The sequence below is a fragment of the Loxodonta africana genome, unplaced genomic scaffold (assembly GCF_030014295.1).
Source record: "Loxodonta africana isolate mLoxAfr1 unplaced genomic scaffold, mLoxAfr1.hap2 scaffold_106, whole genome shotgun sequence".
Classification (NCBI taxonomy): domain Eukaryota; kingdom Metazoa; phylum Chordata; class Mammalia; order Proboscidea; family Elephantidae; genus Loxodonta; species Loxodonta africana.
Window position 1 is genome coordinate 731,326 of NW_026974871.1, and position 56,763 is coordinate 788,088.

A 56,763-nucleotide genomic window follows, 5' to 3' on the forward strand; every position below is an offset into this window, starting at 1 on the left:
TTGGCTTACCCAATAGGATTTCCTGTTATGAGACCATCTCATCAACTGAAGAATAATTTGTTGTTGGGTTTCTTCCCTCAATAGACTGTGTGGAACTTTACATTTGGTGAAAAGTGAAAAACATAACTTTTTTCATTCATGAACTCATATCTGGACACAAGTGATCAGCTATGTCACTTGCCCTTAGTATCTATTTTGATATTATTTTTGTTTTTATTTATCATAAGTATGTGTAAGTCCTTCTGTCATACAAAATAATCAAGCTACCAGAAAATAAGAAACTTAAATTCCCTCTCTCAGCCTCCACTCAATTTTCCTTCCCAGAACAGTATTCTAAAATGTTTTATTGCATTTCTTATCTTTCAGTTTTCTGTCAATTTGTGGCATACAACTACAAAAAAGGGAACATTTCAGCATAAGGGAGATCTTTGCATTCTTTGCTCTATATGCTTATTTTTCACTTAACATATTTTTCAGAAACATTTACCAATACTGTTACAAATATATTTAATCCTTGCTTTTTAATGTTTGCATGTACTTTAGTTTATGCATTCACCATTTTAAAAATTCTTATTTTTTCATATCCCAAACAAATCGTGATAGCTATAACATATATATTTTTATACATATGCACACCTAATTTCCTAAAATAAATTATTTGAGAGTAATTAACTGATCAAATAGCTTTGAAATTTCTATAATGCCACCAATTGATCTCCCAAATACACATGGCAAATCTGTGCTCCTACCTACAGCATTCCATTTACCTGCCTATACAGGAGATTTTTATTTATTCATTTTTGTTAAACTTACAGGCAAAAACTTTCTTGCTGTTGATGCCATTCATGGCTATATTATTCCCAGTGAAGGGCAGAATTGGAGATAGACACATACTGTTGTTGTTGGGCTTACAATATTTAGAAATGAAATATATTTGATGTTAACATGATAAAGTAAAAGGTTAGAACAAACGGGTACTGGAGTAAGAAAATAATGTCCTATGATAACTCAAATCAATGGTAAGAAATAAAGGTAATAAAAGTTAATTTAAAAAGCTAATATAAGAAACTATGAATATATACTTGCTCTTTTTTCCCCTCTCTGCTTTCTTGAAATCTGTAAGATATAAAATAATAATTATAACATTGTACTGCTGGATTTATAACATATATAGATGTGATCTGTATATCACTAGTACAAAAAAAGGGACAGAATGAAGCTGCATGGGAATAAAGTTTCTAAATTTCACTGGAATTAAGTTGATATAAATTTAAAGTATATTCTACTAAAGTATAATAAATATTGTCACCCATTCATGTTAAAAACTCTCAATGAACAAGAGAACTTTCTCAGTAAAGAATATCTACAAAAACCCTACAGCTAACATCATGCTTGATTAAGAGCTCACCTGCTGACAAAATGTTGACAGTTCAAAACCATCCAGTGACTCTGAGGGAGAAAGAGCTGACAATCTGCTCCCGTAATGACTACACTCTAGAATATTCAATGGGGCAGTTCTACTCTATCACATAAGGTCACTGTGATTCAAAGTTGACTTGTGTAACTAACAACAAAAATGACTCCATACTTAAAGGTGACAAATTGCATGTTTACCTTCTAAGTTCAGGAACAAAGCAAGTGTGACTCCCTCTCATCAATCCTATTCAATATTTTACTGAAAGTCCTAGCTCGTGTGATGAGACGATAAAATAAAATGTATACAGATAGGAAAAGAAAAAAAAAAATTTACAGGTGCCATGTTTGATAGAAAATCCCACAGGATCAACAAAAACAATCCTGGAACTGATACCTGGTTACAGCAAGGTTGCAGGATACAAGATTAATATGTAAATGTCAATTAGTTTCTATATAACAACAACAACAAAAAAAAACCACCAAAACCATTGCTGTTGAGTCAACTCTGACCGTATAGCGACCCTATAGGACAGAGTAGAACTGCCCCATATAGTTTCCAAGGAGCGCCTGGTGAATTTGAACTACTGACCTTTTGGTTTGCAGCCTGAGCTCTTAACCACTATACCACCAGGGTTTCCTTCCATATAACAGCAATGGGAAATTGAAATTAAAACACAATACCGTTTACATTAGCACCAAAAAATGAACTATTTGAGTATAATTGTAATAAAATACTTACAGGATCTATACCAAGAAAACTACAAAATGCTAATAAAAGAAAGAAAGGCAGATAAAAATAAATGGAGATCAAAGTGTTCGTTAATAGTAGTCTTTTTTTTTTTTTTAGTTCCATCTAGTTCTTCTGGTCTCATGACAAACCCGGCAGTTGTTCATGGAGGCGGCCAGACATGTATTAGATGTTCTCTTTCAATTCCTGTCCCTCCTTCTTGTTCTGTTGCTCCAGTGAATGGAGACATCTTGAATGGCAACTTGTTAGCTCTTAAGACCCCAGTCACTACACAGCAAATTAGGAGATAGAAAACAGAGTTACTTAGAAACAATATTGGTCTAATTTATTGGAATATCCCTCAAAATCATGTCCCTAAGCCCCCAAACCAAGAAAACAAATCCTGTGAGGTGTTTGGTTGTGCATAAATAACCTCAACCACTGCCCACCCCTTCTTGTTTTGTAAACACAATATTTGCCAATTCAACATTTTTTAAGGTGTATGGTTTAGTGATATCAATTACATTAATCAATTGTACAAACATTACCCTTAATTGATGCCAAATTTCCCAACAGCATAAAAAAAACCTCACTACTTCCCAAAGAGTGGACTCCCTTCTCCCTCTCTTTTACCCCCAATAACCACTAATAAACTTTGATCTCTATGTATTTGCCTATTCTTTTCATTTTATATAAGTGAGATCTTACAATATTTTCCCTTTTGTGATTGGCTTATTTTAGTCAGCATAATGTCTTCAATCCATGTTGTAGCATGTATGTAGTATGTACTTCATTTCTCTTTCTGGCTTAGTAGTATTCCATTGCATGTATGTATCCCATTTTGCCTGGCTATTTGTTGATGGATATTTAGTTTGTTTCCAACTTTTGGCTATTGTGAATAGTGCTGCAATGAACACTGGTGTACATATGTCCATTCACTTCTCAACCCCTAAGACACTCGGGTATATACCTAGAAGTGGGATTGCTGGGCCATTCTATAGACAGATCCTGATCAAAAGGGAGGGGGGAATGCAAAACAAATTTCATTCTCAATGGTATCCAGAATTTCTGGGGACATTGAGGCTGAATGAGCCCCTGAAATTATTGCCCTGAAATAATATTTAAACTTTAAACCAAAACTATTCCCTGAAGTCTTCTTTGAACCAAAAATTAACTTATTTTAATTCATAAAGTGTGTCTGCTTTGAGCATTGTGCTCTTTTAAAGGAATATCCATGTGAGATCAAATTGAGAACAGCGACTTGAGAGACTGGATGGGAAGCTTAGAAGGCAGGGAGTTTAAGATAATGCTGGTGGAATAATGCAGAGAAGGATAGCGAGAATGGTAGCACAACTTGAAGTAACCAGTGTCAATGAATTATACATGTAGAAATTGCCCATCAACTAATGACTGGTAAACACAAGTGGCATGTACATAAAATGGATTATTTGATAATAAATAAGAAGGAAGTGCTGATGCATGTTACAAGATGTATCAACCTTGAAACTGTTATTTTGAGGGGAAATTGGCAAGAGTATTTGAGAATGTATGCTGTCCAAGAAGTAGAACTCATAGATTTAGCTCCTCTTGCTAAGAGAAGCCATACAAGACAAAATATATAGACTGAGGAATAAAAAGCCTGGGCCAGAAAGTAATGTCAGGCACAAAAACCTGTAGAAGAGAAGAAAGGGGCTCAGAATGAGAAGTTCTACTGAGCCTTTCTGAAAGAAGTAAATGAATCACGAAGCCATGAAAGAAGGCATTAAAAAGTGGTAAGTATGCAGAAAGTAAAAAGAAAGCACCAGAAATAAAGTAGGGTCAGATGCTTGCACACCTTTGAAAATTTTCCAAATCAAGAGCAAGGAAAGAATAATTCATTTACACTTTCTAGACAGTAAGGAGATAATGGGCAAGTGATCGTTTTTCCCCAGACATGGCAAACATTGGTTATAATAAAAATTTGAATGGGAAAATTGTGCCAATTGACTTTAAATTTGTCAAATAAAAACAAATTTGGACTTATTCATAAAGACAGTTGTGACAATGATCTGATCTCATAAATTTACAAGTGACTCAAAATCAAACAAAAGAAGGCTTCTATCATAGGATAAGCTGAGATTAGCAGAATTTTTTACGGAGAAGCCTGACAAACAATGGGAAATGGCCAATGGAGTCTGAGAGGACAAGCGTTTCTCTGTGGTCAGCTGATTCCTAGAAGTCGATAAGCAGTGGGGGGAGCGCATTTCACTTTTTTAGTGCTTGGTTAGACTTGAGGCAAGCAAAGTTCAGGGGCCTGTGGAATGGAAAGAAGCCTGATTAATGATAAAGTAGTTAAGAAATGAACAATTGTGAACAGTTTGTCACATTCATAGGTCGTGAACTCTATAATCGTATTCCAACAAGGCTGAAATCCAAAAGAGGTATCTCTGGCACCTTTATTACTATTACTGTAATCAAAGAACATTACTTTCCATTTACCCAAAGTCATCCCATGTGCCCTACATTTGGTGTGCAGGGACTGATGGTATGATATTCTTGTGTAACTGGAAACTTCAGCTTATGGGGTGTTTGGAAGTAAACTAATCTGTGAATCCCTGAGAGAATTACTCTTATTCCAATCAGAAGCAGTTTAGGCAGTAGAATCAGATAGAATCCACTAATTTCTAAGGGATGTCAAGCCTTCTCAATGACACCAAACACGATAATACATTAGAAGGCTTATTTTACATTTAAGTGAAAGGGGATTTCATCTCTGTGTATCTTGTCTCTCTCTCTGAGATAGTGGTAATGAATTTGCAATGGATTGTGTCTCTCTTGTGCCTAAATTGAAATTGTTTGCAAGTCATGTAATCTCACCATAGAAAATTGGAATATTTAATCTAGATAAAGAGACTGGACAATATTAAGGATTTGAATACAATATTAAGTTTTCACCTTTTGGTGCATTAAGGACTTTACATTAAGACAGTGACAATGAGTCCCTTTTTTCAGTGGTCTATGTTCAAAATGGAGCCCTGGTGGTGTTGTGGCTAAAAACTCAGCTGATAACCAAACAGTTGGGGTTTCAAATCCACTAGTCACTCCCTGAAAACCCTATGGGGCAGTTCTGCTCTGTCCTATAGGGTCACTATGAGTTGGAATCAACTCAACCACACCTGATAATAACAACAGTATGTTCAAAATAGGAGCTCTGGTTGCATGGTGGTTAGGTGTTTGCCTGTTAACTGAAAGGTCAACAGTTTGAACCCACCAGCCACTCCTCGGCACAAAGATATGGCAGTCGACTTCCATAAAGATTACAGCCTTGGAAACCCAATGGTACAGTTTTACTCTGTATATAGTCACTACGAGTAAGAATCTATTGCTTGTCATGTTCAAAATTGACAGACCAAACAGATGTCCCAGAATGACACTCAGAACAGCTGTGGTAATAAGGGAGCACAACCTCATAAATGTAAGAACAAGGCATCATGATAGAAAAATGGTTGTTCCTCCCAAGGGATGGAAACCGTGGCCCTGATGCCCAGTGTGAACTCTCCAGTCCATGGACAGATGGCTGTGAAATACTGGTGGGGTGGAAGCACTTAAACCTTTGTCTTGTGTTACAGCAAGGAGTTACTTGTTAGTGATAACTGTGGGAACCTGCTTCATGCCCTGTTCACTTCTCCCTGGAACCAAACCATGTGTTGTCCAGTCAACTCTGACTTGTGGTGATCCCATGTGTGTCAGAGTAAAACTGTGCTCTGTAGAATTTTCAATGGCTGTAATCTTTCAGAAGTAGATCACCAGGCCATTCTTATGAGATGCCTCTGGGTGGATTGAACCTCCAATCTTGCTGTTAGCAGTCAAGAATATTAACCATCTTCATCACCCTGGGTAAAATACCTGATAAGTGATAGCACTAGGCAAGTGTTTGATGTTGTATAGCTGGTATATTAGAAAAATTGTTAGCGGTTTCTCTCTCTCTCTCTTCATAGTAATCCTGGGTCTGTTTGTTTGCATTCCAGACCCAATCATAACTAACCATTTTCCAACACCTATGTTAGTGTGTGGGTTAGTTTGGAGACAGTACTGACCCAACAGGTCACATGCCAGAGCCCTGCCCTCCACCTTATACTTTATCAGTGACATTTTCCTCTCCATTGATTTAATTTCTGAAGTAGTCTCCAAAGATGTTTTGAACCCTGGAGATGAAAAGGGATTTTATTCATGTCCCTAAAGACTCAACAGCACTTTGTTACACAACTTCCACAGCCATACTTTCAGCCTCATCCCACTGCCCATGAACTTCCCCCAAGACCTTCTTTCCCCTAACAATGAATTACGTGATGCTTATCTGTGTTGTCTGTTTACATTGATAATGTGTCATCAATACATATTGCAAATATTTTCTGATAAGTCAGTTGTATTCTTTCACCTTGTTTATATTTTAAATGAATACTTTTTATTCATATGATGTGAATTTCTAATCTTTTTTTATTTACTTAATTTTTTCTAGAAAGTTATCCTATATCATAAAATGAGAAAATATTATTCTAAGTTTCCTTCTTCTTGTACTTTAACTTAATTTATCACATTTCATTTTTCAACTGTCCTAAATTTTATGGGATACCTATAGAATGAAGTATCTTTCAGTGTTCTCTAACGGTCAAGCTATTTATCCTAGTGTCACTTATCGTGTAGTCATTTATTTTCTCAATAAAATGTGATTTTATTTTTGTTACCTATGAAATTCTGTATGGGAGAATAATTACTTTCTGCTGTTCAGAGTTGTTCCTTCTTGTTTCATGTTTCAGTTGAAATTCAGTACCACGAGATCAAATAATTATAACTTTTGTATTTGTTATCAATTTCAACTGCATCAAACACATTCAATGGGAAATTATTATTTTCCCTAGAATATTCAAAGTGTCATTTTAATACCTTCATCAGATATTGTAGTTCTATTCATAAAGTCTCCATGTTTTCATGTAATCAACATTTAGATTTTTATTCAGAAATGCCACAGTTCCTTTTATTGGGTTTGCTGCTGTAGCAACTATTTCAGGGAAACATGAAAAGAGAAATTGATGGCCCAATTAATCCAGAAACAGGAAGAGTCAGCCTGTAAAATTATTACCTATCCTCAACTACCAGAAAAATTGTACCGAGTAGCCCAAGAAGCAATACCAATGCATACTCCACCAGAGATTTGCATGGGAAATGTCATTCATGAAACGTAAAAGCCCAGCCACCCTCAAAGGATTTATTATACACACTTTTTTTTAGTGACGTAAGGAAGCTGGTAGAACGTAAACTTAAAACCACCCAGGATATTTGAAATTACAGGAATCACGGGCATATGCACGTCCCAAGTGTTGTCTCATTTATTTCCACACCCACAGTGCATAAATACACCCCAGTGACTAAGCCAATTAAACCATTTCGTACAGTGGAATCAACCCCAGTCAGCACGCTAACCTCAAAGAACATGAGTGAGGAAGTTACCCAAAGAGCCTACTTAAAAGTGTCTAGGAAATTAAAGAAACAGGAGAAAAAAAGGAGGAAATAAACCTTTAACTAGGACATTTGTATAAAAACAGGCATTTTTTAAAAAAGGAGGCAAATCAAGCATTAATAAATAAATGCTGTAATTCATTAAATTAGATGTGCAGCTTACGGTGTGAAAAAGAAAAAAACTCGTTATCTGGAAGAAACATCAGAGACTATTACATAAAATTTAATGCAAGACATAAAGTCACATGAGTTTTTGTTTGTTTAAAGGATCTATAAGATATGGAAGTTAGAAAGTAAAATTCCACCATTTATCTATCAGTAGTGCCCAAGAGAAGTGGGAGGGGGATACTGCCCACAAAGCAAGTACAACTTTCCTCTGTGGAAATGAAATAACTTTCTATCCGGTCCCCCAAATCCTCACTGCTGTCTCTCAGTCTGTTCTCAGGCACTGTCCTGCTTAGAAATGTCCCCTAACTTAACACATTCCAATTAAACCAATGTCTTAGGTTGTTAAATTAGGCTCATATGAGCCAGTGGCCACTTTCCTTCCACCACTTGTGCCCAAGCATAACTGGTGTCTTCATTCATCCTTGAACACAGTGCAGAAGTTATTGCTTTTCTCAACTCTTCCAATCCAAGAGACCCTCTGATATTGACCGTGCACTAGGGCTGCAGCTGGACACTGGGTTTTTGGCTTCACCTTATGAACTGCTGTTGCCTCACCTTAATTTTGAGGTTGTTAAAGGCAAAATCACATATTTATTCCATCTGCTTTTCCCCATTTTCTTGCTGAATGTGACATAGTCTTCTGAGTTAATTTGATTAAACCATTCAAATTAAATAAGCTTAACCTACATATTTCTGAATGTAAAAATTTTCTCATAATTCACATTAACTTTCAAATTATTAATTAAAAAAAAACCTTACAAAAAGAGGTTGCTTGGCACAAAAGAAGCAAGAATTGCAGCTGAAAACGATATTAAAAGACTGTGAATTTAAGAATGTAGAAGGATAAAATAAATATAAAAACAGAGATAGGTAAATATATCAGAATCATGATAATGAAATGAGAATTGATCACAATGTTATATTTAGGTGAACGAAATTAGAGCAATGTTAACTTTTGGGTGCATACTTTATCCAATAAAAATGATTGATGTAACTATTGTCACTGTATTGCACATGTGAAAACTACTTAATTGGTGAATATTGTGTTATATCTATTTTACAACAATAAAAAGATGACATTGGAAAATAAATACAATGAATATAATATTCAAATTATTACACTAAATAATGAAAAAATATCATGTAACTTCATACAGAAAGCCCTGTAATGGAATATTATATTTCCTGGAATCTGGAACGACTGTATTATTACCAATGCCATACATATCAGTGTTTACTTCACTAATACACATTACTCTGGTGGTAGGGTATGGGATAATCATTATTCTATTCAACTGCAAAGTAACAAAAAAGTTACATGTGATTACAATCTGAAAAGAGCAGGAAAGTTGAAGTGATCTTTAAAGGATATCTGTGTGAGAGTTCATAATTAATAATAAAATACAGAAAAGAAGTTTCAATATTTCTCATTAAGGGAATTTAGAACTTTTTTCCTACAGAAATAAGAGAGTTGTAATGAGTGATAGAGAGATTTTCATGAAGTATAGCTGTTAATACTTCCTCTGACAATATTATCGTATAAGTGGACAGCTACTTACTGCATAGATTATAGAGTATTATAAAGCCACCACATGAAGCATGAAGGAACATTAGTCTCGTCCAAATCAGGCCATTAAATTAAATAGTACTGTGGAGGAAATCTACTGACATCTTATGATATAACAGAAAGTTATTACTGATTAGGCCATAAGCTTTTAGTTTAGGTGGTCAATCTAACTGAGAAGAATACCATTTTTGTTTGTTTAGTTTTTGTGAGCTATGAAGAAATGCCTGGCAATCTACTTTCAAATATTAGCCAGCGAAAACCCAATAGATCACAACAGTTCAATCCACAACCCATCATGGGGATGGTGCAGGACCAGGCAGCATTTTACCCAGTTGTACATGGGGTCACCCTGAGTTGAAGGCCAACTCCATGGCAGGTAACATCGACAACAATGGGCAAGCAAGCAATTACACACACACACCACAAACACACACGCATACACACCACAAACACACACACATACACACACATTCCATTTTAGTCATATTCTAATATGACTATAAAATATAAATATAAAAATGCAATTAACGGTATTCTTATATAATCAAATAAGGTGCAACAGAATATGTTTTACTGAATTCTAACTCAGATCAGAGCACATAGCTAAGATCTTAGACTCAATTGTCCAAGACAGCAGCCACAACATGCCCATGCCCACTGGCCACTTGAAATATGGGTTATACAAACTGTGACTTGTTGCAAAGTAAAATACACACCAGATACAGAATTAGTATGAAAAATATGTAAAATGTCTCATAAATACTTTTCTATGCATCAAAAAAAATTTTTTTAAGCATCACATGCTAAAATATTTTATTCATATTCATTTAAATCAATAAATTAATAAAGATTGACTTCACTTCTTTCTTTTTTTTAAGCTAGCTACTAATTTTTTTTTAGCTACTAAAAACCTAAAAAAAAAAAAAACCACTGCCATTGAGTCAATTATGACTCTCTGTGACCCTGTAGGAGGAGTAAAGCTGCACCATAGCATTTCCAAGGCTGTAAATGTTTGCAGAAGCAGACAGCCACATCTTTCTCCTGCATAGTAGAACCGCCAGCCTTTCAGTTAGCAGTCCAGCACTTTCACCATTGCACCATCAGGGTTTCTATGTAGCAACTAGAAAATTTAAAATTACAAATGTGTTTTGCATTATATGTCTATCGGTCAGTGCTGATATTAAGTAGAAACGAATTATAGACAGTGTTCATTTCCTTAAAAGGCCTCAGTTATTTTTCACATATACATTTTCTTTTTAATTTTTATTGTGCTGTAAGTGAAAAATTACAAATCAAGTCAGTCTCTCACACAAAAACTTATATACACCTTGTTACACACAACCAATTGCTCTCCTCCTAATAAGACAGCCTACCCCCTCCTTCCACTCTCTATTTTTGTGTCCATTTCACCAACATCTAACCCCCTCCACTCTCTCATCTCCCATCCAGGCAGGAGATGCCAACATAGTCTCAAGTGTCCACCTGATCCAAGTAGCTCACTCCTCACCAACATCCCTCTCCAACCCATTGTCCAGTCCAATCCATGTCTGAAGAGTTGGCTTCGGGAATGGTTCCTGTCCTTGGCCAACAGAAGGTCTGGGGGCCATGACCACTGGGGTCCTTCTAGTCTGAGTCAGGCCATTAAGTCTGGTCTTTTTATGAGAATTTGGTGTCTGCATCCCACTGCTCTCCTGCTCCCTCAGGGGTTCTCTGTTGTGTTCTCTGTCAGGGCAGTCATTGGTTATAGCCAGGCACACATATACATTTTTATAATATTGAAGAAAACAGCATTAATTTTATTCAATAAGAAAAATTAATGTCAAATATTTTAATAAAAATGTCACCTGATATTATTCTACAACAAATACTTAGCAATGTAATTGATTTCTTAAAAACAGATAGCTATACAATGCAAGCAAAGATGAGGAAATTGAAGGATAGTCACCAGTGGAACAGTGAGAGATCTTGGCTGAGTTTTATTCTGTGTATTCTCGAGAAAGATCACAGTCCATTTTTGAGAACTCAATTAAGTTGGCTAAGGCACACCTAGAAAGATGCCATCTATCTTATTTCAACTTCTTTGAAAGCAGAGCAGGAAAGTGGATATAGTGACAGAAAGAGAAGGTAAGTATATAGAGAAATAGAAGAAAAATAGATTTTCTGACTTCATGAAACCTGGAGCATTTAGTACTTTTTATGAGGTAAGAGGAACCCTTAGGTGGTTAAGTTTTCCACTGCTAACCAAAAGGTTGGAGGTTCAAGTTCACCCAGAGGCACCTGAGAAGAAAGGCCTGGTAATCAACATCTGAAAAATTAGCCTTTGAAAATCCTACAGAGCACACTTCTACTCTGACACATGTGGTCATCTTGAGCCAGAATTGACTTGATGGTAACTGTTATTTATTGATTGATTTTAAAATCATCATCCTTATGGAATATGATTGATCTGTGGCTACAGCTGTTGTTATTGTGTGCCTTGGAGTTGATTGCAACTCATAGCTACATGACATGAAACAGCAGAACTGTCCCAAGGGTTTTCTAGAGTATACTTTTTACAGGATCAGATTTCCAGGCTCTTCTCTCCTGGAGCAGTTGGTGGGTTCAAACCTCTGACCTTCCAGTTAGAAGCCAAGTGCTTAACCATTGCACCACTAGGGATCTGTATGATTGTAGCTACATAACTATTTTTATAAACTTTTAAATGTACTTGTTTTGTATATAATTATTCCAGAAACTCAAGTGGGTGAAATTATTATTTATTTTTAAATTCTAAAATAAGAAAAATTATAAGAAAAGTGTGTAGATGAGACACCATCTCACCCTGGCATTACTGACATGAACCAAAAAAGCAGGAAATGACAAATGTTGGAGAGGCTGCTGAGAGACCGGAACTCTTATGCACTGCTGGTGGGAATGAAAAATGATATTTTTTGGAAGACAATATGGCGCTTCTTTGGAAACTACAAATAAAAATACCATATATTCCAGCAATCCCACTCCTAGGAATATAACCTAGAGAAATAAGAGTTATCACATGAACAGACATATGCACTCCCATGTTCATTACAGCATTGTTCACAATAGCAAAAAGATGGAAACAACTTAGATGCCCATCAACAGATGGATAAATAAATTGTGGTGCATACACACAGTGGAGTATTATGCAAAGATAAAGAACAACGATGAATCTGTGAAGCTTCTCATAACATGGGAGAATCTGGAGGGCATTATGCTGAATGAAATAAGTAATCACAAAAGGACATATATTGTATGCGACCACTACTATAAAAACCCATGAAAAGGTTTACACAAAACAAGAAACAATCTTTGATGGTTATGAGGAAGAAGAGGGGTAGGGATGGAAAAACACTACATAGACAATAGATAAATGGTAATTTTGGTGAAGGGTAAGACAGTACATGATACTGGGGAAGCCAGCACAACTTGTCCAAGGCAAGGCCATGGAAGCTCCATAGATACATCCAAACTTCCTGAGGGACCGAATTGCTGGGCCAACAGCTGTGGGGACTGTGGTCTTGGAGAACATCTAGCTCAATTGGCATAACATAGTTTATAAAGAAAATGTTCTACATTCTACTTTGGTGAGTAGTGTCTGGGTCTTAAAAGCCTGTGAACAGCCATCTAGGATACTCCACCAGTCTCACCCCTTCGAGGAAAAATGAAGAAGACTAAAGATACAAGGGAAAGATTAGTGCAAAGGACTAATGGTCCACATCTACTACGGCCTCCACCAGACTGAGTTCAGTACAACCAGATGGTGCCTGGCTACCACCTCTGACTGCTCTGACAGGGACCACAGTACAGGGTGCCAGACAGAGCTGGAGAAAAATGTAGAACAAAATTTTAACTCAAAAAGAAAGACCAGACTTGCTGGCCTGACAGAGACTGGAGAAACACGCTATCAGCTCAGTAATGAAGTCACTCCTGAGGTTCACCCTTCAGCCAAGGATTGGACAAGCCCATAAAACAAAAAGACTAAAGAGGCACACCAGCCCAGGGGGAAGGACGAGTAGGCAGGAGGCGACAGGAAAGCTGGTAATACAAAACCTAAGGTTGAGGAGGGAGAGTGTTGACATGTCGTGGGGTTGTTAACCAATGTCATAAAATGATATGTATACTGTATAATGAGAAGCTAGTTTGTTCTGTAAACCTCCATCTAAAGTACAATAAACAAAGTTACAAAGAAAAACATGTAGAATAGTAAGACAGCCAGAGGATTCTCTTTATTCCTATTTTCTACCTTTGTTGTAAAGTTGTAATATGTAGTGACACAAAATTGGACATAATATGTTAACTTTGAAGAAATAATAGATGATGATGTAAGGGGGCAGTATCTGATAATGGCAACGAAGGAGATGAAACCACCAGAATAACCTCAAAGCCAGGATGATTCACTGCATTGTGTGTTTCTAGATGCTCCACAACCTTCCAAGAAAATAATATAAAAATCAGTGGGTCTGATTTTGATTACAGAATATACAGTCTAGTGTAGCCGTGACAAGCTAAATGGAAGATATAGTAATGTTAACATCCCCCATTTGCCTTTATTAAGTGTCCACGCCATATATATATGTATGTTGTTGTTAGGTGCCATCGAGTCAGTTCCGACCCTATAGGACAGAATATAACTCCCCCATTGGGTTTCCAAGGAATGGTGGATGTGAACTGTTGACCTTTTGATTAGCAGCTGAGCTCTTAACCACTATGCCACCAGGGCCCCTAAATATCTATATATACCTCTATCTAAAAAAATTTTTTTATCTATAAATATAGTTGCATGGCAGAGTTCCACAACACTTTGTTCTACAGTGGGTGTTACACAAAGAACTGCTATTTATGGATGTTTCATCTCTTTCCTCCAATTCCCCTCAACTCACTCTTTTAAAACATTTAGCCCAAATTAAATGTTGATGTGATAAAAGAAATGTATATTTTAAATAATTGTAATGCTGAAAAGTAAAGAGAGAAAACATCACTAGAAATTGAAGTGACAAGGCAGTCCCAAGTCAATATGGGGAAGAATTTTTAAACTTGAAGTTATTTAATGTGTTCCAAAAACATAGTCAAAATATATTTAAAAAATTTCTTCTGACTTAAGAGAATATGCATGCCAATATTTTAAAGATAGCAGAATACAGCTTTAGCAACATTTTACCACCCAGTAATTTGCCTAGGGCTGCCTTCATGTCCCTATTCCTCAGGCTGTATATAACTGCATTCAGGCTGGTAGGTAACACAGAGTATAACACAGACTTGAATAGATCCAGTGATGATGCAGATTTATATGCTAACAATGCCAATGCCAGAAAAGAGAAACAACATCATCACAGTGAGGTGGGACATGCAGGAGGAGACAGTTTTGAACCTGCCTTGAGCAGATGGAATCCTTAAGACAGCTGAGATAATGTGAATATAACAGGTAATCATGAAAAGGGAGCATAAAAAGGCAAAGGAAAAGCAGGCAATTATAAACACATATTCTAGAATTTGCTCCCCAGGACAAGCAAGTTTAAGCAGTGATGGAATGTCACAGAAGAACTGGTGCACTATGTTAGGCCCACAGAAATTTACAGAGAATGTACCTGCTACATGGGTGGATCCATAGACAAATCCACCATGATGCAGTCACCACCTGCACACAGGAGCCTCTATTAATAATGGTCTCATAGCACAAAGGATGACAGATGGCAGCATAGCGGTCATAGGACATGACTACAAGGAGGGCATACTCTGTGCCCCCCCAAAAAAATAAAAAGAAAAATTTGTGAGGCGCATCCTAGGAAGGAGATAGAATGACACTTAGAGAGTTCATGATGGACTTGGGGACTGTGACAGAGATGAAGCAGATATCAATCATGGACAAATTCTTCAGGAAGAAATACATGGGGGCATAGAGATGGTGATCGATGATGGTGAGGGTGACAATGAGGAGATTCCTGTCAATGCTTTCAGGTAAATGAGGAAGAAGAGGGCTGCATACAGTTTCTGTAGCATCCAGTCATCAGGGAATCCCACGAGCAAGAATTCCATAATGATGGGTACTTTGGCTAGTTTCTCAGGCATGCTGATTCTTGTCTGTGGAAATAAAGATAACACTGATAACTAGTCCACTCAGATATGAACTCAGTAGTCTGAATCTTCCGGTTATATTTGCCTTTGTTTCACCTTTAACATGGCTTGATTCTGTTTGGAGTGAAGCTTATTAGAAAAGTCCCAGGAAAATAGCATACAGTATAGCTCCACTTTCTTAACGGTTACAGAAGCAGGTAATGCGCTGCGCTGCTACCCAAACGCTGGTGGTTAGAGTACACCGAAACTTGTCTCAGAAGAAAGACCTGATAATTTACTTCCAATTAATTAGCCATTGAAAACCCTATAGAGAATAGTTCTACCCTGACATGAATGGGGTTGCCATGAATATGAATGGATCCAAGTACAACGGTATTTTTTTTTCTTGTGATATATGATTGGCAGTAAATGCAGCTTAGAAAAAGGCAGAGGATGCAACAAAGTGTGTCTGTCCAGGAAGATTACTAGGCAGGTGTAGGGGTTTGAGCCCTGGTGGCTTAGTGGTTAAGTGCTCTGCTACTAACTGAAAGGTCCAGCCAGAAGGTTGATGGTTCTAATCCACCAGCTCTCCCATGGGAGAAAGATGTGGTAGTCTGCTTCCCCTGGAAACTCTATGGGGCAGATCTACTCTGTCCTACACGGCTGCTATGAGTCGGAATTGACCAGATGGCAACGGGTTTGGTTTTACGGTTGGGGGTTTAGGATATATTCTACATGTAAAACGATTAACGCAGCCTTTTTCTTTTCTACTGACTGCTTCCAGAAGTCATTTGATAAACACTGCTGTTGACCTTGGTGAAAAATAAAATGAAATATAGTAAAATAAGGAGAAAAGCATGGGTTTGTGAAGGGTGGTTAAATATAATACAAAGAAGGTCCTAGGGAGAACAGGGCAGAAGCCTGCCTTAGCATCACAGTGAGATGGTGTCTTTTCCAGTTGTTGTTAAAGAGAAAGGTTTTTAGTAAAGTTTAGGACATCCACATTGTCACTTCTTACCTATTTACTAGAGAGGAGAGAGTAACTGCTGCTGTGATGGAACTTCTCCTCTCTCTTTGTAAACTACAGCCATGACAGTGGTCTTGCCTGAGACAATACAATGACTTTTTCAATGTCCGCTACTTCCTCAGTCTCACATTTACAAATGTATCTTTTTTTTTTTTTAATTTTCCTCCTTCCCCTTACCCCCCAGCTTTCATTTAAACAAAACAAGTGTGGTCTGCACATGTAGTAGGATGGTCAAGAAACACCTCAGATCCTCAGAACAGTCTCTCATCCTTTCTCTTCTAGAAACAAATTGGGGGGATAATAGTCTCTCCAATTAGCACAGGTTTCTTCTATGGATACAGATGACAAAGTTAAAACTTCCTCTTTCTGAGGACAACAGAAGAAAAGAGTTATGTAAATTTATCAAAATATATCAAATTTATCAACATTCACAGAGATTTCTCTTCCCTTTGGTTAGAACTGACAGTCAGGCATGAAGTAGAAAGACCCCAACAGGCACGGTAGGAGTTGGATGGGGCACATTTTCTATCTTCCATTCCTCCACTGAATGTGTTCTTATACATATGGAAGCAAACAGCAATGCTGTGCCTGCCCTCATCAGACACTTCCATTCTGGAACAATGGGGTACTCCATGACCAAGGCTGCTTAATTACCTTACCAGTCTTTTGTGTCTTCTGAGTTTCATATGAGGTCAACATGGTATAACTGGTGTGAGATTTAGGCTCCAAGGTCCACAAACACCAGGACTTAGGGCCACACAGAAGGGTAATTCCAATGCCCCTAGGGGTTTCTGTGATGAGACTGTTCAGCAACTGTATGAATACATTCATTCTGTTTCTATTCATTAATGTGTTACAACACTAACTTTTTAGTAGAAAATAGAATAGTTGAATTCAAGTATTGAAATTTATATTTTGGAATACATATTAGGTCCAAATATTGTTTTGTTTTATTGTTGCTTAGATTTGCTTTTTTTGGAGGGAGGTGCATTTTAACACTAGTATCTATGAAAATAGTATCTGTGTAAAATGAAGCAATGTAGGAAAAATTCAAGTAATGTGAAACATGGCAGAGAGGCTCATTCACAAATTTCTTCCCAGGAAGAGCTAGAGTTGTACATTTGGGAAGTTTACTTCAAAAATCTTCCTACTACTTGGTATATATATTTATAAAAATACATCTTTTGACATTCACCATGTATGGTTCAGAGATTTAGTTTTCACACACAGCAATATTTTTCATGGCTTTGTGTTTTTAATCTGTTTTTTGCTGTGACTGGGTAGCCGCAAGCTGATTCTGATTCAGTGACCCTGTGTGACAGAATAAAACTGTACCAGTAGGGTTGTCTTGGCTGTAATCTTTACAGAACCAGATGGTGAAGTCTTTCTTTTACAGAGTGGTTGGGTGGATTTGAACGACCAACTTTTTGGTTAGAAGCCTAGCACTTAAACATTATGCCACCAGTTCTACTTATTATTCCATGGCATTGGTATTCAGTGTTTGAAAATCCTGTCTTCTTTTTACAAGCAAACTTTTGATTAATGTAACTACATTTATATTCTACATGCACATGTTTATGTGGCTGTTAGGAATATTCCTTGCAGCTTAATTGATATAGTACACTTTGATAATTGATACAATTTGCTAGTTTATTGATAATTGATTGATTGTGTATTATGTTTATGCTTCCCAAAACTTTTGCAAAGGAGTACTCTTACCAAGTCTTTAAATGTTTTCAATTAATTCATATCATACCTCTCACAACAAAATATTTTAATGTACATTTAATATTTTTGAATTCCGCTACTAAAAATGAAATTACACAATTATTCCAAATTGCATCCTCCAATTATAACAGGATTTAGGATATCATTTTTGGTTAACAGCATTTATAAATTTGTATGTGTATGTAAAAAAATGTACATACACCTATGTATTTCATTTTTTATTGTTGAGAGTTTACACAGTGAACCATACACCAATTCAACAATTTCTACACATACAGTTTAGTGACATTGATTTCATTCTTCAGTTTGTGTAACCAATCTCACTCTCCTTCTCTGAATTTTTCTTATCTCGATAACATGAATTTACTGCCCCGTAAGCTTCCAATCTGATGGTTCAAGTTGCTGTTGTCAATTTGATCCCATATAGACAGTACTTCAAAACAGCATGATGTTCAAAGCAAACATTTTTTACTAAATAAGCTAATCTATTGTTCAGTTTAAATAAGACTTCAGAGGATACATTTGGTTGAAGATTTAAGGATTATGTCAGGGCAACAGTTTCAGGGTTTCATCCATCCTCAAGGGCCCCAGAAAATCTGGTTTGTGTGAGAAGTTGGATTTCCATTCTGCATTTCCCCCCTTTTGACTTTTCCTCAGAATCTTGGATCAAAATGTTCAGTAATGGAAGCTGGGCACCATCCAATTCTTCTGGTCTCAAGACAAAGAAAGCATTTGTTCGTGGAAGTAATTAGGCACACATTCCATTTCCTCCTCCTATTCCTGACTCTCCCTCTTTTTCTGCTGCTCCAGGTGAATAGACACCAATTGTAACTTGGTTGGCCACGTGCAAACTTTTGAGTCCCTGGCATTTGTCTTATTTTTGAATTGTAGAAATATAAACATACATCTACATATATTTATATGTACACACATACCATATAGAGACCTGGATCTGAATCTGCATCTAGCTATATCGATAGATAAATGTAAAGATATAGTAAAACCTGTGTAAGGGGGAAACATGTTAGAGAAGGAAAACTCAAATATCTTCCACTAAAAAAAGCAATAGAAAAGTGGGAAGACTACACCCCATAAAAGTCGGAAAACTTGCAAGACCTGGGAAAATAAGGAAGTTCCATTGAGTTCTGGCTCCCACAGGTTTCACTATACATTCAAATCAGACCACTTGCCTTTGAGTCGATTCTGATTCCTGGTGACCCCATGTGTGTCAGAGCAGAACTATGCTCCTTAGGGTTTTCAGTTGCTGACTTTTCAAAAGTAGATCACCAGGCCTTTCTTCCGAGGCACCTCGGGATGTACTTCCAATTTCAAGCCAAGTCTGTTAAGCATTTGCACCTCCCAGGGACTATATATAACAACTATTATAAGGATGGTGCAGGACCAGGCAGTGTTTTGTTGTGTTGCGCATAGGGTCTCTATGAATCAGAACCAACTCAACGGCACCCAACAACAACAATATACGTACACATGTCTATATATACCCAAAACCAAACCCACTGCCGTCGAGTTGATTCCGACTCATAACAACCCTATAGGACAGAGTAGAACTGCCCAATAGAGTTTCCAAGGAGTGCCTGGTGGATTCGAACCACCAACCTCTTGGTTAGCAGCTGTAGCACTTAACCACTACACCACCAGGGGTTCCTGTCTAATTTTTATATATACGAAAAAAAAAAAATTTTTTTTTTTTTTTTTATATATACACATGTCTGGTGCAGTAGTTAAGAGTAGTTAAGAGTTAAAAATGTCAGCAGTTCCAATTCACCAACTGCCCCTTTGAAACACAATGGGCAGACCTATTCTGTTCTATAGGACCCGTATGTGTTGGAATCGACTCCTTGGCAACAGGTTTGGTTCGGTTTTATACGTATACAGAGGAGTCCTGGTGGCACTATGGTTACACACTTGGCTGCTAGCCAAAAGGTCAGCAGTTAGAACCAACCAGCTCTTCTGCATGAGGAAGATGTGGCAGTCTGCTTCTGTAAAGATTTACAGCCTTGGATACCCTACGGGGAAGTTCTACTCTGTACTGTAGGGTCGCTATGAGTTGTAATCGGCTGGATGGCAATGGGTTTGTTTAATATGTATACATAAGACTAAACAGACAGACACATGTTTATATATGTACATGTCTATGCATATACACGGAAGAAGCCCTGGTTGTTCAGTGGTTAAACACTTGGCTGCTAATTGACAGGTTAGAGATTTGAGCCCACCAGAAGAAAGACCTGGCGATCTGCTTCTGTAAAGATTATAGTGATGAAAACCCTATGGAGCAGTTCTATTCTGTTTCATGGGCTCACAAAGAATCAGAATCAACTCAACGGCACCTAACAACAACAACACATATACACACATACATGTAAGCACCATATATTCCATCGGTGTTTAGAAACTTTAAAATATTTTATCTAGATTTGATATTTATTTGTGATTTAGTTTTTGTGTCCGTACAGGTTAAAAGAGAAAAAAAAATTGTCGCGACATTCAGTGCAGAAAAGGTAATGAAAAAATCCAACACCCTTTAATAATACAAAGTCAACACAACAACAATAATCGACTTTTCCACAAATGATTGAATATGTTAAGATGATGGAACCTAATAGCTATATCAAAAGAGCAGTGGCAGGTAAATTGAGCTGCCTTAGGCTCCAGCTTCTGCCTGATGGACACTTTCCTCTTTTCTTCTTTATCCCAGATCCTCAGTAAACAGCAATGGTCTTTCCCCTAAATTTCTGAGTCTTTGGCCTTATTTCCATCATATGTGTAATCTTGGCTGGCTGTTGAGCAAATGGGACCTAGAATAGCAAACAGCGGGAGGGAGGAGGGTGCTCTGGGATGCAAACTGAGGGCACATATGGGGAGATCCCTGCTTTCTTTATTTTCACACTTTCCTCCTCCCCTTGCCACCACTGCATATTTTCTCTATTCCATCCCTTGACTGTGTCCTTATATGTGCTACTACTTTTAGTGTTTGATTATATAATATTTTTACAGTAACAAAAATAAATTTAGGAGTAATAGAGGAAAAAAACAGATATTTCTTCTAGACTCGAAGGAGCCCTGGTTGCAAAGTGCTAAGCATTTGGCTGCCAACCAAAGGTCAACAGTTTGAACCCATCAGCCACTCCGTGGGAGAAAGATGTGGCAGTTTGCTTCCATAAGATTTACAACTTTGGAAACCCTATGGGGCAGTTCTATGCTGCGCTATAGGGTTGCTAGTTGCTATGAGTCACAATCATCTCAATGGCAATGAGTTTGGTTTTGGATTCTAGACTCTGTATCTTAAAATAGTTAACTGAACTGCTAGGCAGTAAGGTTTAAAAAAATCACTTTTGGACTATTTCTAAATTTCTACTACTTTGTATGTGATGTAAATTAGATATGTCTTAATGAACTCCAAAGGTCAGAGTTATGACTAAGTCCTAAAAAATGCCTGGATGCAGATATTTAATCAATATGAAGAAAGCATTTTAGAAAGCTATATTTGATTCTTAAAACTAATTTACATTTTTATTTATGGATGCATATCATATAGAAAAGTCACTGGGAAATTAAAAAGGGAAAATATTTCATCTGATATAATGAGATTATGTTTAATATATAAACATTTCATGCAAAATTGTAAGAAAGAGAAAAACTAACTTGCAAAGAAAAAAAAAAAAAACAGAAAAAGAACCTGAATATAAAATGTATAAATAAAACCATAGAAGTGAAATGTACAAATGAGAAATATTTAAATTCAATAATAATGTCATAATACAGTGGCAATTTTCATGTATGAAAATAAAAAAGATTTCAAAATTGGTGATTTTAAAGCTGGTTGAAAGGGGTGAGACAGATACCCTCAGCACCCTGTTGGTAGTGGTGCAAATTGATGTGAGATCCCTGAAACTATTGCCCTAAGATAATCTTTAAACCTTAAACCAAAAATATCCCTTTAAGATCACAAGACAGGGTCCCCGACAGAGCTGGAGAAAAAATTAGAACAAAATTCTAACTCAAAAAAGAAAGACCAGACTTGCCGGCCTGACAGAGACTGAAGAAACCCTGAGAGTATGGCCCCCAGACACACTTTTTGCTCAGTAATGAAGTCATTCCTGAGATTCACCCTTCAGCCAAAGATTGGACAGGCCCATAAAACAAAATGAGACTGAAGGGGCACACCAGCCCAGGGACAAAGACTAGAAGGCAGGAAGGAACAGGAAAGCTGGTAATAGGGAACCCAAGGTTGAGAAGAGAGAGTGTTGACATGTCATGGGGTTGTTAACCAACGTCATAAAACAAAGTGTACTAACAACAACAAAAAAATCCCCTTAAGTCTTCTTAAAACCAAACGATAGTTTAGTGTAACTAGTAAAGAATGCCTGCCTTCAGCATTATGTCCTTTCAAGATCTATCTATATGGGATCAAACTGACAACAGCAAATGGAAAGGTTAGGTAGGGACCTTAGGAGGCAGTGAGTGGATGTTTCTGTGGGAGGAACAACGCAAAAAATGTGGGTAAGAATAGATGCACAACTCGATGACTGTAATCAGTATCATTGAACGTACATGTAGAAATTTGTTGGTGTGTGTTTTTACTGTGTATGTTCTCAACAACAAATAAAACAACAAAATCAACTATTAAAAAGATAACATGGATGTTTTCATAATAAAGGAACTATATTAGTAACTGTTATTGTTGTTTATACAGATAGATCAGAATTTATTAGCCAATCTCATGAGCATCAAGTTGTTTTTAATATTGTGCTATAAGTATTTTTTTAAATTAGCTTTATTAAGCTATGTTATATACATCATAAAATCCACCCATTTTAAGTGTATAATTTGATGAGTTTTAGAAATATTCTTACACATTAAAAAAAAGAAAATTAATATGAGGCTCTAGGAGTCAGTTTTTTCACATGTAACAGTACATTTAAATAAGTAATTAACATCCTTTGGCCTGGATGTCCTATTTTAAGTATCAGCTCTAATTATAATCATACATGTAAACAAAGGTATACATTAATGAGCAATTGAATACTTATTTATAAGGGTAATAAGCTAGAGATAACCTGTATTTATAAAAATAGTTTAAGGGCTGTAACAATCTGATGTATCTTTAGAATACAGTATAGAAAGTAACTATATCCTCTATTTCAGGGAAGTATATTGATACATAATGTTACCTGTATGGGTTAAAATATAGGTCAACTTAATTATATGATTTCTGTAGTTTGGTATTTTAGTTAACTTCATTTATGTTACTATAAAACAATGCAAATCTATAAACAGTATACTAAAACATGAGTGTAGTATTTGGTTATATAGAGAAGACATATCATAGTAAATAAAAGGCTCATTAATCAGAGTATGGTTCCTATGAATCAATGGTAATGTTTAGAGGATATTTTCAGGACCTAAAAAGGCCCCTTACAAAACAGTATAAAATATATTTTAATTGTATTTATTACTTAATCTTTCAGTATACGGCTGAAGGTTCAGTATGCTTCTTTATGACCTCCCCTACCCCTCAATATCATGATTGTAATATGAGCAGCTCTACACAAACAGAAATCTAAACTCACAGAAAACCTGCACTTGAAGGAAATGTACAAGAGATGAATCTAGTCTAAACCTGTTTAGAACATCAGTCTAACTCTGGATTTACCCTGTAGTGAAACCGCATAGCTTCACACAAGAGAATTGACTACAGTGTGTGTTAGGTCAGTCAAGTCTTCAATCCAGGCTTTCACTTTAATTTACAGTAACCATATTTCACAATGGGCAGTGGTGGTCTAGTGGTAGAATTCCTCCCTTCCATGCTGGAGACCCGCATTCAATTTCCAGTCAACACTCCTCAAGCACAGTCATCATCCACCTATCAGGGGATGCTTGTGTGTTGCTAAAATGCTGAACAGGTGTCAGAGGAGCATCCAGACTAAGACAGACCAGGAAAAAAGGCCTGGAAACCTACATCAAAACATCAACCAGCAAAAACCCTATGGATCACAATGGTTTGATCCACAACCAATTATGGAGATGACACAGGACCAGACAGTGTTTCTTTACATTATGCATGGGTTCGACATTGGTCAGGTACTGAGTTAACAGCAGCTAACAACACATTTTACTATAGGTCACAAACAAATGCACACACACATACACACATAGATTGAAAGAGAAATAGAGAGAGAAAATTCTGTTTCACTCAGCATTTTATGAAAGCATAATTTGGAAGAATGGGGAAGTAGCTGAGCAGGTAACTGAAAGAAGGGCTTTCCAACCAGAAGGTGCATCAACAGCAGAGAGTACCTAAACCAGGAACAAAGAGGGCACTGGGATTTGAAGAGGGCGATGAGTGGGAAAATTCAGGACTATTACATAACTAAAGCATAGATGATGGAGAACTTTGTATAACAGTGGGAGGACTCTGGCTTGTCCTGAATGTGAGCTGAGCTGCAATTAACGTTGATCCTACAAATCAACTCAGCTGCTTCACCGAGAATAGTCAGAAGGCAGATGAGGGAAGAAGCAGATAGACCAGGTTGGGGGCTATAGCCACAGTCCAAATGACAAGTCACAGGGGTGTGACTCAGGGTGACATCAGTGTAATTTGTAAGAAATGGTAAAGTCCTGGAGAACAGAGACACAAGGATTTGCTGAGTTATTAGATGTGGTTGAGAGAGAAAAACAAATGAGTGAGAATCACACTCAGATTAATAGAAAAATGGAGTGATGATTAGCTGACATACAGTGGGAAGACTAGGAGTGACTAAAAGTGTGACCTGTACTAAATATAAAATTAGAATTTAATGATACAAAATCATCATATATATCTAAGAAAAGGAAATGGAATTTCAGTATTCGTGGTAAAATAGTTCCACTTGAGGGCTCTTTTTAAAAAGTCATTAACATTAAAATACAGAGAAAAGGAAGAAAAAAAAAAAAAAGGAAGGTATTGTCATGCATGACTAAACCAAGTTCAGATCAATCCCGGCTACTGGAGCAGGTCACAATGTGTGAAGCACTTGTACACACAGAGGCAGCAGTGGTCATTTCCACATCAATGTCAAAATAAAGAAGGTAGAAGTGTTTTTTTAGGTATGTAGTAAGGTAATCTGAGTAGGAAGAAACGTAAAATGACATGGAGGAGTGCAAGTGGAAAAAAAAAAAATTAATCTATTCTTAAAGTGGAAAAGTAAGGAAAAAGGGACAAATAAAGGGGCGAAAGAGAAAAAGAAAGATAATAAAGGACATAAAAAAGGAGTGATGGAGGAAGGAACGACAGAAGAAAGGAAAAATGAAAGAACGAAGGAAAGTTAATGCACAAAATATGTGGAAGGATCTTGAATTAGAGAAGAACCATCAGGAGCCCTGGTGGCACAGTGGCTAATTAAAGTTCTCAGTTGGTGGTTTGGACCTGCTAGTCACTCCCCAGAAGAAAGCTGTGGTAGTCTGTTTCTGTAAAGATTACAGACTTGGGAACCCTAAGGGGGTAGTTCTACTCTGTTTTATAGAGTCACTGTGAGTTGGAATCAACTCCATGTCAACGAGTTTTGTGTTTTTTTTAATTGAATTAGGGAAAGGAGAACTGGAATGATAAACATGTGTACATAAGAGACTCGTACACAATTACATCAGGATTGTGATACTCTATGTTTTTTCCCAACAACATAAATATTTCTGGTGAAATCCTATTTTGAAACTTGACTTTTTATAAGAATGTTGTCATCACCATTTTTGGACCTTCTTAATACCGGAGTGGCCAGTGACTACTGCAATTTGACAACTCGCTGATGATTCTGCTATGAATCCCACAATTAAATATTTAATTAGCACAAATAAATAGAACTCCTAAAGACAGGTTATAAAGAGTCCTGCATCTTTATTTTAACTATGGACACTTTAAAAATAAACTGTATTCCAGGACTTATAGTTAAACATACTATTTTGCATGACTACCCTCCAGAAGGTTGCAAAATTGCAGGATGTTTGGAAACCCTGACAATGAATGTAAGACATTCAGAATTTGCCCCCTGAAATCAATACAGGAAAGAGAGCCATTAAATTGAAAGTTTCCAAGCTACTCATTCACTACACAACAAATGACATAATAAAATTTTGACGTGATATTCTGTTAGACAACATATTGTCACGTTCTGTAGACTAGCAGTAGGAGAATAAAGTATCTCTTCATTTTGAAACAGTTTTTCTCAGCCAAATCATACATTTAAATTATTTTTGCATATGTTAATCAAGAAAATATTCTCGATATTTTGCCACCTATCAATTTTTCTAGGGCCATCTGTATGTCCTTGTTTCTCAGGCTATAGATGAGAGGATTAAGAGTGGGTGGTAACACAGTGTAAAGCGCAGATATCAACACTTTTAGTGAAGATGGAGGTTTGAAATTTTTTGCTAAATATGTGATAATTCCTGAAAAGAAGTACAATGTTACCACAGTGAGGTGGGGCATGCAAGTGGAGAAAGTTTTCACTCTGCCCTTTGCAGATGAGATTCTGAGAATGGTGGAAAAAATGTGAACATAAGATACAACCATTAAAATAAAACAGACAAAAACAAAACAGCAGCTAGCAATGATAAATGCATATTCTAAAATATGCTCCCCAGAACAAGCAAGCGTAAGCAATGATGGAACATCACAGAAGAACTGGTGCACTACGTTGGACCCACAGAAATTGACAGAGAATGTACCTGCCACATGAATGGATCCATAGGCACACCCACCGAGCCATGATGCAGTCACCATCTGCACACAGGCACCTCTATTCATAATGGTCTCATAGTGCAGAGGATGGCAGATGGCAACGTAGCGGTCATAGGACATGACAATAAGGAGAGCAAACTCTGTGCCCGAGAAAAAAATAACAAGAAAGAGCTGTGAGGCGCATCCTAGGAAGGAGATGGAATACCTGTTGGTTAGAGTGTTCATGATGGACTTGGGGACAGTGACAGAGATGTAGCAGATATCAATCAAGGACAAATTCTTCAGGAAGAAATACATGGGGGTTTGAAGGTGCTGGTCTGCGGTGGTGAGGGTGAAGATAAGGAGGTTCCCCGTCAGTGCTGCCAGGTACATGAGGAAGAAGAGTGTTGCATGGAGTGTCTGTATCACCCAGTCACCAGGGAATCCCATGAGCAAGAACTCCATGATGATGGTCTTGTTGGTAAGTTTTTCAGACATGCTGATTCTTCACAGAGAAAATAGAAAGCACAACTTTTTAACTTTTTCATTCACTGATCTCTTCTGTATTCTACCTGTTCTCTTCTGCCATAGCTTTACTCTCAAAGTGCCTTTATTCCTTTTGTTATCAATAATTGTCTTCAGGTCCTCAGTCTAGTATAGGCTAATCCCAACATGTAAAATTGATTTCTTTTTAAAATATATAGAGTGAATTATATTAATAAGAGCACCCTAGTGGTGCAGTGCTTGAAGCAGTCCACTGCTAATCGAAAGGTTAACTGTTTGAACTACTAGCCTCTCTACAGTAGAAAGAAGAGGCAACCTGCTTCCATAAAGACATAACCCCAGTGCCGTCGAATCGATTCCGACTCATAGCGACTCTATAGGACAGAGTAGAACTATACAGCCTTGGAAACTCTATAAGGTAGTACTAATGGCACTGGGTGGTTTTTTTACTCTGCCCTACAGGGTCACTCTGAGTCAAAATCAGCTTGACATCAGTGAATTTTTCGGTTTGAATTTTGAACTTTAATAAGCTTTTCTGTGAGTTGACGTAGAGAAAGGAGGGTTATACCATTTGCAGTGCCTTGGGTGTCTGGAAGGGAGATGTAGTCGCTTTGGAATATATTCTGAATATCTCTCTCTATATATATAAACCCAAACCCATTGGCGTTGAGTCGATTCCAACTCATAGCAACCCTAAAGGACAGAGTAGAACTGCCCCACAGGGTTTCCAAGGAGCACCTAGTGGATTCAAACTGCTGACCTTTTGGTTAGCAGCTGCAGCTCACTATGCCACCAGGGTTCCCATTCTGAATATACAAGAGCTAAATTCCTTTACTGAAATGATGAACAAATATGTTTTCCTTTTTCTACATGTTCTCCCCCAAATTTCTTAGATATGTTTGCACTGCTCAGGATCCTCAGCAGAAAATATTTCAATTTTCCACAATTAAGGAAATGTCTTGGATTTTCCAGAACTGCATAAAATGTTGCAGGATAATTGGAAAAAAAAAAAATAGACATTGTTATAGCATGGTGAAATTATCTTGAAATTATCCTTGTTTTAAGTTTATGTGAAGGTATGTAAGCATGTGTGTGCATGTAGCACATGTATGTATTTGTGTGTATAAATTTGACCTGTTGCCTTTGAGTCAATCCTGACTCATAGTGACCCACAGGTTAGAGTAAAACTGCCCCATAGGATTTCCAAGAAGTGTTTGGTGGATTTGAACTGCCAACTTTTGGTTAGCGGCCAAGCTCTTAACAACTGCACAACCCAGGATATATATGATATAGATAGATGATAGATAGATAGACAGACAGACAGATAGAGAGGTAGATAGATGATAGATAGATAGATGATAGACAGATAGATAGATAGACAGAGATGATAGAGATATATACAAATACATTTATATGTAGATAAATACAAATATATATATATATTTGAGAGAGTTGTAAGAAAAAAATTCAAATTGCATATTTAATCTCACTCTACACTTCCCCTAAAAGGTTGGTGGTCATTTTTTCTCTGTGAAAAAGGACAATTGAATTAGTATCCCAATTACTAAGGGAACAAATCAGAAGGAAAAGAGTATGACATGATCAGAGGTTTTATGGCTTGTACAGAACAAGAATAATCTCTTTATTTAGTGGAAGAATAAAGAGAAATAGAATTATATCAGCTCCTCAGATACTGTCTTGCTCAAATGTACTGAACTAAATTGGCCTGATAATAGTCCTGACTATTAGAGCATGAAGTCACCTCCTACTACGTCATCTCCAGGAATAGTAGGAGAAAGGAAGCAGATGAAATAAAAGAACCTACAAGATATATCAAAGGGATGTAGCATCTTTTTTTCTTAGTCATATGCCCTCTTATGGGCAAACAATAAATGAGACTCCCACTGAAAAGGGACATGAAAGAAATGTGGGGGCGGGGGGATTAACTCACCATCACCCAGTAGAAGTCTACACGGTTTCTCATTTCCATCACCCCTACTAGGGCATACCTTAGCAGCTGTAGAGCTGCAGGCAGAAGCTGGGATAATAAATATCCTTTTTCATACACTCAAACAGCTCCTCTGGAGAAACTGAGTCTGGATGAAAATGACTGTAATGTTATGGCTGTGCTTTCTTGATGCCAGTTGAATACAAAATCACAGATTTCTGTGTTCCTTCATGGTCAGATTTATAAGGCCATAAGATGTGATCATTTTCTGGAGTTCACAAGTGTCTAATGAGAGTGGGATATAACTGGCCAAAAATTTTTATGAGGTTTTCTTGTTTGTTTTTTTCCTATGAGACCTTGGACAGCTTGGGACCTGAAGCCCTGGAGAGGCCGGATTTTGAATCCAGCCCCACAATTCACACACAGGGATGTCCAAGACTCATGTTATACAAACAGGAATAATACCCATTTGGTCCTATTAGGTTAGTACATTGGTTTCTAAATTATTACTGCCTTTTGACAGGCAGTGTTTAAGAACCTGATTCCAGCTACTGCTATGACCTAATTTATACCTGGCGGAAGAGCTTAATTGCTATCTTGTAATCTTTTTTTTTTTACTTTTGAGCTTAAATTGTATATTAAGATATTCTCTATAGAAATTATTTAAAAGTTGTAGAAAACAGCTAATGTATAATTTTAAATCTAATCATATCAATAGTTACATTAAATATAAATACTATAAAACACTGACTAAAAGGCAGAAATTATCAAAATAGATTAAAAAAATACATCAACCATATACTATCTACAAGAAATTTACTTTAAATATAAACATATAGGTAGGTTAAAATTAAAAGTATGAAAAACATGTATACTAGGCAAACACTAATCAAAAGAAGGCTGGAGTGGTTATATTAACATCAGGACAGAAAACTAACAAGGGTAGAGAGAGACATTATATAATGGTAAAATGATGAATTTACCAAGAAGACATAATCCTAACAAGAGAGCTGCAAAATACATGAAACAGAAATGACAGGAGAGATAGATAAATTCACAATGATAGTTACAAACTTTAACGTTCCTTTCAGTAATACATAGAACTAAATAACACATAGAACTAGTAGTCAGAAAATCAGCAAGGATGTAGAACTGAGAAATACCATCCACCATCTGGATTTAATTCACATTTCTAAAGCACCCTACCCAACATCGTCAGGATACACATTTCTCTCAATTATGCATGAGGTATTTACCAAGGTAGGCCATGCCCTTGTTCATAAAACAAGCATTAATACATGTAAAAGATTGAAGCCATACAAAATATGCTCTCTGGCAATAATGAAATCAAACTTAAAGCCAATAACAGAAGGATAAAATGACAACCTCTAACCACATGGAAGTTAAATAACAACTTTCTAAATAACCCATGTACCTAAGAGCAGCTCTTTTGAACTGAAAAAAAAAAATTTTTTTTTTTAAGAAGAAAATACAATAATCAAAATGTGTGGAATGTAGAAGAAGGAGAAATTAAAGGGCGTTTTTTTACATGAACTGCCTTATTAGTACTTTCCTTTTAAGGAAGGACTATGAGATTGACGGGTGGTTATTCATATTTAACTAGATAATAAATATCTTAAAAAATAAAACAGTCTACTCATGGAGTGTTGCCTGGAGTGTCTTCTAGGAAATATATTAGCAGTGGTTAAATTTATTTTAAAAAACATGGCAAAACTTTGAAATTTTGTGTGATTTTTTATTTCATTTTGCCCCGAATTACTGGAGAGAAATAGGGCATGTTTTCTCCATTGTCTCTTGGGAGAGAAACTATTCCTGAGTATGTTAGAACTTGAATTTAGCTTGTCATCCAATCTTGTGGGTTTCAGAGCCTGACCAAATATACCATGTTAGATTGATGTTTCCTCACATTGTACACGGCTCATGTATTTCATTAGGATACACTTTGGAGCCTCGTTGGCTCAGTGGTTAAGCGTTGGCCTGCTAACCAAAAGGTCAGCAGTTTGAATCCACCAGCTGCTCCTTGGAAACCCTAGGGGGCAGTTCTATTTTGTCCTATAGGGTTATTATGATACACTTTAGCATTGAAGTGCTCTTCCTGTGTCCCTAGCAGGAATAGGGACCCTTTTAACGTTAGGCACACACATTGTTTCAGCTTAGCTCTTTGGCTTTGAAATAGAGTTGGGGTAACAGAAGAAAGTAACTCTAAGAAATCAATGGCGTTTTTAGTTTTAGTGGCCCATCCACTTCACAGAGGGAGAGAGACATTCAATGTGTACGATTTAGGTTTTGAGAGCAAAGCTTTGCACAGAGGATGGAGAAGAGAAGGTGTTTCTTCTTTATTCTTATTTATTTTTGAGAACTCGGTCCTTTTGTTTTCATAAGCATTCCTTGAATAAAGTGACTATATTTTACTTTAAAAATATAACTATAATGAAGGATAGAAAGTTTGGAACAGGTGAGATAAGCAGAAAATAAAATGTAGAAAATTAAAGTTAACTCAAGTATATCAGAAATAAGAATACATGTGGAAAGTCTAAGTGTTAATCCATGAAGATATGACTATTCTAAATTTGTATAAATTGAATAATGTACTATCAAAATCTATACCAAAGTTAATGAAAATAAAAGATAAACAAATCCATAATTATAGTTAAACAATTGAAAATTTTAACATACCTGCATCAATAACTGATGTTAATAGTTATATAAAAAGTTTAAACAGAATGGTATATAAACTTGAACAAGTGACATATAGAAGCCTGGGTCCAACAGTGTCACATTATTTTTAAGTCTACATGGAACATCTACCAAAATTTAGCATATGGTAAAACCAGTGATATTCAGTGGGTGTGATGTTGCACTCCAGGGAACATTAGGCCATGTCTGGAGACACTTTTTGATTGTCATGACTGCAGGAGGTGGGGTGCTACTGGCATCTAATGGGTACTGACCAGAGATTATGCTAATTACCCTATGCAGTACAGGACAGCTTCGCCCAACAAAGAATTATCTATTCTAAGATGTCAGTAACGCTGTGGTTGAGAAACTTTATGCTACCCTATAAATTACTCTTAACAGATCATAAAACATATACAATATGTCTTATGGTAACAGTAAATTAAGTTTTTTTTTTCTTAAGATAACTAGAAAATTCTTACATGTGTAGGCATAGTTATATGCTTCTAGTTAACTAATAGTTCAAAAATAAATCACAATCAATATTAGAAAACTTATAAAAATAATAATAATTATAATAAAACATATTGAAACTTTTAGAATATGGCAAAATGCTTGCTTAGTAGGAATTTATAGGCTTAAATATTACAGAATAGAAAAAATAAGACTGTAAATCAGTTAGAAAACAAACACAAAAGGCAGAATAAATAAATGACACAAATACAGACATTAATAAACAAGTAAATAAACATATAATAGAAAAGCTCAACAAAGGAAAACATTAGTCCTTAAAAAACAAAACAACAAAAAGCTTAGTACAATCCATTAAAAAACGAATGCAATGAATAAGTCTTAAGAAGACACAATGACGGATTTGAGGGTAATGTATTTTATACTTCAGATGAAATCAATGAACTCCCACAAAAGTTACGGGAACTGATAGAACAAAAAAAGATTAGTAGTATATCTTTTTAATTCTTGATTTTGAGATTAAAGAAATTAAATAGTATAAAGAGAAATCAATGTGAAGATGACTTCATGAAAGAATATTTTCAAATATTTAAGAAATAAATTTGAGGCTTGTTTTAGGAATATAATATGTATCATTTAACTTTTGTGATTCAATTGTCATAATTAGCACAGATTATATTCTTTTAATATAGAAAAGGGGTGAAATATGATATGATCATCTCAAGAAAGTAGAAGCAGCATTTAATAAATTAAATTCCTATGAACTCAGTCTATACCCCAGTACAGCTCTTGGCATGTATGATTTTTCAAGGTCACGGAGAAGGTGGGGACTTAATGCCATGGCCAGCTTTGCAAGAACCCATTGTTGTGGCCCTCCCACATCTTTTATGTAAAATATACAGAGAAAAACTTTGATTCCAAGATCAACCTCCTAGGCGAAGGGAGGATGTTAGTGACTGGAAGAGAGAACAAACAGGTCTTGCAAATTGGGATATATTGTATTTTCTTTATTGATCATTTCAAAATATATTCTAGTTCCTACCTAGATTTCTCCTCTAAAGTACATTTTTAGTGGTTTATTGCTTATTTTCCAAACAGATGGATATTAAATTTCTGATATTTATTTCTAAACTGATTCTATTGTGGTTAGAGTATAAACTACATAATTTCAATTTATTTTATGGCTCATCAAATTATTTATGTTCAGTTGTTCTCTGTGACAATTATATCTATCCTGCTAAATAATATCTTCACATTTTCTGTGTCTTTAAAAATTTTTTTGGGGGGGGGAGGTGGAGGTAGATATTTCATTCAGTAAGTGAGAGTTTTATTAAAATTTGTTTAAAAATTTCCTATATTATTGTGGATCTTTCTGTTTTTCTTTTATTGTTGACCGTGATAAAAAAGAAATACTTTGAGACTTTATAATAAGGTTTCTCAGATTAAAAGTTCTTAAAGGTTCCTGAGAAATTGAAACTTTATCATTATAAAATATGATAATATTTTGTAACTCTTTTTCTTTAAAATCCTTAGAGTCTGACATTATTATAGCCATATGAGGTTTCTGTTGCTTTATAATTATTTGTTGGATTCCTTTCGGTCCTCTTTCTTTAACCTAATTTCTATTCTTATATTTTAAGTGTAAATGAAATATTTGGATTTTCATTTTTTTAATCTGAAAATCTTGATTATTAGGAATTATTGGTGCATCTAATATAATTATAAATGCAGCCAAATTTAAATCTATCATATTACTCTGGAAATTCTGTGTGTTTCACTGCTCATGTTATTCTTTCCTTTCCATACTTGATCTTTTAATTAATTTACTATTGTTAACCATTCCACTTAACATACCCCCACATGTCTGTCGGTTTGTCATACTGTGGGGGCTTGTGTGTTGCTGTGATGTTGTAAGCTACGTCACAGGTATTCAAACACCAGCAGGGTCACTCATGGCAGACAGGTTTCAGCTGAGTTTCCAGGCTAGGAAGACCTGCAGCCTACTTCTGAAAAGAATTAGCCAGTGAAAACCTTATGAATAGCAGGGGAACATGGTCTGAAATAGTGCCAGAAGATGAGCCCCCCCAGGTTGGAAGGCACTCAAAAGACAACTGGGGAAGAGCTGCTCCTCAAAGTAGAGTCGACCTTAATGATGTGGATGGAGTCAAGCTTTCGGGACCTTCATTTGCTAATGTGGCACAACTCAAAATGAGAAGAAACAGCCACAAACATCCATTAATAATTGGAACCTGGAATGTACAAAGTATGAATCTAGAAAAATTGGGAATCATCAAAAATACAATGGAACACACAATGATCGATATCCTAGGCATTAGCGAGTGAAATAGACTGATATTGGCCATTTGGAATAAGACAATAGTGTGGTCTATTATGCTGGGAATGACAACTTGAAAAGGAATGGCATTGTGTTTGTCACCAAAAAGAACATTTGAAGATCTATCCTGAAGTACAATTCTGTAAGTGATAATATCCATATGCCTACAAGGAAAACCAGTTAATAAGACTATTATTCAAATTTACGTCCAAACCACTAAGGCCAAAGATGAAGAAATTGAAGATTTTTACCAACTTCTGCAGTCTGAAATTGATCAAACACGCAATCAGGATGCACTGATAATCACTGGTGATTGGAGTACGAAAGTTAGAAACAAAGAAGAAGGATTGGTAACTGGAGAATATGGCCTTGTTGATAGAAACGATGCTGGAGATTATGTGATTGAATTTTGCAAGATCAATGACTTCTTCATTGCAAATACCTTTTTTCACCAACATAAATGATGACTGTACAAGTGGACCTTGCCAGGAATGATACACCGGAATGAAATCGACTACATCTGTGGAGTCTTATTAGTCATAATTCTATATAGGTAATATTTCTCCAGCATTCTTTATTATAAGCATGAGGACTAGATGGCTAATCATGGGTTGTAATTTCAACTAGTTTACTATAGTGCTCTTTATATCAATTACCTAAATCTCTATGAGGATGTTGATATAATTCTATAAAATATTCACCCGTATTACAAGGCAAATTAAGATATCTTTGAAGTAACTGTGTGTCACGTAAGTAATCATTTAATGGGATCTGAGTGATATGCCCTGGTGGCGTAGTGGTTAAGTGCTACAGCTGCTAACCAAAAGGTCAGCAGTTCGAATCCACTAGGTGCAACTTGGAAACTCTACCGGGCAGTTCTACTCTGTCCTATAGGGTCGCTATGAGTCAGGATCAACTTGATGGCAGTGGGTTTGGTTTTTGGTTTGGTTTAAGCGATATAAAAGCATGGTATTGAAGGTTTTTGGGTTACAAACGGAGGAGTTCATAATTTAACTTTAATAACTCAGAATAAAGTTTTGCTAGAATTTGAAGTAGGAGGTGGAATCAAATGATAATTTAACATGGAGAATGCTAAAGGGTCAGAATTTTCTTTAACAGAATGAGGGTTCTGATGACAAATCAGCACTGTGTTAAATTACCAGCACTCACTAAAGATTTTGATAATGATACAAAAGCATTTTCATCCCAAGTATGTATTCTTCGAATTAATAAAAAGGTAACTAAACAATGAGCATCATTGTGAATAAAAAGAAAATTAATTAATATAGATTAATAAAGTATCAAAGAATATAACAAATAGCAAGCAAGATACCTAGCTTGTATATTTTGAGTCTCTCATTCAAGGAGGTCAGTTGGTGGGTGTTTTGGGAGGGCGTCTGAACTTCAATTTTAGTCCTCCTGCCAGTTCAGTCATGCAGCCAGGAATCTTGGCCATCTTTAATTGGGAAAGACGTACCCAGGATTTTACACCCTATAATTTTGCAGCAAATTCATTTGTTAGTAAAACTAAATAGGGAACTTTCATTTTGATTCTAAAGAGTCTTTCATCTGGTGTCATTTCTAATATACATGGTTACAAGGTTTTGGTGCATGAAACCTTATGTAACTAGAAGTTTGAGAATAAACATGTTTTATTTACTTTATCATTGGCTTTAACATTCTGTATTAAGCTTTGACAATACTTTAACAAACTACTTGAAATCAAATTTGAATCAGGAATTATAGCATTATAAGGAAGAGGCGTAATGTGTCAGTTTCTATTTCAAATAGGGTTAACTCGTGAGGACCAAAAGGAGTGGAACGTAGATTTATCAACACGATTAGAAGCACTTGAGCCCACCTTAGTTTTAAAGAAGTAGTAAGCTTAGCTAATGGGACTTTTACTATCCCATTTGTTTTTTCAACTAACCCCGAAGACTGTGGATGATATGAGTAATGTAACTGACCCAAGATAGGAAAGATGTCACAAACTGCTGTCAAAATTTCACCAGTAAAGTGAGAACTTCTATCACTACACAGGGTGTGAGCAGTGCCCCACATAGGAAGAATAGTTTCTAACAACAAAGGTTGCAGTAGCATTTTGACAGGGAAATGCTTCTACCCAATGAGAATATCTGCATATCATGACTAAAACATAATTTTGAGCTGGGGGAAGCTGTATAAAATCCACTTGCCAATTAGCCACAGGTCCTGTAGGGAGGAGATATTGACCCTGAGGAGCTGAATAAGTTCCTCATGGGTTGAATTTTTGGCGAATAGCGCAATTTTTCACCACATCATTCACAGTTTTCAGAAATGACCCCAGTAACGTATTTTTAAAATTTTCCGCAGAGTTTTTTCTCTTACCAAATGATCTTGGCAGAAACTACAAATTACAGGAAGATGTAATTGTCTTGGCAGGACCAGAGTTTGATCAGGCCCTATCCGAATGTCTGTATCGTAATTTAAAGTACATTCCTCTTCCTTCCATATTTGTTGTTCTAGAGGAGGCATAGCTTTTTGGTGTGAAAGTAAACTGTGTAACTTAGCATGTGTGGTTTTCTCTGGATCCTCTGCTACTTGTGGTTGTAAACTGGATTTACATCCTCAGCACAATGGACGTTGTTCTCTATTCCCAAAATCAGTGCATGCAGAATGGTAGCTATCTGGTCCTGTTCCTTCAACCATTAATAGACTTCTATACGGTATCATGTTTGTCATGTAAACAGTAAGCTGCATCTTCAAAGTTTCCCCAAAAGTGTTTATGCTCTTGGAATTCTAATAAGCTGGCCAATAACAAAGGTCTATGTATTCCCTTAAGAATAATAATATTATTGCCGGGACCCATCCATGATTCATTTTCTTTATTAAGATGGAATTTACCTGCTGTCTATTTAGTCATTTCAGTTTCAGGGCATAAGTTTTGGTACCTTTTCAATACCTCTAAATTTGGATTCTGTATTAAAAATAGAGACTTGGTCGGTCCCTGCTTTCCTAATTTTTTATTTCATATAACTTTGAAGGGGGATTAGTCCCACTAACTTCTGTTTTAACTATCCTTGAGGAATTTTCGGATAGAGCTGGGTTGGGTATTGAGGTTTCTTTATCGGCCGCTCTTTTTCCTGCAGTGTCAGCTAATTCATTGCCATCACTTCCTCAGTCTGAAGCTGTCACTTTGGCTGCTGTGCTTGTGTCTTAACCACGGCTATGTCTGAAGGTAACAGTAAGGCCTCAAAGAATTCAAATACCTGTTTCCATTGTTAATGGGAGAACCTCCCAATATTAAAAATCTTTGCTGTTTCCATAACATCCCAAAGTCACGAACCATCCAAATATATACTTGGGATTTGTAAATATGGTCACGGATTGATTTTTTTCCTAATCTGCAAGCTTAGGTAAGAGCTACTAACTCGGCTACCACATGTCCTCCCTGATATTTGCTTGAAGTCAGACTTGGTTTTAAGTAACAATGATCTACAAATTAAACTGCAGAAAGGTTAGCTAAAGGAGTTTCTTGGATATCTCCTCTTGGGATCAGAAGGTGATCTGTCAAATCAAAGTAGTCGTGTGGTACTCCTTCTTCCTCAGTGAAAAAAGTAGCAAGATTTAAAGCTTTAACAACATATATTAGAATATTTGGGGCTGTCAATGGTAAGGCTTCATAAGAGGTTAACCTGCTGGCAGATAGACCCTGAGTTAAAGCAGATCTGAGAATAGCAGCTACTGCATGTGAAACAAAGAAATCTAAGTCATTACTTAAAATTTATCTTCAGTGTCTTCTGCTAATTTCCCAGTTGCTGCCACTGCCCTTGAGCATGGAGGATAAGCATAAGCAACTGCATCTAACTGAAGACTGTAGTACCTGTTGCGGATTGAATTGTGTCCCCCCAAAATGCGTGTCAACTTGGCTAGTCCATGATTCCCCGTATTGTGTAATTGTTCACCATTTTGTCATCCGATGTGATTTTTCTGTGTGTAAAAAATCTTACCAATATGATTTCGATGAGGTGGGGCTAAGAGCAGTTGTGTTAATGAGCCAGAACTTGATCTACAAGATTAGGTTGTGCTTTGAGTCAATCTCTTCTAAGATACAAAAGAGATAAATGAGCAGAGAGACATGGGGACCTCATACTGCAAAGAAAGTAGTGCCAGGAGCACAGTGAGTCCTTGAGACATGGGGACCTCATACTGCAAAGAAAGTAGTGCCAGGAGCACAGTGAGTCCTTGAGACATGGGGACCTCATACTGCAAAGAAAGTAGTGCCAGGAGCACAGTGAGTCCTTGAGACATGGGGACCTCATACTGCAAAGAAAGTAGTGCCAGGAGCACAGTGAGTCCTTGAGACATGGGGACCTCATACTACAAAGAAAGTAGTGCCAGGAGCACAGTGAGTCCTTGAGACATGGGGACCTCATACTACAAAGAAAGTAGTGCCAGGAGCACAGTGAGTCCTTGAGACATGGGGACCTCATACTGCAAAGAAAGTAGTGCCAGGAGCACAGTGAGTCCTTGAGACATGGGGACCTCATACTGCAAAGAAAGTAGTGCCAGGAGCACAGTGAGTCCTTGAGACATGGGGACCTCATACTGCAAAGAAAGTAGTGCCAGGAGCACAGTGAGTCCTTGAGACATGGGGACCTCATACTGCAAAGAAAGTAGTGCCAGGAGCACAGTGAGTCCTTGAGACATGGGGACCTCATACTACAAAGAAAGTAGTGCCAGGAGCACAGTGAGTCCTTGAGACATGGGGACCTCATACTGCAGAGAAAGTAGTGCCAGGAGCACAGTGAGTCCTTGAGACATGGGGACCTCATACTGCAGAGAAAGTAGTGCCAGGAGCACAGTGAGTCCTTGAGACATGGGGACCTCATACTGCAAAGAAAGTAGTGCCAGGAGCACAGTGAGTCCTTGAGACATGGGGACCTCATACTACAAAGAAAGTAGTGCCAGGAGCACAGTGAGTCCTTGAGACATGGGGACCTCATACTGCAAAGAAAGTAGTGCCAGGAGCACAGTGAGTCCTTGAGACATGGGGACCTCATACTGCAAAGAAAGTAGTGCCAGGAGCACAGTGAGTCCTTGAGACATGGGGACCTCATACTGCAAAGAAAGTAGTGCCAGGAGCACAGTGAGTCCTTGAGACATGGGGACCTCATACTGCAAAGAAAGTAGTGCCAGGAGCACAGTGAGTCCTTGAGACATGGGGACCTCATACTACAAAGAAAGTAGTGCCAGGAGCACAGTGAGTCCTTGAGACATGGGGACCTCATACTGCAGAGAAAGTAGTGCCAGGAGCACAGTGAGTCCTTGAGACATGGGGACCTCATACTACAGAGAAAGTAGTGCCAGGAGCACAGTGAGTCCTTGAGACATGGGGACCTCATACTGCAAAGAAAGTAGTGCCAGGAGCACAGTGAGTCCTTGAGACATGGGGACCTCATACTGCAAAGAAAGTAGTGCCAGGAGCACAGTGAGTCCTTGAGACATGGGGACCTCATACTACAGAGAAAGTAGTGCCAGGAGCACAGTGAGTCCTTGAGACATGGGGACCTCATACTACAAAGAAAGTAGTGCCAGGAGCACAGTGAGTCCTTGAGACATGGGGACCTCATACTGCAAAGAAAGTAGTGCCAGGAGCACAGTGAGTCCTTGAGACATGGGGACCTCATACTACAAAGAAAGTAGTGCCAGGAGCACAGTGAGTCCTTGAGACATGGGGACCTCATACTACAAAGAAAGTAGTGCCAGGAGCACAGTGAGTCCTTGAGACATGGGGACCTCATACTGCAAAGAAAGTAGTGCCAGGAGCACAGTGAGTCCTTGAGACATGGGGACCTCATACTACAAAGAAAGTAGTGCCAGGAGCACAGTGAGTCCTTGAGACATGGGGACCTCATACTACAAAGAAAGTAGTGCCAGGAGCACAGTGAGTCCTTGAGACATGGGGACCTCATACTACAAAGAAAGTAGTGCCAGGAGCACAGTGAGTCCTTGAGACATGGGGACCTCATACTACAAAGAAAGTAGTGCCAGGAGCACAGTGAGTCCTTGAGACATGGGGACCTCATACTACAAAGAAAGTAGTGCCAGGAGCACAGTGAGTCCTTGAGACATGGGGACCTCATACTGCAAAGAAAGTAGTGCCAGGAGCACAGTGAGTCCTTGAGACATGGGGACCTCATACTACAAAGAAAGTAGTGCCAGGAGCACAGTGAGTCCTTGAGACATGGGGACCTCATACTACAAAGAAAGTAGTGCCAGGAGCACAGTGAGTCCTTGAGACATGGGGACCTCATACTGCAAAGAAAGTAGTGCCAGGAGCACAGTGAGTCCTTGAGACATGGGGACCTCATACTGCAAAGAAAGTAGTGCCAGGAGCACAGTGAGTCCTTGAGACATGGGGACCTCATACTGCAAAGAAAGTAGTGCCAGGAGCACAGTGAGTCCTTGAGACATGGGGACCTCATACTGCAAAGAAAGTAGTGCCAGGAGCACAGTGAGTCCTTGAGACATGGGGACCTCATACTACAAAGAAAGTAGTGCCAGGAGCACAGTGAGTCCTTGAGACATGGGGACCTCATACTACAAAGAAAGTAGTGCCAGGAGCACAGTAGGCAAAGGAAAAGTTAACGTAGTTTCCTTTCTTCTTGAATCTTCAAAAATACCTTCGGCTGAAATAAGCTGCCCTAAATATTTAACAGTAGGTTGAGCAAACTGTGGTGCAGTGGTTAAGCATTCCGCTGCTAACCAGAAGGTTTGCAGTTGGAATCCTCTGGCTGCAACTTGGAAGCCCTATGGGGCAGTCGTACTCTGTCCTGTAGTGTTGCTGTGAGTTGGAATCATCCCTATGGCAATGGGTTTGGTTTTTGCTTTTGAGCAAATTGTGATTTTTCTTTGGAAGCCTTATGCCCTCTAGTGGCTAAATGTTGTAATAATAAAATACTGTACGGAGGTAGAACAAATCATAAAATCATCTATGTATTGAATAACACTGATCCATATTAAAATGGGGCCCTGGTGGGTGCAGTGGTTATGAGCTTGGCTGCTAACCAAAAGGTTGACAGTTCGAATCCACTACCCACAGCCCGGAAAACCTATGGGGAAGTCCTACTCTGTCCTATAGTATCGCCATGGGTCAGAATAGATTTGATGACTTTTTTAAAAATTTAAATTAAAATAGAACTAAATCTGAATGTAATACTTGTGAAAACTAAGCAGGACTTTCATTTAACCTTGGGGGAAAACTGTCCTCATATTTTTTTTTCTAGGTAGAAGCAAGTATTGACTATCCAAACAGGGGTACAAAAAAAAGTGCCACAGAGATCTATAACTGTAAAGAATATATCATCACTTAGTACTGGGCTAAGTAAGGATTGAGAACCACAGGGGACCTAATTATTGTAATCTTATTTATAGCTTTCAAATCTTGTACAAATCTCCACCCTCTATTGTTTGGTATTTTTACTGGAGAAATAAGAGTGTTGCAAGGATTAGTCCATGGTATAACTAAAGTTTGATGCAGAAAATCTTGGAATATAAGTTCTAACCCCACTAAAGCTTCAGGCTTTAGTGGATACCGAGCTATTTTAGTAACGGGTTTAGAAATGTCTATCTGAACCTGAATAAGTTCAGCTGACAAGACTTTTCCTACATTTGTGGTTGTTCTTGCCTAGAGTTCACTAGGCATTATTCTAAGTCCTTTTCTTCTCCCTGAGTTTGTTCCACAGTTGTTTACTTCATACCCTTGAATAAAGTATAGAGCACCTTCTACTTTTCTTTCAGTAAATGACTCATCTAATGGAGGAAAGTTTAATAGAATTTCTCCACTGTCAGTAAACTGTATATGGCATCACCATTGGGATAACAAATCTCGCCCTAATAAATTACCAAAATATCATTGCTGAGGAGGAAAAGATGTAAATCTTCAGTGGGTTCTAGAAATATTGGTACCGGCTCTGAGTGAGGCAAAATTTGTTGTTCATTTGAAATTCCCACAATTTTAGAAGTTTTGTTACTCTGAGGAAGAGGTTTTCTTAAACACATGAGATTTATGCTGACATGGTTACATCCGAGTCAATCAGGAAGGCACAAGCCTCCCCATTTACACGGAGTGTTGTCTCCCCCTGACTGTTGAGAGGAACCATGGTGAAACCCCTCAATCCTTGCAGCCCTGTCACTGTGAAGGTAATGGGGATGCTGGAGAAGTAACCCTCTGTTTATTCTTAAGTTTTAAACAAACCCGCTTGAAATGTCTGGGCTTCCGAACTAGCTCATTTTTGGGCATATTTGTTTGAGTCTGTCCCTCGGTCAGCGTTCTATCACTACCACCTCTACTTTGCAGCTGTTGCAACCAGAAAGCCATCAATTTATTTTTGGGCTTTCTAGTTTTACCTCACATTCTCTATTTTTTTTTCCTTCTTCTTAAGTTGCAGCTAATTTGTAAGGCACTGCAACCAATTCTGAAGGATTTACATTTTCCAAATTTAAAATGTATCTTTTTACCAAACCTGTTTTTTTTTTTTTTTTGCTAGGTCAGGCAATAACACCCCTAACTGTAACACAGGCTGATGTTCTTTTGTAATTCCCTTAAGGCTGATTGTTCTTAGAATATTTTGTAGAAATGATCTATAAAAGTATATAAGTTTTCTCATTTTCCCTGTTTGCAAGCCTAAATTTTTGTGCAGTCAGCCTTCTTTTGAAAAACTTTGGGAAATGCACTTATTAACTCTTTAATCAAACCTTGAACCTCAACTCTTAGTTCCTTTCTGTTAACTCCAGTCTTTAGAACTAAACTTACTCCTGGGTGCTCCCACTTAGCCCCAGCCATCCATCTAGCTTGCCTCCTGAACGTAGTAGCATATGAAACAAACGATGTAAATAAGAAGGACCTGGCTTATTAAAAAAAGGTACTAGTTAAGATAGAAAATGTGTGTAAAATTTTCTGAGGATTTTCATGAGGATCAGGAAAATCTTTTACAATTGCCCTAATTTCTGATTTAGACCAAGGGTTTACTGTTACTTCCACCACTCCTTCTATTAATTCGGATTATTAGCTACTAAAGACATCAGAGGAGATGGAAACTCAGATTCAAACATATCACCAGAATGAAAAGGCAGTTCAGCAAAAAGGGAACTAGAGTTGAAATCAAGATAAATACAAGCAATTTTTTCCTATTTTATTCTTCTGAGTTTTTTTTCCTGTTTTCTCTAACGTTAATATGAGTTTTATGCATTATTGAATCTAACAATGCTACTGGACCCTTTCATAATGCCAAAATTTGTTTTGGTTGTTTAGCAACGTTTTCCTTGACTCAAGCAAAAGTAATCATTTTCTGACTCTTGAGGATTCAAAGTACCAATTAAAAAATACTTCCCATTGACTTTGTTTTATTTGAGTACCTTTTGCTTCTAACTTACACCTCAAAAAGACTAACTTAACCAATTCAAAATTTCCCGTGTAGGCCATTGTAGAGAACTCATGCCATTTTTCTAAATATTGTGTTGAATTAGGTTCAAAGTTTTTTACTATATAGGCCTCAGGTGTGCCGGATGGTGGGCTGTTAATTTTACTCTTTTCCTGGTTATTTCTCATCTTTAAATTAAAAAGGGAGAAAAGTCTTAAGACAAAGCACAATTTTGCTGGTTTTCTCCGGTTCAAAAAAGAAACCTAAAGAAGAGGGCCGCAGGGTGTGGACAGTGTTTTGCTTGGACCAATGTACACCTTCATTGCGTGAGAGTTTGCTCGTGAGCGGCAGGCAGCCTATTGCTCCGGCCTGTTTTGTGACCAATTTATCCTGTCATAGGAGTCTCTAACGCTCATGATGAGTGCTGGCGACTACCCTAACGGCGATTACGGATCAACGTCTGCCTGGATTTTGTGACTTATAGCGACTCAGAGAGTTTCGAAAATAGAATTAACTCTTTAACTTTTTATCGAAATGTCCAAATTTAGATACCAAGTTGCAGTTCACCAAAAGCATCGCTAGATGTCAACCTTAGCCAAATGATCAAGCAAAAATCTAAGATTCTCCTTAAACAAGACAACTTGTTTTCAAAACAATATGCCAAACAAAAGCTAAGAAACAGTGAGAAAGGGGGAAAAAAAAAAATAAGCAAAGGCGCATTTTCTGAGAGCACTTACCCCATCAATGTCGAAGGGACGTGGAGTATGAATGCATGGGGTCTAGGAGATAGGACCTCTGTTTGCTGGCTTCTGCTTTGCAGTCCAGGTCTCCTCAGGGTTGAATGAGTTCTTTGCTTCAGAAAATCCTACCATCACTACTATAAGTATTGTCCTTGGGTAAAATTACCACAAAGTTATGGTAAAGCGAGAAGAAAGATTTTATTCAGCACATGTTTCAAAAGACAAAAGTGAGAAACAGACGAGTATGCTGCCAGAGCTATAGGTCTGCCTGAGTCTGAAAAATGTTACAGAATCATGAATACGTATGGACATTACAAATGTGTAGGATAATTAGAAGATTCACATTTTCACAGATAAGCTAAAAACTGCTAAATCACTGTGATTCTGCATTTTGAGTTGTTTACCTTAATAATTATTGGTACAAGCTTCAGCAATAACAGGAGGGTCTTCATCGGTCCAAGAAATCTTACTATTTACTAAATGCTAAGGGAAAAAGATAAGAGTGAAAAATAGGTGGCTCTTACATGCTCTAAGTATCTTATTTGTGTGAAAGACTTCCTAAAAGATGTTTACTGAGATTGTCTTAGCTGTGGTTTTTATGGCCTAGGGCCCGGTTGGTGTGTCCTTGGTGCTCTAGCTGAGCCACATTCCTTATATGCACAGGCAAAAGATGCCAATTTTTATTTCCTGAGTCAGTAGTAATATGATATTGCAGTTTTAATACACATTTAACTAGTTTGAGTTTGTGAGACGTTAATGATGATGAGCAACTTTGCATATGTTTAAATGTCATATGTTTATATACTTTTTTGAAAAACGTATTTTCAAATCTTTTGTTTATTTTTGATGAGTTGTCTGCCTTTTAATTGCTGAGTTTTAAGTATTCTTTATAAGTCTAATTACAAGTCATTTATTAGATATAATCCATTGCCATCGACTCAATTCTGGCTCATAGCAACTGTACAGGACAGAGCAGAACTGCCCCATAGGGTTTCCAAGGAGTGCCTGGTAGATTCTAACTGCCAACCTTTTGGTTGGCAGCCCAATTCTTACCCACCGTGCCACCAGGGTTTCCTTATTAGACATAAAACCCACTGCCGTCGAGTCGATTCCGACTCATAGCGACCCTACAGGACAGAGTAGAACTGCTCCATAGAGTTTCCAAGGAGCACTTGGCGGATTTGAACTGCCGACCTCTTGGTTAGCAGCCGTAGCCCTTACCCACTACACCACCAGGGTTTCCTTATTAGATGTAGGTTCTGCAAATCCTTTTCCAGTCTGTTGTCTTTGTTTTCCCTTTCTTGACTTGCCTATTTTTATGCCAACAACACACAGTCTTGATTAATGAAGCTATATAATAAATCTTAAGATCATATAATGTGTGTTATCCAACTTTATTTTTAATTTTCAAAATGGCTTTGATTTTTCTTGGTCCTTTGTAACTCCATGTACATGTTAGAGTGAAAAATAAATGAATAAATAAAGCATACTGAGGGTTTTGGAGGATTGCCCTGTGTTCTTTATTGGAAGTTTTCTAGTGAAAAATTCTCTCTATTCCTTCTTCTCTTCCCCAAATTTTGTTAAGGTAAATAAAAAAAAAAATACAACTAAGGATATCAGAATAAAGTTATAAAAACTAAAGAAAAATAGAAAAAAATTGAAAGCGCTCAATAGAAAAAAATTCAGCCATATGCGGTCATAATAAGTAAAGACCATGGACTGCGGACCAACGCCACCACATGTCTATCCGTTTTCATCCTGTGGAGGCCTGCGTGCTGCTCCGGGGCTGGCAGCTGAGCCGTATTCCCAGCACCGCCGCGGTCACCCCTGACGGGCAGGATCCAGGGCAGCTGCCGAGCTGAGACAGACTGGGAGGAAAGGCCTGGTGATCCACTCAGGAGAGTGAGGAGCTGAGACAGACTGGGAGGAAAGACCCCGTGATCCACTCGCGGGAATGAGGAGCTGAGACAGACTGGGAGGAAAGACCTGGTGATCCACTCAGGAGAGTGAGGAGCTGAGACAGACTGGGAGGAAAGACCTGGTGATCCACTCACGAGAATGAGTCAGTGAAACCCTCACAGATCACAGAAGAGCCTGGTGCTACCTGCTTCGTTAGATACGTCATTGGAGGGATCAGCCGAGGGAGAAGGACGTCATGTTCTCTGAAGCAGAGAGTCAACAGGGGGAGGGAGATCCCTGGTGAGACAGACGGACATGATGGCTGCCCTGATAGACTCAGACATGCCGGTTACCCTGAGGATGACCCCAGACCGGGCGACGTTGTTTTCCATTGTACATAAGGTACATCACGGGTAACCACATTGTTGCCACGGGTAGCAATCAATTCGATGGCAGGGATCTGTATCTGTAAAAGTGGTGTGGAGGTGGTGTCTGACCTCCTCTAGTTTTAAGAGAGAGAAGGAGAATCAAGATCAATAGCCCAAGGCTGATTTCTATGAGGCGGAGTTCAGAAATGTCCCCTCTCTCCACCATCTTTATCAATTCTGACACCAGCCGTCCTTCCCACAGCACTCTCCACTTATCCACTGAGTTTGATAATTCATTGCAACGGCTACACAAAACTCACAGACAATACGATCATGGGGTTTATGAAGGAAGTAACAGGTTACAGTTCAGGTTCAGGAACACTCAGGATACAGTTCTTCCATCAGGGCAGCCTCTCCTCAGCTGTGCCTGAAAGTCTGCTTTTCTCTGGGCCCCTTGGCCTCTGCCCTGTCCAGGGAAGTGTTACACGCTCTCTCAGCCTTGTCCATAAGGGCCCAAAGGCACCCTACTCCTCCATCACCCTCAGCCCAAAGGTGATTGGCTCTTGCTCTGTGAGTCAGCAAACCTAGCTCCATCAAGTGCCCAGAGGCACACACTCCTCCAGCAACCCTCCTGCCCAAGGGTCCTCAGCTTTCTCACTCTGCGGGCCGTGAAGCCCACTGCACCATCTTTTACTGGTCTCTCCTCCCAGACTCGCTTGCTACCATTTCTCTGCCACCGCTTCTCACTGTCTGCAGTGTTACCACCCTGTCTCGGTCTCCTGGTTCCAGGAGTTTCTCGGTGCAGAGACCCCAGATCCAAAGGACATGTTAAGCTCTTGGCTCTTCTTCCTTGGTGCTGGTGAGATCCTCTCATTCCTGCCTCTGAGTTGGCTCATTTTAAGCCCAACAGGGTGACAAAACTGGCTGATTCCTTTGTTAGTGTTTCATAGACCTTGTTTGCATGATCCCCACCAGTTGCTTGGGTGAAAGTTACTAGACTGTGGGGAGGAAGCCCACACCAAAGTGATCCATCGCACCACACTATCTATATTATATGTAATATATTTTCAATTATATTGTTAGAAATAAAATAAAATAATATGAATTAAATAACTAAACAAATTTGAGTGAAAGGTATCTGGTGATTGGAAGAAGACGGTTTATATAGCTTTGAGTTTTCTGTTAATGAGGCCAGGGAACCTTCCTTAGGAAACCTGTGCCTGAGGCCAGACCCTGAAGGAAGAGCGTCACAGCCTGACAGCTGGGGCAGGGAATAGGCAGCAAGTGCGAAGGCTTATGGGGGATGGGCATGGCAGGGATACAGTGGTAAGGCAATCTAGTTTAGATTTTGGTCTGACACCAAGACAGAGCATGGAGATAAGAGAGGGCGAGGCCAGGCAGGTTTTCTAGGTTGAGATGAGCAATTTAGTTTTATTCTTAAAGCAAGGCAGAAACATTGATGTTTTCTAAGCAGAAAAAAGATATGATCTGACATACAGTGTAAAAGTTTCCCTCTGGTTATGGCCTGAAGGACTATTTGGAAGATGTCATGAGAGGAAATGGGCAGACCCTTGAGAAAACACCGTGGTATCCCAAATACTGATATGCATAGAGGGCCTTGCAGTATTGGCTCTGAAGATGGAAGTATGTTGATGCATCGCAAAAGAAGCTGGTAGCAAAAATAAAAAGAACTGGTAATGGATTGGCTATGAAGAGCAATGGGGTAGGAGACGTCATGGTAGTCTAAGATGCCTGGCTTTCCAACATAGATGGATGCCGAACCATTACATAAAATATTACTTTTTCTTCCTTTAAGGGTGGTAAAATAAAGCTGAATTTAAATTTATCTATGATGAGTTTTACTACTAAAGCTTGTTTTCACAAGCAAATAACCAGTGATACAGATACTTTACATGGAAATTCATTACAACTGCATTTTCAATAACACATGAACACAAATTTACATTCAAAATATAAATACCATTTATTTTAATAAATTTATACTACTGAATAATATATGTACAAACAAATCAAATATATGTTGTTTTAATTACTAACATGTTAAGTTGCTTAAATACTCATAAAAGGTAACTTTACATACATAGTCATCCCAGCTGATGAAAATGTATGTACTGAAGTATTGTCAAGGTTTAGAAAACAGCCTGTAAATAAATATTGTCCTCTTTAAAAATTATCTCCTGTCCTCTTTACATTTTTCAAATTTACTTCAAGTACTGTCCTAGTTTCATAATCAAATGAAAGAAAGTGTTCTCTGACACTACTTTGACTCCCTTTATCATCAGTCTTTTCACTGACTAGTGTTTGCATTTTGTCTCTTGCTGCTATTTTATGGCCATCTCCAGCAGCGTGCATTCTGCCGTTCAGGATTTTCTGCAGTAATACAGCCTGCCTATAAAAATATGATAATTATTGTCATTACCACATTTACCTCTTTCTAGGGAAATCACTCTCATCATATTTATTGCATTTTTAATATGGATCTAAGAATTTTCAAAAATATCAGGACTAAATGAATGAATGGGACAACCATGTTTATTTACTCAAAACCACACACACTCAAAACTACCCACATGATTAGTTTTTTCCCTCGCCAAGAAGGAAAACCAGTTACCGGTTTGGGAAGGATGGAGTGACAAAAGGAAGTCCGAGTTAGATATGCATACGTTAACATACTTCCCCCAAGGACTCAGATTTTTGAAAAATCACTGCCATTTATGAGTTAAGAAAATTTCCCTTTATTTGGAAAGGCACACGGAAAATGCTGTGCTCTGAAACAGAGTACTTCACTATTATTGTAATATTTTGTAGATACCTTTTGAAATTCTGATGGAAGTGGAGGGATTAGGAAAGATGTCACATGGTGTAGTTTCACAACGACAGGTAAAGATAATTTTGAGAAAAGCATCCATGAATGTGTATCACTTTAAAAATAGAAACCAATTAGGAACTCAGGAAAGTTTTGTATTTTAGTTTTCATGTATTCCAGAGAATCACATGTCAAAATTTAAACTAAGAAAATTTTCCAAATATTGGCAGGCTCTTGATTTCATTGTATTCTCTTGTCATTAAAAAATAATATTTAAAATATTCATTGCTTAAAATACTGCTTCTCACAATTTAATGTGCATGCCAGTCACCTGGGGATATCTTTTAAATGTAGGTTCTCAATCAGCGAGAATGAGGAGGTTTGGGTGAGGCTTGAGGTTGCACTTTCTAACAAGTTCCCAGATGATGCTAAGGATGCTGGTCCAAGGATCACACCTTGAACAGCAGAAGGTTTAGGAGGCAATCAAGTGGGAATATTCTTCCCTAAACTACCAAACTCATAGGGTCTCTATGAGTCGGAATCGACTCGACTTGGCAGTGGGTTTGGTTTTTTTTTTTTGGAAACTACCAAAATGCACTGAAAATGTTAAAGCTTCTTCTTTCATATAGGAAGGGGGCACTTAGCAATGGAAAACCAGTTGCAGTTGTTTTTTGTTTTGTTTTGTTTTTCCTCTAAGTTAATTCATTTCTGTTGAATTAATTGGCTACTCAGGTATTTTAAAGGAATGTAAGTGTATTCATCCTAATTTTACCACGTTAGTTAGATATCCCATTCTTGTACTACCGTGTTTTAAGTTTTTTTTCTCTTTTTTCCTCACTTATTAACCTTACTGGAAATCCCAGTGGCATAGTGGTTAAGAGCTACGTTTGCTACCCAAAAGGTCAGCAGTTCGAATCCACCGGGCGCTCCTTGGAAACTCTATGGGGCAGTTCTACTCTGTCCTATAGGGTTGTTATGAGTTGCAATTGACTTGACTGCAATGGGTTTGGTTTTGGTTTTTATTAACCATATTACTCTTGCTAATATGTGGAAATCCATCATAGGAGCTCACTTATTCATGGTTGCATATTACCGTGAAAAATCCTGAATATCTGATATTTTAAAAATTATTTGTCTAATAAACCCCTTCATTCATTTAGTCCTGATATTTTATTTTTGAAAATTCTTCGATCCATATTAAAAATGCAATAAATATGATATTCACATTTATAATTAAATCAAAATTAACACCTAAGAATAAACCAAATCAAACCCATTGCTGTCAAGTCGATTCTGACTCATAGTGACACTGTAGGACAACTAGATCTGCCCCATAGGGTTTCCAAGTCTGTAATCTTTAAGAAAGCAGACGGCCACTTCTTTCTCCCACAGAGCAGCTGGTGGATTTGAACCGCAGAAATTTTGGTTAACAGTCGAGAGCTTTAACCACTGCACCACCAGGGCACCTATGCCTGAAAATAGTGCTCCATACATTTTTATTGGGTAAGTACAGTTTTGAGGTACAAAGTGGTTAGCTTTTATTAGTCCACCTACCAGATGGAGGAACACCATTTCATATAGCAGAGTTTTTCTTTTTCTTTTTTTTTTTTTGGTACATGGTTACTATTAAGGTGTAAATTATGCAAACATTAAACTTATATATTATATGGGAGTATTCCAGTCTGTTTTTCAATTGTGAGTGCCTTGTGCAGGGACATTGCATTATAGCATTCTTAAACACAGTAAGAATAGAATATCTATTTGAATGCCATTCAACCCATAACCTAAAGCTTGGAGAACTGTTCATTTTATATAGTAACAGTTTCATAATATATTGTCAGTATTTACAATTTACAAATGTATTTTTAGAATTTGTTCTCAATTGCTCACTTTGAAAACTAAAAATCTTGCATGTTTCTGGCCCAGAGCAATCTCTTTCGTGCTAGAGTTGTCCTGAAAGCTTTCTTCACATCTTTGTTTCTCAGTGTGTAGATGAAGGGATTTACCAATGGGGTGACCACACAGTAGAATACTGACACCACTTTGCCGATGGTGAAGTTGTACTTGGCTGGAGGGTGAACATAGGCAAAGATGATGGTGCCATAATAGATAGAGACCACAGTGAGGTGGGAGGCACAGGTAGAAAAAGTTTTCTTCTGAGCCTCCCGGGAAGACAGTCTGGTTATTGTGAACACAATGTGTCCATAGGAGGACATAGTGAGAAGGAAAGAACTTAGAATCACGACAGAGGTACTTGTGTAGCCCAAGGCTTCCACCAAGAATGTATCTGAGCAAGACAGTTTGAAAATGGGATCTGAGTCACAGAAGAAGTGATTGATCTTCTGGGGGCCACAAAAGTTAAGATAAGAGACGAGTATGGTAGGTAGGAGTGGGGCAATGAAGCCTCCAATCCAAGATCCAGCTGAAAACCACAGGCAAATCTGAAGACTCATGAGGAGTGAGTAGCGAAGAGGGTTGCATATTGCCAGGTACCTGTCATAGGCCATCACTGCCAGCAGGATGCACTCAGTAGCCCCCATGGAGAAAAAGAAGTAGTACTGGGTTATACAACCAGAAATGGAGATGGTCACAACCTGTGAAAGGCAGGTAGCCAGAAGTTTAGGTACGGTGGCTGTAGTGTACCAGATCTCCAGGAAGGATAAGTTTCCTAAGAAAATGTACATGGGGGTCTGGAGTGTGGAGTCCATCAGAACAATGAAAATGATGAGTGTATTTCCCAGGAGGGAGAGTAGGTACACAATGAGAAACACGACAAAAAATGTGAGCTGCAGGTGGGGAACAGCAGAAAACCCAAGAAAGATGAACTCCCTTACCGTCGTCTGGTTTGTCACATCCATATTTCATCTTCTCTCATCTGGGATGAATTAACAAGCCCAGGAGGTGGAAGACGAGCAGGAGCAAGATTCAGATCATCTCTTATCTAACAATGATAATTAAAACAAAACAAACAAAAAAAGTTAAGTCAATTCTAATTCATGGCAACCTCTGTGTGTCACGGGAGAACTGTGCTCCACAGGATTTTCAGTGGCTGATTTTTCAGAAGTAGACAGTCAGACTTTTCATGTGAGGTACCTTTGGGTAGATTCAAACCAACAACTTTTCAATAGTAGCCAAGTGCTTAATCATTTTCGCCACCCAGTGACTCCTCAAATGATAATAAAACCAAACCAAACTCACTGTAGAGTTGATTCTAACTCATGATGACCCCATATGTACAGAGTAAAACTGCTCCACAGAGTTTTCATGGTTGTAACCTTTATGTAAGCAGATTTCCAGGCGTTTCTTTCACAGAGTTGGGGAGTGGGTTTGAACCTCCACACCCTGAGTTAGCAGCCAAGGGCAAACGGTTTTTGCCATCCAGAGACCTCCCCCAATGGCAATAGACCCCTACTAGTAACAGAAAATAATGGCTGACAAAAAATGATTGGCGCTTTTATAAACATTTTACATGGATTATCTTGCTTTCTTTTCAAAATAAAGCTACCAGGTAAATATGCATGAAGAATATAAGGAAGAAACTGAGGGAGTATGTACCTTTACCACAGTTATATCACTGTAAAGTTGGTGTGCCACGTTTTGAATCCAGACAGGTTGATTTAAAAATCACAGTTCAAGCTGATACATAAAATGTGGTTAGGTGGAAGAAAATGGCATTGTCCCGTTACTGAGAAATTCTGGTCTGAGAGATTAGAAGATTATGGAGAAATCAACAGCACCATGCAGACTGAAAACCAGTGGAGTGGGGGCCTCCCAGGCTGGAGCGTCTCAGTTACTCAAGATACTGTGTTGAAACAAACGCGTACTTGCTATTTTAACATCATAACCCTTGATTTACGTCATCACTTACATTTTAGAGGGCGATCCATACACGGATAAATACTATTTCCAGAAAACCAAATAGAGAGTAAGATTCAAAATCCGTGTAAAAGGTATTTTGTTTTTACATATTCTGTTAACTTCCCTAATATTCAGCTTCTTTGTTTTTAGAATATGAACAGTCAGACAAAAAATGTTAAAAAAAAAGTGTCAGAAATCTTGTCATTAGAGAAAGCATGAATTCTCATTGGATGTTTTACAATACGTATGCTTTTGTGTCAAAATATTCAGATAATAAGTGTAAAGTGAAAACTTTTCTTGACATTCATAATAGAAATGTCTGTAGAGATGTAAAATATTTTTAATATATATATATTTTTAAATCCTACAATGGAGACATAAACTTGAAATCATCTCTATCACAGTGGAAAGAACATCTGAATAAAACATTGATTCAATTGTGTTCACACCTACGCATTTCCAGATTTAAACTTTATGGAGGTTTTAAATCATAAAATTCTTTTAAGGGAAAAAAAAATAGGTATCATACCAAAATATCTATATTCCCTGTGGTGCACTTTCAATAAAGTAGGAAAATTTCAAGATATATGTCTCAGGAATTATTAGTTACATCTCATTAAAATGTCAAGTAATGTTAGTGTGGTCAGGAGACATCTTCGTTGTATCACAAGACCAACTTTTAGGTATTAATTGCTTTAAAATACTAGGGATTTTACACTAGTTCTCCGAGTAACAAAAATAAAATTGTACCTTTTAGTGTCAATACCTCTATTCAAAACAGATTTTGAAGAATACCATGACTAGCATTCTACATAGAATTTATAATTTAAGAAAACTGCTTGCATAAAACAGCTTGGACGGTATTTTAAAAATATTTTCCTGATTTGATCATCTGGTTTCTTAAGAAAGAAACATTCATGTTTATGTTATTCAGGTAACACCAAGGATCCAAGTTGTTTCTTACTTCCGTTATGAAAGGACTGCCATATGGTTACTTTTCTCCTAATATTAAAAAAAAAAAGCAACTTTAAATATTTGGGAACACTACAACTAGAGCTGTGAAACAGGTTCACATCTCCATCACCACAAAGAGACTGTCCCTCCTTTTTTTCTAAGACATCATGTTTTCCTAATTCTGTCTTTGTCAGAATTAGTTACAGGCTCTGTAACCATGTTTAACCTAAATAAATTAATAGTTTTACCAAAAAAAAAAAAAAAAAACATAAAAAATGCATAAGCTTACAACAATTTGTATATATTTTGTGGGTTTAATTTTAAAATTATAATAATTCTCTCCATATGCCAAAGTGAATGTCTGAGGATATACATTACACCAGATTACAGAACTTATAAACACTGTTGTGTAATTATTTGGCTTACCCTTCCATTACTCTCTAGACAAATGTAAAACAGCAGGAATAATATCTTCCCAGGTATACTCACAGCCTATATTCTGTTTTGTTATACGTCAGAAATGAAATGTTATTAGTTAAATTTCCTTATAAACTCTTCTTTTCAGGAAGGCTATGTATTGAAGCTTGAACTGCATTCCATTGAATCATAAGGGATATAAACTATTTCCCACCACTAGTTGCTGCATATCATTTAATGCTGATGCTATGACATTGGCTGTCACGTGGCAGCTATGCTGTAGAAAAACACCAAATTCCCTGTTTTTCTTTCAGACATTTAATGTTTCCTTTGGCCGGAATGCAGGAAATCACAGCCTGAGATCCGTTTTGTGAGGTGTGTGTTCATGATTTCATCATCTTGGAGCCCTGGAAAGCTGCCCTGTACCTGGAGACACCCATTCTAGCTCCCTGAAGCCTTTTTTTTTTTTGTGCAAGGATCAGAGAGCTCCCCCCAGGACTAAAGGAAGAGCAAAGAGACTGTGGGAGGTATTAGCAATGTCTCCACTGCAACAGAAGGAACATCCTGGGGGCTTCATTAGCTACCACTGTGCACAGTGTTTACCTTTAAAAACAATAAGTTTGTAGAATAGTGTCCTTCAGTATTCAGCCACTGCAAACACAACCAGAGAACTGCAGTCATTGACGAATCAAGCACAAACTGGGTCATCATTGTAAAGTCTTTGTTTACAATAACAGAGCTACAAATACATTAAAAAAAAAATCCTGGTGGATTCAAACTACCAACCTTTTGATTAGCAGCTGTAGCACTTAACCAGTATGCCACCAGGGTTTCCGCAAATACATATGTATCATAAATATATACATATTTATATTTATATGCACACATATCATCTCCATGCTGGATTGTCACCATTTATAACAAAGAACTAAGAAAGCATTTACTGAGATCTCCCTGTGTGTGGAGAGCAAGGCTGCACACTATAGTAGATACCAAGATCGAGCCATTAAACAAAGGGTTTACCTCCAGGAGTGCAGTGAATATGTGTGGAGTGCATGAAAAACCAATAGACTTTATCATCAGCTTCAGGGATATATTGACAATACAAAAAGCTGAATAAAATAGATTTACATGATACCTACATATGTTCACTGATACAGAAACTTAGAATAAATTAGAGTTTGTTAAAAGTACTCGAGGGGAAAACACAAAGCTGTCATTCAACACATGGTTTTGGGAAAACTGGTTAGCCCACACATAAAATAAAACAAAAGCTCAGTTCTTATGCACAAAATCCAAATAGATCAAACATTTATGAATTAAAGACAGATATTATAATCCGGAGGTGATCAATGAGGAAATGCAAGACACCAGGAGATAATAGAAATTGTACGGTGGAAGTTTGTTTCAATGACATAGAATGTTAG

At 37.6% G+C, this 56,763-nt stretch overlaps 2 protein-coding genes across 2 annotated transcripts; both read right to left on the bottom strand.

Moving 5' to 3' along the window:
* Nucleotides 1-26,003: 26,003 nt before the first annotated feature.
* LOC100662541 (olfactory receptor 14A16-like) lies at nucleotides 26,004-28,690 on the bottom strand. The gene has a single exon (XM_023541850.2). The coding sequence runs from the start codon at nucleotides 27,410-27,412 to the stop codon at nucleotides 26,462-26,464; it is 951 nt and encodes a 316-aa protein (XP_023397618.2). The 5' UTR covers nucleotides 27,413-28,690; the 3' UTR covers nucleotides 26,004-26,461.
* Nucleotides 28,691-51,812: 23,122 nt separating this feature from the next.
* Nucleotides 51,813-53,497, bottom strand: LOC100662815 (olfactory receptor 6F1-like). The gene has a single exon (XM_003422658.3). The coding sequence runs from the start codon at nucleotides 52,963-52,965 to the stop codon at nucleotides 52,006-52,008; it is 960 nt and encodes a 319-aa protein (XP_003422706.1). The 5' UTR covers nucleotides 52,966-53,497; the 3' UTR covers nucleotides 51,813-52,005.
* Between the last annotated feature and the right edge of the window lie 3,266 nt (nucleotides 53,498-56,763).

Bases quoted from the DNA above. Each gene is read 5' to 3' on its own strand.
- LOC100662541 (XM_023541850.2), bottom strand. From the start codon at position 27,412: ATGTCTGAAAAACTTACCAACAAGACCATCATCATGGAGTTCTTGCTC.
- LOC100662815 (XM_003422658.3), bottom strand. From the start codon at position 52,965: ATGGATGTGACAAACCAGACGACGGTAAGGGAGTTCATCTTTCTTGGG.